Below are 60,948 nucleotides of genomic sequence, written 5' to 3' on the forward strand. Positions count from 1 at the left end.
CCCACTGTGGTCCCCCAGCTGGTCCCCTCTTCTATTCTCACAACCCATGCATTTGAGATTCCTTTGGCATTCACAGAACAGAATGGAACGGAACAGAAAGAAGCAAGGCTTGCTTAAAATATTTATATATATCCTGATGATCTTTCTTCATATGTGGTACTTTGCCCTTTGGGGAAAGAAGGAAGAGAAGGCATACATTCCATTGCTGACTCCTCAGGCACTTGCAGGACAAAGCAAACTCTAGAGGAACATGCAACACACACACACACACACACACACACACACACACACACACACACCTTCCATAGGATAAGTTTGGCCTTCAGACAAACTTGATGCTAATTCACCAAGCTTACCCTTGTCTCTCTTTTCCCCCAATTCACTCACAGCCTTATTCTTGGCCAGGACATCTAAGTTTTGAAACCTGGGTTATTTCTAACTTTTTCTTTCTTTCCATCCGCTGCAATCAGGGTCACCAAGTTCTGTTTCTTGAGTGTCTGAAAAGATTCTCTGAGTGCCCTCTACTACACTGTCACCGCAAGCATGAGCCTTCATCATCTGAAGCCGTCACAATTACACCAGAGGTCTCACAAGACTCCCTGTCTCCACTCTGCCATCTGTAAGCCTAGCCTGTAGGAGTGGTGGCCCTAAAATGTTAGTCTGATCATCCTGTGAACCTGCCATGCTGTTGCAGGATATTTGATCACACTGTGAATCCTGAGATTGTGTTGTTTACTGTTTCTAGTTGTGGTGTGGCTCATCCCTAGCACACACTTTTAATCCAAGAACTTTCTGCTTGAAAGTTGTAAACAGGATTAAATAAATTCAACCAGAGGTCAAAAAGCAGAGCAAGCAACCAGCTGACAGGAAGTGAACATAGAAAAATGCCATAGACTGGCAAGAGCCATGTTGTCTCTCCTGGGAAAGGTACAAGAATGTTCTGTGAATGACCTCCTTGAGACAAGGCCCCTTGGAGTCTTTCTCCTACTTGGCAGGACTAGTGGGAATAATAACCAGAATGACTGTGTCGATCCTTTGGAGATGGAGCCATGATTCCTGCTTATTTAAAAGGTTAAGTAAAGACATGAATGATCAAGACCTTTAAAGAAGACCCCTTATTGGATGGTCTCAAACTTGATAGGAGTATATGAGGGAAAAGGAAGGGGCTTGGGTATGTCAACAACTTCTTCTGAGGATCTAATCATGCCAATACTTTGAAGAGAGAGAAAGTTAAAAACTTACTTAGAGAAGATAGTGCCTAAGAAAACAGGGCCTAAAGATTAACAGGAAAGAGTTCATTCTCAGGACAAGTTAGTTCAGCCTTGGGATATGTTAGTAAGTAAAATTTGATATGCTCTTAAAAGAAATATAAATTGGATAGATTCATTTTTGCCTAAGGTAAAGGGCCTATCTAAAAGAAAGAAACAGTATGAGTTGATGGAAAAGTGTTAATTGTTAGTTTCTGTTCTTTATAGGAAAGTTGTATAGGGCAGGACCATTCTGTAAATCTAAGGCAGATTGTGGCATAAAGACAACTTGCAATGCATTGTGAGCACACTGAATTAGAAGGTGATAAAATACAAAGGTTATATTCCTGTTAAAAGTTTGTCTGAGGGGCTGGAGAGATGGCTCAGTGGTTAAGAGCACTGACTGCTCTTCCAGAGGTCCTGAGTTCAATTCCCAGCAACCACATGGTGGCTCACAACCATCTGCAATTAGATCTGACACCCTCTTCTGGCTTGCCTGAAGACAACTACAGTGTACTCATATATGTAAAAAAAAAAAAAAAAAAAGTCTGTCTGCATTCTAATTGTCTTTTACTTTGAAACTGCATATCTGCTGCTGGCCTATGCAGAAATTAGTTGTGCCTCATTTACTTGCAATAATTTACTTAAATCATTTGGCTCTCAATATCCAGGTGTGCTTCACTACGACATAATCATTTGGATTACAATATTATACTGCTTAGATATAGTGAAAGGTTAATCTCTGACCACAGGAAAATAAGGGGAACTTAAAATAAATTTTAATAAGTATTTGTTGAGATTCTTGGATAATGATTAGGGAAAATCTGAAACCATATGTGTTTGAATGTCCTAAAATTCTGTATAAATAAAGATGGCTTGAGCTATTCAGGGCCACTTGCTTGAACAACACCCAGTGTTCAGAGTCCTCCTTTTTGCTGACTCCACATCTCCATTCTGGATTACTTGAACTCACCAGACAAGGATTCTGGCAATAGACAGCAAGAGGAAGTCAGGTGGATGGAGAGAGATACATAGGAAGTAGAAGAAAGGGACATTCAATTGAGGGTTTTTCTGAGCCAGCCTGGGGAAAGATGTTCTACCTTTTGGGACTTCACTGACAAGGAAGGTCAGTTGGTTACATTCTCTGCCTCTCTAACAGGCTTTCACCTCAGCATCTGGCTACGAAGTCTTCATTGGCAAAATCAAATGACTGAGATTTTGTTTAAAACAACACTTGGGACTCCAACACATGGCATGACCAAAAATAAAAGCAGAAAAACAAAAAGATAAATGATTTAATTGAGATTGACATAACATTGATTATAATTACTATCAGTCTGATAATACATATTTTGTCCTTAATATCCATAGTAGTGTTTTGTGCCAAATATGATAAGTGAATTGATAAGCCTTAGAAAGACTTATAAAAGAAAATAAGAGCCGGGCAGTGGTGGCTCACGCCTTTAATCCCAGCACTTGCGAGGCAGAGGCAGGCTGATTGCTGAGTTCAAGGCCAGCCTGGTCTACAGAGTGAGTTCCAGGACAGCCAGGGCTACACAGAGAAACCCTGTCTTAAATAAATAAATAAATAAATAAATAAATAAATAAATAACTCAGAAACAGACAGGGAAATTTAGACAAGACCCTACCATGCCACTGCATGATGAAACTGAAGTGGGGCAGCCCAAAATTGTTAGAAAACCAACCTTAGTCTATCTAGTTAATATACAAGACCTTTCAGGATGCAAAAGGCACACCCAAGGTTATGAAGAAGTTAAATTGAGCCCTATAGACATATTAGATTTGAGGAGATTGTTTCATATGGTTGCACTCAGCCTAAAAAGGCAGATTTTACATTCATGGGTCAACTCAGAACAGAATTATCCCCCAAGACTGGAAAGATTTGGCAACAGCAATATTGGAAACTGGTCCTCAGTTACAATGGTGCACATAGTGGAAAGAGGAAGCCAGGGTCTAAGAACAACAAAATAGGGCTAGAGGTATTAATGTTTCCCAAGATCAGTTTCTAGGTGAAGTCAATATACTGAGTTACAAAGGCAGCTTGAATTTGATGATCATAACATTGGCACTTTGTCATTTAGAAGCTTTAAATGCTTAGGACAAGGTTGAAGAATCAGAAAAGAAATCTGAGTCATTTACTAAAATTATACAAGTCCCCAAAGAAGCCTTCACTGATTTTATACAAAGATTGACTTCAGCTGTAAATGGAATAGTATCAGTTTAAGAAGTCAGATAAATATTAATCAAATCTTTGGCTTTTGAAAATGCTCATTCAGAATACAAAAGGGTGGTGAGGCCTTTAAAGGCAAGATCAGCACCAATAGATGAATGGATTACAGATACAGCTGATATTGGATCTCATGTTTATAATGCTACACTGATAGAAAAAGTAATTTCTAAAAGTTTTAAGAAAAATCAAAATGTCTGATGTCTTAATTGTGGTAAGCAAGGTCATTTGAAAAGATATTGTAGGCAGGTGCGTTTTTTTTTTTCTAGAAATAATTTTAAAAATGAAGGCCCCAGCCTTCTGGAGTATACAGAAGGTTGGCAAAGGCTGGCATTAGCTTAATGAATGTAGATCAAGGGATAGGCAAGGCAACCCTTTGCCACTAGGAAATGCCCTAAGAGCCTTCCAGCAAGCTGAATATCAAGTTTGATTTGTCTGTCAGTGTCAGAGAAAATCATCCACAGAGCAATTAAAATATTTAATGTCTATTGTTAAAAACAACACTGCTCTAGATTTAATCATGAATAGAACAGCCTCTGTAGATAAGACAAAATATTCAGGAGAGATCAGAAAAACAAGTATTTTGGCAAACTGCTATAAATGATCAGAGACCAAAGCTAAAAATATAAATAAATAGCATGTAAACTGAAGATTTAGTAGACACAGAGGCAGATGTAGCAATAATTTCACTAAAATAATGGCATCCAGATTGGCCTTATCAGAAGGTAAATATCTAGCTTCTAGGGATTGGAACTTTATCTCAGGTTAAAGTGCAAGATAGGTCGAGGGTATAGTGCCAGAAGGACAAATAGGAAAATTAAAGCCACATGTGGCTAATATAGCTATGAATTTATGGGGATGTCATTTGTTGCGACAATGGAAAACACAGACTAACATCTCTCCAGTCTCAGAAACAAACCATAAAATAAGGAATGCTTCTGAGAAAAATATTAAAAGCTAATACTAAAAACAGCCACAGACCATTCAGGTTGTACCTGAGCAGGGCATAACAGCTGTTGGTCTTTCAAAGGTACCAACCACTCTACCTTTAAAATAGTCAACTAGGCATGAAAAATAAAAACAATAATATTTTCAAATGCTAAGTTACCAAAGGCATACTTGCCTTACTGGTATAAAATAAAAAATGAGTTTTCTTAAACTACAAGTTTTAATTCCATGTTAGAATATTAAGATTGTAGATTTTCTCATGGTCCACACCATCTTGGACATATGATTTTGAGTTTTCTTCTTAAACCAAAAGGGTATTTTTGTTGTTTGGTATTAAAAACACAGTTAAGAGATTTAAAATGTTTGAAGTAGATTTAAGTGGTTGCTACAGTTCAAACTTGTTTTTAAAAGTTAGAGTGATTTGGAGCTAAAATAAAATATTTGAGCAAGGCAATGGTAGGTAGCCCAGGCCTTTAATCCTAGTAAAGACAGGCAGATCCCAATAAATGAATTATTTTCTAAATTCTAGAGTTACAGTGAACAAGGTGGTGATGGTGAACACCTTTAATCCCACCACTCAAGGACAAAAACTTTGGTACAGCTCCATATTGGTATGTTTGTACACTAGAGAAATCACATACCATATTTACAGACAATTACAAAGTCCTTCTACAGTGTTACTAGAAAGGCAGCTAATTTCCAATGGGGGCAAGAACAAAGAACAGCTTTTGCAAGTGCCGGTAACCTCACCTCCATGAATGCAACCCTGACCAATATTGAGCCAGATGATATCCTAATTATGAATATTATGTTTATTGGTGAATTGGCAACTGGTGACTCTTCATAGAGCCAAAAGGATTCCACCAATATTTGCCTGTTGGCTTCTATTGCACTTTCTGTATACATAAAATAAATACTCTCTTTGAGAAACAAATCTGGATATTTTATGAGACATGGAGAACCTTATACTCAGTCATTGCCAACCACCCTATGGTCATAAGTCCATACAATGACGGATTGGGTCCATTTGAAAGCAGAGTTATTCACAGGCTTAGTCATGGAAGAAAAAGTACAACAGTGGAACTGGTGCCTATGTGAATTCCTTCTTGACAGGATGTGGTAGCAAAGGGGGTCTGTGCCTTCCCACACCGAGGAAACAGCTCAGTTGCCTAATCTGCTCACCCCCTGCTCCCCAAAAGAGTCACCTATTGAAGTGTGGGGACTGAGGGAATGGTCACAACATTGGGCTAACACATGGTTTACTGATGATTTATCAACCACTGATGGAACCAAAACTAATGGAAAGTGACAGCCTATAGACTCGGGGATGGAATGGCCAATACTGAGGAAGGAACCACAAAACCAGCATAGCACTATTAAATATAAGACAAACAACTTAGGAAAGCAAACAGGAAATCTCTGTCTTCTCCAGTTCATGGTGCACTTGCAATGGTATAGCAGCTATATGGTTATCAAAATGGAAAGCCATTAGCTGGCAGATAAATGGCAAAGATATCTGGTCATAGGAGGCACGAATGGAAATGACAAAAGTTAACAAAACTTAGCAAAGACATCAAATTTTATTCATCTAGGCAAAACAAACAAAATGGCCTGAAAATAATGAAATAGTGGACAAATTGGCATCGTGTTTAATTAAGGATAGAGTATTAAAATTTGACACGGAACAAATTCAGAATAAGTAAGCAAGAGTGATGGATTGTGCATTTGAACAACTTGCAAATTTACCCCTAATACTAAAAACTAAGGGGTAATGGAGAGCCAAATTAAACCAGGGCAATGCTATGAGAATAACTTTTATAAGGAATTCACAGCCAGGAAGTGGTTCATACCTTTAATCGCAACCCTTGGGAGGAGAGGCAGGCATGTAAAAATTACCATGATTTAAATTTAAAAGCCACTTGCAAAAGGCAGGCTGAAATTCAAAGTGAATGTCCTTTGTGATCTAAAAATAAATACTCTTTAACCTTGAATGTATATAGAAAGAGAAAGGAGAATATAGGTATATTTATCCATACATATTAAGGTATACTTAGTTTCAAATTTTCAAAAGATTTTTTTTTCATTTCAATTGAAGGAATACTTTTACTATTGCCAAAAACTATTTTGCTCTAGTGAAGACATAACATGCCAAAAAAGGAACTCCCCAGAGTTAGGGTTGGGGCAGGGTTTTGTTTTTATCTTTCCAGGAGAATAAAAACATCCAACTAAGGAATCTGGAGACCACTGGAGAAGTGAGATATCTGAAGATCAAGAGAAAGTGTCCCTAGAAAAAGAGTAAACTGGCCAAGTGGCCACCTCTAGCTCAGCTCTGCTGCTCGCTACGGACATCAGTGGGAAATGATCTGTATGTGGTCCCAATTCAATTAAAAATTAATGCTGACTTTGGGGTTCAAGCATGGCTCTCTCCTTCTCTAAACCCATGCATGCTTGTTAAAGGAAAACCCAAAATCTCTATCTCATATCAGAAGAGCCACCTGGATTGGGACAAAGGAAAACAAACATTGTTGAGGCCTGCCCCCTAGCACTGATGTAGCCATTTTGTTCCATGCCATTCAGCTATTTCATATTGTTGCTGTAACATGCCTGCCAGTCATTGACACAGAAAATAATTTGACTCAGAGTAAGGTCATGCTGACCACATGCCATTATGTTCTGTACGTCCTGAGGTTTGCTAATCTTAAGAAATTCCACAAAGCTTTATGTAGGACCCATCAAATTAAAGACCAGTACGAACTGTTACGTCTAAAGTGGCTTGAGTCAGAGCTAACCACTGGGAAGCACTACCTGCACCTGGGTATGAGCTCACTGTGGGTTTTGTGGGTTTTTTTTTTTCCTTTATATGGTGACAGAGAAAGATATTCATTGCCGTGGCTCAGCCCTGTCTGAGCTACAGTCCTAATCAGTTTTAGAGCATGCATTCAATAAACCATCCCTGTCTGACTGAGATTAGTGTTTGTGTGGTTTGTGGGGCTACTCTTGGACCCCAGCAAAAAAACAAAACAAACAAACAAACAAAAAAAAAAAAACAAATAAGGGACTATCCCATCACCACTAATCTCATAATCTTTTTGTTAAGGCCTAGGTAACTGTTACCTGTCTAGCCTGCCATTTTGTGCTTGACTCATAGTATAAGAAAATGTTCTCATATATAGTTACTACTATTAGCAGGATGTTCTGTCCTTTGGTATATGTGAAAACCAATCACAATAGAAGTCAGTGGACCTGCTTTGTATAGTGAGCCACAATAAGCTTGGACCCAAACCAACCACCCAGCAGCACTTCCTGCACCCGTGTATAAGCTTTTATGCTATTTGCCAATATAAAAGAGATACCTACACCAATATAAGAAGCTATTTGGAATCAAACTTCCATTTTGAGTAGGGGTCGAGTAAATTTAAGGTCCCAAGACCTCCCTGGGAATTAACATTCTACTTGGCAGAAAGAGACATGTACATGGGTAACTGACATCCTGATTAGGAAGAGAAAGCAGGAATGTTTGGCAAGACAACCGCCCCACCCCCCACACACACACAGTTGAATAGCCCAACCAATGGGAACAGGATAAGTGTAAAACAAAGATATGTTCCTAAGGAAGACTCCACTCTCTAAATCATGATTGGTGGAATAACTTGGCACAAATGTTTGTAGATCTCAGGCACAAAAGCCCTATAGTGTGGGTGGTGGGCTGTGAGAGGCAGCTGGGTACCCGGTCAAGTGCAGGCCTCGAACCCCGGAGACCCTAAAAGGGATGGTAGATGTTCAGCCTTGCTCCTGGGCCCTGGTTCCTTTCACTTATCGTCAGCCATCCACAGCCCCTCCCAAAGAAAGGTTTGAGGCCTTCCGTCATGTAGCACAGGTAAAGGGCGTGACTTAGAAGCTGCAGAGCCTCAAGACATCTCCTTATTCATGAGATACCTAAAGGCCAGAGGGTGTAGCCAATTAAGCATTTCTTCCCAGACCCTCCTCCTACTTGCAAAAGGTATTTAACTTCAGGCCCGCCCTGAGAAAATGGGGCACATCTTCATCCACTTTCTGTCATAACAATAAACCTTTTAAGATCATGGACTTCTCGTCTTTGAGGCCCGCTGTGGGGGACAGTGGAGAAGGTCTTCAACCAATAAGCAGCTGCCTAATCTCCTGCAGAGGACTTCTCTACATTCCAGCCACAGAGCCCTCCAACTCAAGCACGCTAGCCCAGTCAGCTGTGATCCAGCCAAGCCTTGACCAAGAGTCTCATCCATCCCATGGGGCACCACTGGAGCTTCTCCCCCTCTCCCCTTTCAGCTGTGGGCCGGTCCAGCCCATATGCCCCAGGTCTCAACTCTTCTGCAGCCTTTCAGCAACATCTGGGAGTCCAAGGAACTGAGACCAGTTGATCCCCACCACCTGTCTTCTTTCGGGGGGGGGGGGAGAATCCCCAACCCAAGAGCTCTGGCCCCCTGGGAACCTCAGACTGGGATCTCCCCATGCCCCCAGAGTGAAGCTCTGTGGCTTCCTATAGCCTGGCACCGCATGGAGTGAACCTAGTCCTGGAGCAGCGGGGCGGCAGACACACAGGACCCACAACTCAGCCCAACAGGACCCATGCCCAAGAGCGAGCTACACCCCACACTATAGGATCTTAACTTGGGGTCATAGTTCAGCTCCCAAGTCTGGACTGTTGGATCAGTCCTGGGGCATATGCTCAATAAACTATCCTTGTCTGACTGAGATTGGTGTTTGTGTGGTTTGTGAGGTGACTCCTAGTCTCCAACACTTTTGGTTTTGATTTGACTCTTTAAAATTTTTCTTAAAGTATAAATATTATCTCAAAATCTACAATGTTATTATGTACATACAAACCTTCTGTCATGACACTAGTAGTCATAACAATAGCAATTCTAGAAGTAAGTTTCATCTAGTTTCCTGTATGTGTTTTCAGTTTGGGTCTGAAGCAGGTAACAAATGAGCAGCAAAGTTTGTGTAACTTACATGTACTTAATAGATTGTGGTCCTCAAACCTTTCAGAGATCTGCTGAATATGACATTTAAAATGTTTACGTTTTCTACAATAAGCCATGACCACTCCTAACAGTAACCTTTGAGATCTCCAGGAAGACGATGGGGCCCTGCAATGACTAATCTACCTGGACTGTGGGAACACTAACCACTAGGGAAAACTGCTCCATGCCTCTTCTGCAGATATGTTCTGCACAAACAGCAGGCACCTTTGAGTTGACTGCTGTGTTCTACTTAGCCAGGACTGCCACTAAGATGACAAACACCACCCAAAGATCAGGTTCGGACTAGAAACTGCTCAGGGCATTTAAATCGATGAGTTCATATGAGACTGACATGAACATTGTACAGGACTTTGAACTCAAAATATTTAATCCTAAAACTGCCAAATACAACCAATATGGACATTGTGGAAAGCCTGGCAGAAATAGCTTCATTATTGTAAACAGTTTTACTGTGCTAGAGTTAAAATCCTTCCTTTTTATTTAAACAAAAGGGGGAAATGTTGCAGGATATTTGATCACATTGCAAAGACCAAAATTGAGTTATTTACTGAAAAGCTCATTTCTAGTTGTTATATGGCTCATTCTTAGCACCCAAGCTTTCTGCTTGAGTATTGTAAACAGGAGTAAATAAAGTCAACCAGAGGTCAAGAGGCAGAGAAAGCAACCAGTTGCCAGGAAGTGAACATAGAAGAAACCATAGAGAGTAAGAGGAAGTCAGGGGGACAGATGGGTGCACAGGAAGTGGAGGGAGGGGCATTCAGTTTGAGGGTTTTTTAGGTGGTATGGGAAAGAAAGCTTCTGACTTTTGGGACTTCCTGCTAAGGAGGAAGGTCAATTGGTTGCATTCTCTGCCTCTCTGAGCTAGCAGGCTTTCATCCCAGCATCTAGTTCCTTAGTCTTCTTTGGCAAAATTGAACAATTGACATTTTGTTAAAACAACACCATGCCATTTGGAGAATTCCTGAACCAGGCAGACAATGATTAAAACGATCCTCTCTTCCACCCTGAAATTAGGATTTCTTGGAGAGGTACCAAAAAGAGTGGGCCTTCAGTGAATTAATACCAGAGTCCTTGAGTTTAAGAATCTAAAAACTCTTTGGCAACGAGTCTTTCATGAATGTCCCTTTTACCCACTGTCAGCTCACTCCTTGTTAGCTGACTCCTGTCACTTAAACTCAAAGTATAGGAGAAGGAACAGTGAGGTCACCTCTGCATAAATGCCTGGGGCCACATAACGGAAAAGGCATCTCCTGCAGGAGGTCCTAAGTGAAGACTGCCCGAGAGACCAAGGATAGCTGATGCAGACAATGTCAGCCAATCGGGAACTGCTGTTTAGAAGAGATGCTTTCTTGGGACCAATGGAGCGTGGAGGGTATTAAAGGAGCTTGCAGCTCCTGGACTCTGTGCCTTTGATTCTGAGCCACTCACCTCCAACCCCCAAGGGCAGGTAGGTCAGACAGTGGGTGGTCCAGGGCACTGGCAACTTTTAACTTTTAACTTTCATTACATTTGCATTCAGGGTTCCTCTCAAGCAGAAAGAAAAGCAAAAGCCAGGCTCCTGCTGTGCAGGTCACTAGAGCACAGTGAAGTTCTTCCAGGAGTCCTTGCAAAGGCAGACCTGAGTCACAGAAGTCTGACTTTTCACAGGGCTGTTCTCTCTAGTGGCTTCACATGGTTCTCCAAACAGCTCTTTGCTCTCTGCACCTATGCATGTCGAAAGTAGCATGAGGCTTGCTTACCCGAGTTGGACACATGCTTCACTAAACTTGAGAGGGACACAAAGGGAGGGGAAAGCTGACACAGTTTTTTTTGGTTTGTTTGCGGGGGAGGAGTCAAAAGATAGAGCAGAGGCAGAAAATGGCCAATGAATGGCTCAACTTGAGACCCATCCCATGAGCAAGAACCAACCTCTGACATTATTAATGATACTCTGCTATGCTTGCAGACGGAGCCTAGCATGACTATCCTCTGAGAGGATCCACCCAGCAGCTGACTGAAACAGATGCAGAGATTCACAGCCAAACATTAGACAGAGCAGGGGAAGTCTTATAGAAGAGTTGGGGGAAGGACTGAGGAACCCAGAGCGGATCAGGACTCCACAAGAAGACCAACAGAGTCAACTATCCTGGACCCTTGGGGGTTCTCAGAGACTGAACCACCAACCAAAGAGCATACAAGGTCTGGACTTAGGCTCCCTGCACATATGTAGCAGATGTGCAGCTTGGTCTTCGCACGGGTCCCCTAACTGGAGTGGGGACTGTCCCTAAATCTGTTCCCTGCCTGTGGATCTTGTTCCCCTAACTAGGCTGTCTTATCAGGCCTCAGTGGGAGAGGATGTGCCTGCAGTGAGTGACTTGAGGTGTCAGGGTGGGTTGGTACCCCAGGGTGAGGGACTGGGATGGGGGTTCTGTGGTCAGGATGTAAAGTGAATGAATAAACAAACAAACAAACAAAAAATAAATAAATAAATAAATAAATGAAAAATAAATTAAACCAGTATTTCTAGTGTGTTCACAGAATATTTGATCCCAGGACCCAGTCCGAGGCACCCGGAGGTTTAGCAATGCTAATGGTGAAACTGAAAGAGGTAAGATGAGCTTCAGATGAGAAAGGACTCGCATAAAGTGTGCTACTCATCAAGAGCCCTCCTGTTTGGAAGCAGGAGAGGGAGGATGAGAGGAGAAGGGTGACCTCAGATCCAGCATAGCTGCTATCTTCCTCTAGACTCTTAGCATCATTTAGAAAGCAGTATTCTGGCTCCTGACCACACCTGCAGCCCTAACAATCTATTCGCAGCACATGTAAATATTCTCCTTTCCCCATATGTGTGTGTATTTGTATACACATATACATATGTGTGTTTGTGTGTGTATTTGTATACATATATGTGTACATGCATGTGTTTGTGTATTTGTATACATATGTGTATATGTGCTTGTGTGTGTGTATACACACATGCGTGCATGCTTGGCTAGGTCCTACTTCATCCCAGACACTGCTCCAATGCCCCCTGCTCTGAAAGGTCAAAGCATCCCCTCCATCCACTCCTTCAGGTCCTGACCATCACTATGTTCTCACGCCAGCACCTGCCACTTCCTGACACCACACTCTCTCCATTTATTTATATGCCTGTTGGCTGTTTTGCCAGCACCGTGTCAACTGCACACCACCAGGGGTCGCATCGTTTCTGTGGTTTGCTGTATCCCATAAGCCCTCACACAGTCTAATGTCTGTTAGGATGTTCATGAAAACACACAGTGAATTTCCATGGTCATGCTTTCCGCAGTAAGTTCCCCTGTTAGTAGCCTTGGAGTCTGCCAAGAGGTTATCTCAGTGAGTGACGCATCTGCAATGGATTCCGTTTGTTTAGTAAGGACAGAACATTCTTCAGCTTTTTCTGTTATGCAAAAGAAAACCCTAAGGAGCAGGGTAGCCATTTCACCCCATTATCCAAGTTCACCTTCATGGTGGTCCTGCGGCGCCCTGATGGATCTCATTAAGGAGTCATCTATCCCACTTCAGGGCCATGAAGCAGTGACTCATAATAAACTTTTTTATGTGGGCTTCTATAATTTGGGAGACCCCGTTCTTCAAGGAAGAAAACACATTACAAAACTACAGCTGTGTAAATCAACTCAGCCTCAGAAGAGGCCTCATACACAAAGGGTCTAGTTGGCGCTAAACCTTCCTTGGCTTCCTGAGGGTCAGCCAGCGCCAGCTAGGACAAGGACTCTGGCTGTCCCTAGCCAGTCACAGGGAATCAGAGCAGTACTGACATTGCGGACAGCAGGTCTCCATTCCCCACTGAGACTGCTATCAGTTTACATTGAGAACCCTCCGAATAAGCTGGGCCACTACTCAGACAGCTGCTTTAAATGATGTCCCCAAACAACAGGCTTTGCCTGGAGCAGCCTTAAGAGTCTTCAGAGCCAAGACACACACACAAATAAAGCAAAATGTCACACTCAGCAGGGGTCCCTGATTCTGTGCTGTGCCAGGAACTTGCTTTGGCTTGACAAAGTTACAACTTCATCTGAAAAATCACAGGGTAGCTAGAACTAGTGCATCTATGTGGCCCTGCCCAGGCTGGGCATTGCTCACCCAGATAAGTTGAGAATTGAGGCTACTTATTTGATTGTGCTGGAAGATGTTATCAGCGGGGCTTTAAGGGAGGGAAGATATGGATGTTCCCTGTTGGGAAGGAAGAGGTCCTGGGATTCAGACATTTCTGAAACTCTTAGTTTTCCATGCGCTGGTCTGGATGCAAAAGGTCCGAAAATTAATTTGATCTCCTTTGGGACTTGCCAAGTTTTATAATGCAAATTCCTATGCTGAAGACCCATAATAAGACCCCATGCTGAGGTTTCAAAGAAAGAGGGGCGCAGGCTGGGAATAGGGCCGGGGACTGGGGCCCCAGAGACTGTTGCAGGAGTCCGCCTGCCCTACCCGCGGGCGCTCACCTTCTGGCCATTCACGTAGAAGAGCAGCTGTGGGGGGTCCATGACGCAGAGGTCCCTTGCAGGCTCCTAGCAGTGTCTGTCCTTGAAGAGAATAAATTGTCTGAGGGCGGGGCTTGCCTGCGCCTCTAGGTCTCCACCCTCCCAGTAAGTTCTGGAAAAACCAATGCTGCCAAGGTCCTAAAGGGAAAACTGTCCTGATACTATCTATCGAGTGTGCCAGCGGGAGACACACTGAAATCTTTGGTTTTTAGCATCGATGGGACGGAGGGGTAGCTCTGCAGACAGCCTCAGGAAGACCTGAGTCATTGCTCTAGTATCCTGTGCCAACGCTTGGTTATTGGATGTGGTTTCCAGTTCATTTGTTTAGGGAGAGGGCAGCTTGGCTGGACTGCTGAGTCATTTCCCAGGAGTCCTGCACCCTAACGTTACATTTTGGCTTTCTTTGCATTTTAGAATTGGCTTTATAAAACCTGGCAAGTCTCAAATGAGACCAAATTGTTTTTCAGACCTCGTTTCAGTTAGTGTATCTCCCTAGATTATTTTATTCATGCAAAACAACATCTCCTCCTCCGCCCTATACCCCTTCCCCCCCAATCACATAGGGTTTCTCTGGGTAACAGCCCTGGCTGTCTTGGAACTCTCTTTGTGGACCAGGCTGGCCTCGAACTCAGAGATCTCCATTTGCCTCTGCCTCCTGAGTGCTGGGATTAAAGGTGTGCGCCACTACACAGCATTTTTTATTGTGAAAACTTCCCAAGTTTGTACGTAGAGGAGAATAAACCACATCTCAACAATCCCAGGAGTGGTTAACACCTCCTGGCTTCCTGAATATCTTAAGCACATTTCAGATGCAGTGTTTTACCCCTAAATGCATCAGTAAAGAGAAAACGTGTGTGCACATATTCTTTTTCTTCTCTTCCGTGTGTGTGTGTGTGTGTGTGTGTGTGTGTGTGTATCACTATATAGCTATGGTTAGTTTGAAATGTACTGATTTTGAACTGACTGCTTTTATCAGCTGTCTACCTCCTCCTGAGTGCTGGAATCAAAGGTGTGTGTGTGAGCCTCCATACCTGTCAAACATTTTCTTTTTTGAAAAATACTTTATGTTTGACAGGGGCTGGGTTCAGAGGTTAAGAGCTTCCAGTACCCAGGACTAGAACAAACCTGTTTTCTTTATAAAGTATCCAGTTTGGGTCATTCTGCTACAGCAATAGTAAACAGATTAAGAGCTAGAATTCTACCAGTCCCCTGACTCCAGTAATCTTGATTCTAAAATCTTAAACTAAAGGTGGAGAGATGGTTCAGTGGTTCAGAGCATTTGTTTCTAACGGGTTCAATTCCCAACATTCACAGTCTTCCACAACTCTAGTTCCAGGGAATCTGATTTCCATCTTCTAATGACCCAGGGCCCCAGGTGCACACACACGCACAGGCAAAACACTCATACACATAAATTAAATATTAAAAAAATTAAGCTATTTTCTTTATTTTTCCATAAATCTATTTAAGAATAAGAACATCAGTATTCCAGCACCAGTAAAACTGGTGGACGTTTAAGACTTCTTTACAAGTCTTTTTATCCGGGCAGCTCATGCTACTGAAGATGCAAACTGAAAACTCTAGCAGTGGGCAACTGTGGTAACAAATGAAAGGGGTTGGATTAATTACAACCTTGATAGCTAGGAAACCTCTGAGGGAGGGCACTGCTCAGTCTTTACCAGTGCCTCAGGAGAGGGGCTTTCAAGAGCTAGACCTGAGATTTCTAAAGAGGAGTGCAAGGGAGGAGTCTTGAAAAGACAGGCTGTGACCTCTGACAGAGGTGCCCAACTGCAGATGTGAGCATTAGGCCGATTCTGGTGGTGCTAAAGCTAGCTGGCAACTACAACCAACTGGCACTGTTGCACAAAATACGCTTACTAAGGTGAAACCCACAGAAGGTGTAAGCCGTAAGGAAGGAGCAAGCAGAAGCCCTTTCTTTCTCTGTACTTCTCTCCTCTAGTGCCCTCCAGACAGGAGTTCAGCTAGCAAAGAACAGAACATTTCAGTCTTGGTATCATACAGGCAAGTGTCAAGTGACAGAGTTGAGACAATGACTGGCATGCATTAAAAAGTGGCCTTTAGCCAGGCATGGTGCCTCACACTTGTAATTCCAGCTTCTGGAAGCCAAGATAGGGATATCATGTGTTTTCAGCCAGCAGATTTCAAACCTCCCTAGGTACACGGTTGATAGCCTCTTTCAAAGCAAAAGGCTAAAACACCATAAGGTTTCAGGATCCACAGATCCATGGATGTTTTCTTATCAGTGCACTGATAATCTTAGACCATTTTGTGTGTGTGTGTGTGTGTGTGTGTGTGTGTGTGTGCGCGTGCGTGCTACTAATGTTACTCAGATTCCCACCCATACTTCTCTACTGTGCCTTAAAGCCAGGATTTTGCAAATCATCTTTCTCTCTTGCCAGGCCCCTTTTAGTCTCCAGCAATGCAGGGTCTTTGAAGTATGGAAGGCAATAAGGAAAATGTGCCATGTTGTTCTGGGCGGTAGGGACACAGAAGAGTCACCCGACTCCAGCAGCAACTGCTGGCTCCACAGTAACAGAGCTGTGTGTCCTTTGTGCCCCTTTATGGACACCAGCAACGAGAGAGAGAGACCTGGGGCTCACGCTTTAAGGCATGGAGCGTCTTAATTCCATCCTTTCGCTTCCTGAAGTCCCTTCTGTATTACTCCAGGGTCCCCATCCTCTTGTCTTCTCAGTTCTTTAGAGTACAGCAAACAGCAATTATGGATTTTTATCTCTTGGGTGCTAATCTAATTTCTGTCAGTGCCAAGCAGCATTTGACAAAGTCAGTACCAATTGACTTTTCAAAAACCAAATAATAATAGTTTATGCTGCAATGCGATTATAGCACAGGTTTAGACCATAAGAACAGGTATAGACCATAAGGATCACCATCTTTTTAAGGAGAGGCATTCCCATAGAACTAAGGAACAAGGCATGGATGCTGTTTCCAGCACTAACAAACATTCCGGAATCAGACGTGACTAGATAAGAAAAGTCACGAAAGCCTGGAGAATTATAGTCAAGGAAAATAAAAACTCCTCACCTTCACCTGCTTTGACCTCACATGGCTCAGCTGTCAATGAAGCTGCCGGGTGTCTTAAAACTGTCTTTTGTTATTTCTCCCTGTTCTCCAGCAAAAAGATACTTTGCAGTTAATGGCTAACTGCAGGCTAACTTTTTAAGAAAACGATCTCAAATTCACCAACCAGTAACTTTTCTCTAGATTTAAAGAGTCCGTGTTATCTGGTCTTCAGACTTGTAAAACTGAGGGCCAACCATTTGCCGGTCTTGTTAATTACAGGTGAAATACTGATTAACTTGCAGTGAAAAGGGTTTGCCTGTAATCATTTGGCTATGATTACAGGCTTGTTTTCAATATTCTCCCGCCCCTGTTGGTAGCCCTATTTTGGCAGGTGGGTCTAGCTGGACAAAGTGGGTCACAGGACCCTAATCTGCCTCTTCCTTTTTGAGATGAACCAACTTTCTTTGCCACATGTCCCAGCACTCTCATACCCATCTGCCTGGCAGGGACAAGCAACCACAGATCAACTCTCTTTCCACTTTAAAGATGTTCTAGCAGGTACTTGGGTACTAATGGTGAAAAAGAATCCAAGGCTTCTTACATTTAAAAACTATAGGGACTGGTCTAAGAGATGGAACTCGGTAGCTCTCTCAAGATCTTCTGGCAAAGAGAAAACATAGGGCACCCCCTACCTCCTCTTCCCACTCTTCCCACCCTGCCCTCTTGCCCCTCCCTATAAAGTTGAGCCCCCAAAGATGGTCTCTGTCTTGGGAGGTGAATACTTTTGTTCTACCACCCTCCAAAGTTTCTGACCTTGAGCCAACTTATTTCTCACCAACTCATGGCTTTTGAGCAAGGAACTTGTATTAGTCATAGAATCACAAAAATAGGGTCAGGCAGCTTGGCTCAAGAAGGATGCCCGGAAAATACTGTTATAAGCCACAACAGGGCTTATTAATCAACATACAAAAACCCAGTAATCTTCATATAGGCAAACAGTACATTAGGGTTGCTTGTGCCAACCCCACAGAAGGACAAAATGCCTAATGGTAAATTTATTAAAAGATTTGCAAAACCTATGAAGAAAACACTAACATTCTAAAGAGAATTAGTCATAAAATGATATATAAGTGAATAGAAGACAGGAAAATCAACAGTCGACACACACATGGAAACACAACACAAAACTTCAAATCAGTAAATAGATACGAGCTCTCAAGTCAATAAATCACTTGAGAAATAGTAAAATATTACAGGTATACTTCACACCATACAGTAAACTCTTAGTCTGAAATTTAAATGTAGGGCTCACAGAGATGGCTCAACAGGTAAAAAGCAAAGCAGATGACTTGAGTCCCATCCCTGGGGTCCTCATGAAAAGGAGAGAACAGGCCTTTCACATGTTCCATAGCATGTATGCATGCGAGCACACAATTTAACAATTTTTAAAACTTAAGACCATGGGTACCTTTTATAATCTGGAAACACTTTTTTTTTTTTTTTAAAGTGTGATCAAATTCTACCAATAGTAAAAGAAAAAGACTGGCTAGAAAATATGAAGTAATTTGCATGGGAGAGAGAAATAAAGGAAAATCTCATAAAAGGTACAAGAGAAAAAAACAAAAACAACAAAAAAAATGTACTGTCAGAGGAAATCCAGGAGGTCAGAAGTCTTAAACAATATTCCTGGAGCATGAACAGACTGTCGGAGAGGCAACCTCCCCACAGTGTGCATGCTCCTGTAACAAGGCCTCCAACCTCCACTGCACAGCAGGGCAGTGTTCTTGTGTTTTAGCAGTAAAGATGGCATCCTCTATGTTAGGAAGAATCCCGTGCCTTGTTCTCCTGCAATAAACAGGTCTCAAACCTGCCATCTTAGAACATCTCAAGAACTACATCAAGTGCTCACCAACAGATTAGAGAGTCTACCCTGTTATTAGTCAGAGATTATCTAAGAAAGTGTTTATACCTCCATCAGCTAAAGCTTGCCTAATCGTGTGACTGTGGTAAACTATGTAGTGGGCTCAAACACAAGCAGGACTATTATTTAAAATAGTAATAATTTAAAAAAATGAAAATGGGCTAGACAGACAGCTCAGTTCATGGTCTTACAGAGGGCCCAAGTTCAGTTCCAAGCATCCATGCTCCAGATGATCCAGTGTGCTCACCTGTGCACATACACATGTAATTTAAAATAAATCTAAATTCCAGAAAGAGAGAAGGCAAGACACTAGGTAAGCTCATCCCTCCTTACCCATCTGGGAGGGATGGCTCAGTGGTTAAGAGCATCTGCTGCGCTTTCAGCAGACCTGAGTTGGTGCCGACCAGTCACACTGGCCTGTAATTCAAGCTCCCATGGCTCCTCTTAAGAACTCCACAGGTGCAGGGCAGTGGTGGCACACGCCTTTAATCCCAGCACTTGGGAGGCAGAGGCAGGTGGATTTCTGAGTTTGAGGCCAGCCTGGTCTACAGAGTGAGTTCCAGGACAGCCAGGACTACACAGAGAAACCCTGTCTCAAAAAAAAAAAAAAAAAAACCTCCACAGGCAGCACCCCTCTGCCCCAATGGCATTCATTCACATTATGTATATAATGCTATTTAAATGTCTGGAAAGCCAGGGTATTATCTACTTTTCTGGTTGTAAGGACAAATACCTGATACAACGTAATTTAAGGGGGTAAGTTTACAGTTTGAAGGGATAAAATCCATCATGGTGGAGAAGGCATGGCAGTAGGAATGTGAGGTGGCCAATCCCATTTCACCAAGTTAGAAAAAATTAATGTTGGTGGCCAGCCTGTCTTTTCCTTTCCTTTCTTCTATGGCTTAGTCAGTGGGATGGTGCTTCTCTTCCACCTTCATTAGTCTGGAAAGCCACTCTCAACATGCCTAGAGTGTCTCCTAGGTGACCTAAGTTCTGTAGAGATGCTCTTAACGACGACAGCCATCTCTGCCTCAGCCATCCCATCACATGGAACTGAGAGAGGCTCCTGCCTAACAAGTGTTTCTAACACAGGCAGAATGGGGAGAGGAAAGAAAAAGCCTCAGACAAGAGATGATTTTCAAATCCTCTATGATCATCATGTAAATGAATGGCTCAAAAGCAAAAGACAAGGTAGCCTGATACACAAGGTAACCAATGCAAAACTATTGATACATTTCTCGGTTATAATAATAATTGCTTGGTTATATGAATTTGATAGAAACTTAAATCGACAAGTTATGTGATGACCAATTTTTTTAAAAAAAGTTTATTATCTAAGATATAGCTATTTTATGCACATAGATCTAGCATTAATCTACAAAAGGCCAAAAAACAAACAAACAAACAAACAAAAAAACACTTCATGTACAAACTCAAACAACTGAATACTTCTTTGTTTCATGTCCTTCTTGTACTTCTGACTTGTGCTTTAAGAACTTGGAAACGCTAGGATCCGTATCTACTTCACCTCGACTTCATCGTCTCATCTTACTGCAAAAGAGAAGAAAAAGCAAGATTAACAATAATAATGCCAAGCTAATTTTTTCCCATGAAAAGAAAATTTCTAGTAATGAGTTCCCTTAAGCACAGCTTTGTCACATGGGTGAGCATCCGAGCTTGTCTCTACAGTATTCAGTAGCCACGACTGTATTTCTAGTACTTGGTTTATCTACAGCAGGTCTCTGCATCTCAGAGATGTCACACTGTGGGTGCTTTCCTGGGAGTCACTGTTTTCATTCGACATCTTGGGCATCTCCAAGCCTCTCCTTCGCTGAAACCATGGGCACTCACTGCATACTCTAGATGCTGCAGCATCTGTTTCTGCTGGAACCTGGAGCACTTGCACGTGGGCCAAGAGTGGTTGCTGTGTGTTTTCTGTGAGCTAGTTACGCATTTCCCTCAGAACTGTACCTGTGGGAAATGCATGAGCCAGAGGTGAAGGCGCTCTCCAGAAAATATTTACTTTGCTTCTTACAACAAAAGGAAAATTACAATTTATGGGTTTCTTATACTCCACTCTCAAGTCTTTATACTTTCCAGACATTACAGATTCCAACTGAAATCTGAATAAAAGCTTGGTTTTAATTATAAATTCTAGACTATTTGTTTTGTCTCCCAAGTTCAGGACTACAGTTGTTTCCAGGGGCTGAGAAGGCCAGTGGGAACTGATCTGTAGGTTATGGCTCTGTTGAGAGCAGCTCAACTTTACTGAGAAGATCTGCATTAGACTTTGTTCCAGCCAAGCCCTAGGATATGCATTCTGACCTTGACCCTAAGGCTGAGAATGTTAAGTCAAGCTTCCCTAACTAGACAAGCACCTCAGGCAAGCTTCTGGTCCATTTACTTTTTTGGGTTCCTACTCACTTCTCTCTGGGCTGAGCCCCGTTTACATTCATATTAGGCAAGAAATACATGAATTTACTTTGACTTTTAGTGTTTCATCAGGCAGTCTTGACTTCTCAGTACGAGGGCTGATCCATCCTCCTAGTACCCAGTGCGACAGGTGGCACTGAATCTCTCCTCTACACTACGTGTGCATGCATGCACATGCTCATGTGTAAGGTGTCATGGTTTTGGTTGAAATGTATATACATCGTCTCAAACTGAAAGGGCAGAAAGGATAGCTGGGAAGCAGGGTCCCTTTTCTGCTGGAACTCATTTCCAGAGCCAATAACAGTATCATTTTAAGTAAGTGACTTGATAAAAAAATGTTAAACAAAAATCACAATCCTTTCAGTACAAATTATGAATGATATCAACCCAGCTGTTAGTGTTGGAAACAGAACACTTCAGCAGTGCCTATTTCAAGCAGAACTCCCACACCCGAGGACTGGAATACAGGAATCATAAAAAAGACATAACAAAGGTATTTTTTAAAAAAACCTTTATCTTTCAAGTTGCAAAGCACTGAATATGAAAAGGAGATATTTTAATAGTAAAACCCATAATCTATAATGTATACAATCGTGTTTTTATCTTAGCTCAAAGAGCTATTATCTTTCTGAAACAAAGAATAGATAGAAAAGATAGTCACATGGGCACACAGCAGCACAGATTTCACTTCAGCACAGTTAGGATAAGAAAGATCAGGAAGGGAAAGAGAAGATGACAGAGTGAACCTAGAGATATTACCACCAGAACTGCAAATGCAACAGTGTCCAGATAGCACTTTTCATTTGCCACTGGCACAAATTAAAAAAAAAAAAAAAAAAAAAAAAAAAAAAAAAAAAAAAAAGGCAATATACTGTGTTTTGGGGTATGTGTGCTCCACCACAGTGTGGATGAGAATGACATCAGTACAATGAAGAGAAGCAATAATGTCTGAACCTCAGTGGATTACGAAACTATCTAATCCACAGCAGAATTATATATAAATCCAGTTGGTAAATTGGTTTTATATGGGATAATAAGTCTGAAATTATGTACTAGAATTGAACAAACAAGTAAATATTTTCAGATAATGAAAAGTAGGCTTCTTACTGATTGAGAAATTACAAATTAAGCAAAGGGGAATGCTAAAATGAACCCTGCAGTATTAAAACTAGCAGTATTAGATCAATTCTAATGTATCATGATTTTATTATATACACAATACATAGAGAAGTGTATGTCTATGTGGGTGTTGTGTAACAGTTTCCTCTACTATTAAAACATTCTACCCTGTGGGAAGCTTCTTAAGCAGTAGGCAAACAATTCAAAATAGCTCCAGGAAGTTCCTGAAACTGACCAGATTCATTAGAGTGAGCAATAAAAGCTGAAAACTCTCCCCGGACTGAAGGAAGCTGAGCTTCAAAGACTCTTAGACAAGCCAAACTTCAAAGAAAACTCTGAGATCAGACCAGCTGCCTGGAAGAAGCAGAGACCGGCTGCCTGGAAGAAGCAGAAACCAGCTGAGTTATCTTGAAGAAGTTTAGACAAACTGAGGCACCTGGAAAAGACACTCTCCAGCTTGTTGTGCTGCCTGTAGGCTGTGCAGTGAACTCCAGGTTTTCCAGCTTTTGTAAGATGTCACTCATGTTAGGGTGGGCTTTGGTGATACAGTTGTCTTTGAGCCACTCCTGCTCCAGTAACCTCTCATCCATTAAGTAACTCCAATAAAATTCACTGGTTCAATAAGGTGGACTTTGGCCTGTTGTGGGTTTCCTATCAGGTGTGGGTATATGTGTGGGTTTTTTTCCTCCCAGGAAAGTTTTGCCACACAACAGTGGAAAACTAGGAATGTATACACACATATATAGGATATGCATATATACATATATGTATATATCCTAGTACTCTCTGTGAGAGGCCCAAACATAATCCCTGTGGTATACAGACTATAACAAGGACACTACCCACAATCCCCATCTACTGGCATTCATGCCTTTATATAAGTCCTTCTAGGTAATTATGGGCACGAACAGTGATTTGTGTCTAACAAAGTAACAAGGGTTGAGAGGCCACCTCACTTTTGAGAGCACATTTCATTATAAAACACTATCTTGTTAAAGGGTCTTGCTGTAGAGTCTTTCTACAGCTGGCTTTGAGCAAGTGTTGGGAGGGAAGCCCATGAGGCACGGAGGTGAAAACAGTCGATAGCCAATATTAAGATGCTGAAGTCCTCTTCTACCCTCATGAGGAGATTCTACCAATAGTGTCTATGAGCAGAGCCTCTAGATAAGAACTCTCTGGTACTCTGATCACAGTATTAAGAGACCCTACCAATTAAGCCATGCCTATATTCTGAAAAAGAATAGTCTGGTTGCTAAACACAATTCTACAATCAAGAAAATCAGAATTCCTAAGAAGTATCTGATTCTAGGGCCAGGACAGGGAAAATATGATGATGAACCTGGAACATATGTGGTGTCCGAAAGTAATGAAATGGTCAAGAGTATGAAGTCTTGTTAATAATGTGGGGCTATTAGCTCACAGAAATATTTCCTCACAGAAGCAGAATGTCAGTAATAGTCTCACACATCACACCGGTATTGGTTTCAAGCAAAATCTACTAATACTAAAATCACTAAACAAAATGTTTAGTGACACACAGGATGTACAGACTCAAAGAATCTCTCCCAATCCTTAAGGAAAAGATACAAATTTCACATTGCAGAAACCCAGCAGATTCCAACAGCAGCTAAGAGATCAAGGTTAGCCCTATCATGGTAAAGGGACAGACTAACATAATAAATCCTTGACACGATGCTAGGACATATCTTTCATGTGGAATTCATTCAAAAATGCATAACTACAGTATGATCATGAGGGGGGAAAAGGTAATAATATCCCCAAATCTCAATTAGTGGATATTCTACAAATTAACTGACTGGTAATCTTCAGGATGCCATGAGAGAAAAAGGAGTAAGAAATGATACAGGTATGATGAGGTTAAAGAGAAGCAAAAGCTAAACATGACCCAGGGCTCTAATTAGTACTCTAAAGCAGAAAATGCCCATCACTGGTATACAGCTGGCCAGTTAGAAGGATGCAGACAGTTATTGGAGTGATTTTATTGCAGTTAGGAAAATTTGAATAGATCAGTCATTAAAGGACTATACAAGTTTATTGATAGTTTTGTGAACTAGAGCCTCAGGCATACAGGGCAAACTACACCTTGAGCTATGATCCCAGTGTGAGAGAGTAGAGGCCAAACGTCACTGTCCAGATGTTTTCTTCAGTTGATTCTCTCTGAGATAGAGGCTCACTGAGTGGAACTTTCAGATCTGACTAGACTGACTGACTAGCGAGCTCCAGGGACCCCGCTGTCTCTCCCTTCCCAGTGCTGGGTTTACAGGCTCACACTGCTGTGCTTGCCTTTTACATGATTTATGTGTCTGTGCGCAGGGCCTCATGCTTGTTCAAGTGCTTTACTGAGGAAGCTATCTCTCCAGCACCAGAAAAATCTTATTCTTTAAAGATACATATAGAAGTGTTTTATGAATGACATCACTCAGTATTAGAAATTTGCTTTAAAAGTACAATGGCTGAATCAAATAGAGTACAATGTTAATAATTATAGAACCTGCGGAACAGGTAAATTGGGAGGGAGCTACAAGTCTTTCTTCACTACTATACATCTGCAGTTAGAAAAAAAATTTTTTTAAATTGTTATTCTTTGGGACCAAAGCACACTGACTTCTAGGGAGCAATACAGAAAATAAATGTATGTGACAGCTATGAAAATGGTGGTTGGTAAATTGTATTTGACAAGTTAAAAAATTATAGCTACCAACTTACGTTTTTAAAATAACAGTAGTAAGATAGAAATTAAATGAAGCTAAATTAATTTAAAACTAGAGAAAAAAAGCAAAAATCAAGGGCTCATTTTGACTTCATCTCTACTAGATTCATACTGTGTAACAGATTCATATGAGTTAGTGATATTCAGGAATGTTCAAATACTAATCCAGGCAAAACGTTCCTCAAAAACACATTAACAACACTGCAACACTTGCCTTCTAAGGCTTGGCTCTGTCAGGTTGAGAGGAGTGCACTGTCTTTTCCTTCTCATCCGTTGTGAAGACTGCCCTTCTGACTCATTCTCAGGGTTAGCATTGTTACTCGAAACACAACTGGTATCCACTAAGACCAGGGATGTTCTGTTACCTAGAAAGAATATTTTTACAAATATTTGTACAAGCATATGTAAAGATATGGAAATAAGTATGAAGTCAATACAGTTTACCAGTCAAAGAGATCAAATTTTAAAACTTAAAAAAAATTGATTTTGAGAGAAAAAGCAGCTAAAATGTAAAATAAACCAATTGTAAGACATTACTGAGGATTTTCATTGCTGTGATAAAGACTGTGATCATAAGCAATCTGGAGAGGAAAGGGTTTTCTTCACTCACTCCCAGTTCCACAGCACAGCCCATCACTGAAGGAAATCAAGGCAGGAACCTGGAGGCAGGAGCTGATGCAGAGGCCATGGAGAGTGCTGCTGCCTGACTTGCTGCTTCCCATGACTTGCTCAGTCTGCTTTCTTATAGAATCCAGGACCACCAGCCAAAGGATGGCTCCAGTCATTAATCTGGAAAATGCTTTACAGATTTGCCTACAAGAGGCATTTATCAACAGAAAGCCCTTCCCCACAATTGATTCTAGCTTGTGTCAAGCTGGCATAAAACTATCTAGGACATCAATAAAAAGGTCTTCAATGTTTTGTCTCTGAAATCACAAAAGCTCTTTATGGCTCAGCTCTTCATAACCTACACCAATCTCTGCACACTCATTCGAAATAGACAGATCTGGTTACTCAGTGTGCGAAAGTCACCACATGAGACAGACAAAGATGAGTTATTCCTTTAACATACCTACTACCCAGACTTTTGGAATTCTTCTGCTTTGGGTCCCTTTTATCTAGACTAGCCTTAGTGTCAAAATTCTAGTGTTCTATAGACACACTGAGATGTTGGTTCCAAGTAGAAAAACTATGTAAGAAGGTCTCATGTTATAAAATCTCTAATGATAAAGGAAATCCCATGACTGAACACTGAGGAATAAGTGAGAGAATTAGTAGTATAAAAATATTATTTCAAGAATGTGTTTAAAGATTCACAGATTCAAGTCCATGTACATATGGTAAATGGTGATTGCCATTTTAGTTGGTTTTATCCTATTTTATTTAATTTATAGTAACTTATTTTAATAATTAGTTAAACAAAAGTAAGCGCTAATGCTAAAAATCTTGCTTATCCATTAGTCTACAATGCTACCTACTTGCTATCTCTGCAATTTCCTCTAATCAAAATTTCTCACTATACACCCTTAGCTTAGTATCTGCTTTTAAACCCATTTTTTTAAACCCACATACTGTACCTGTTAACCTTTCTATTTATCTGATCCCCTTAAATGGAAGCTGCTGGACTGAGCCCCACTCTTATAAGACTTGTCTTCAGTAGAATAAATTCAATACACTTCCCTATACATGCATTTAAACCATTTACTTTCCCCCAAACTCATGAAGAGAGGCCTTATCTGCCTAAAGCCAGTACTAGATAGGAAAGGCTTTCTCAAGTTTTATATTTCAAATGCCCAAGATAATCTGTTACCTTCTCAATGCACAAACTTTCACTTCTGTTTGTATAGATATTAATACTATTTTAAAATTTTCACAAAAATGCCTGTTTCAACAGAAAATAAGCCACTGGCTAAGTGAAAAGCATACAATTCTAAAACTTTGGCTTACCTGGTCTTGACTTTTGTGTTCTGTGGTGAGGATTCTGAGCACCTTCCTTTATCTTTTCACAAGCATCATCACCTACTTGAAAGATGCATGTACTCTCCAGGGAAGATCTCTCTTCTAGCATCAGGTTTTTACCAGAAGAAATACTCAAAGGTAGAGAACTTTTACACACACTGTCCAAGGCAAAATTCTTTATGTTAGATGAACACGTCTGAGATAAAGGTTTCAACACCTTTGTGTAAAAGTCTGGCTTACTCTTGGCAATTTTCTCATTCTCCAAATAGTTCTCCTTCTCAGACTGCTGGGAGTCAACGGCCTTAGTGAAGTCAGTGTTAGGTGCTATCTCCACTGTTCCATGGATATCAGAAGAACAACCTAGAGGGGTCTTTCTTTTCTTTGATTTGGATGCCATTTTATTAACTGCTTTGGCTGGGAGGCTTCCTTCTTTTACTGCGCTCACAGAGAAGGCATCTCCCAGTGAACTCACAGTGCTTTGTTTCTGCTTCTTTGGCAGGTTAGTCTGCTCTCCAGGACCAGAATCTGCTTCATTTGGTCCGTGTTTTAAGCCAGAGTCTAAGGTGACACACACCTGTGAAGAATCTGTTAACTGCAAAATACACCTGTTCTTATCTCGTGTCAAACTGTTCCCTGTTTTATACGAGACCTTTTTCTTTGTTTTGGTAACTAGTATGCAAGGATCTTGAATTGGATCACAATTTTCCTTTTTATTACTGTTGATTTCCCCAAAGTCACAACTTACAACATCTTGGCAATCTTTGATAGAGCTTTTAAAGCCATTCCCATCTTCACTAATAGTCTCATACATCTGGCTCATTTGAGAAATGATTTCTGATATATTAACCTTCTGACAGAGCTTCTTATTTAGTGGGTCATGTGCACTTCTTCCATCATTCTCATGCATTTGGTTGATTTTAGAAATTATTTCTGTCTTTCGATTTACCTTCTGTCTAAGCTTCTTATCTACTTTTGGATCATCTTGACAAGCATGTTTCGAATTAGGGTCCTGTTTTTTCAACCCCAAGAGTGTTTCAGTCTTATAATCACATGACTTTGCACTATCTTTGTTACAAAAAGCAGGTGTATCAAACTCACTTAAGTCTTTTAAGGTTTCAGGGATGTCTTTATCCTTTTGTAGCAAGAAAGAGTTATCATTTTCTGAACAATGAACACCTTTGTCATTACTAAAACAATTCACTCCAGAAATTATTTCTGTCTTGCGATTTACCTTCTGCCTAGGGTTTTTGCTAATTTGGGACTCATTCTGAGCAGGGTATATACTAGTAATTTTCTTTTGCAGGTCCAGAACATTCTGGGTCTTACAGTCACGTAAGCTTCCATTGTCTCTTGTGAAAAGAAGAGGTGTTTCAAATTCTTTTGACGCTTCTAGGTTTCCACTGGTGGTTTCTTTATTCGCTTGGGTTTGGGAAAGAAAGTTGCCTTTTTCTAGGACATAAATATCTTTATCATTATCCTCATATATTTGGTTCGTGATAGAAATTATTTTTGTCCTTCGATTTATTTTCTGCTTAGTCTTATTTATTTTTGTTTGATTTTGTTGAGCATTGACATACTTTTTCAAGTTCAGCATTGTCTGAGTCTCATGGTCACATATGTTTTCATTAGCTTTGATGGAAAGATCAGCTATATGAGATTCACTTGCAACTTCTAGGTTTTCAGAAATGGCGTCTTTATCTTCTTGGTTTGGAAGTAAGTTATCTTTTTCTGATTTATGAATCACAAATGTCTGTCGAGAAGGCTTACTTACATTACGACGTAGGGAGTTCTGATACAGATCAAGTTCACCATCTTGAAGGAATCTGACTGAATGTCTGGACAAAGAGTATGCTTCCTCTTGTTCGCCTGTCCCGTATGTTTGCCTCCTCTTTCTATTTTGAATGTTTTCCTGATCCACACTGTTCTGGAGGGTTATCTTCTTCTGCATGTTCACCTGAGATGGCTGTTCAGTACTGGAAATACACTTTGGATCTTCTGAATCCCCTCTGCCATCTAGGACACCAGAGCCTCTTTCTGGTCTGTTTTCAGTCTTTTCCTCAGCACTGACTTCTGAGCTATTTTGACATTTTCTCTTTGAGCTTTCTCTCTTTTTATCAGAGTTTGTATCTTTCACTTTTCTGAAAGTCTCCTTTCTACAATCTGCCTTTTTCTTATTTTGTTTTTTATTGCTTTTTGAAATGGTTACAATCTTGCCTACGTCAGTAGCAGTTAACTCCATGTCGGCATCTTCATACACAGTTTTCTGCAAGTGACAGTTATCAGTGTTCTTCTGTACTTGCTCCATGCACTGTGCATTAGGATCACTGGAAGACTCAGAAGGTAAGTCAGAAAAACACTCTGTATTTCTTTGGGTGTTGTTACTGGTTTCATTAGTACCACCATTTATCTCATTATTCCAATTTGATCCTGGACTTGAAATGGGTTGGTGATCTAAATCTGTCACATATGGAATGTCTGCAGTTGAAGACACACACTTCTTCCTCTTAGTCACATTACCAAGTGATAATTTTTCCCTTCTGAGGCTGGGAGATGAAGCAGTTTTCATCTCACTCAGAGAACTCTTAGGACTTTGATCTGAGTGGCAATGGCTCTCTACAAATAAAGAAAAACAAAAATAAGTAATAATCTACAGTAAACAAAGCAGATACTTAGCTGTTTCACAGAGAGGACTTCTGACAATTTGTTCTTTTCAGACCCTTATTCAGAATTCATGCTGATAAAAATTAGTTAGACTAACTGGAGTGCCCATAGGTCACATTTTACACCTGACTCCATAGGAAATGCAGGCTTCTGAGCATTCACTCAGCCTCGCCCCAAGATCAGAGTGGGTATATACAACAATGGAGCCGCTAATTCCTACTTCTAGAGCTGAAGGAGACCATGAACTCAAATAATAGCAGTAACTCTGATAGGGAGGATACCTAAGACTGTGGAAAGGAAAAATAGCATGCTCTAAGCTTAGCAACTAAGGTTCTGTATTCTAGTCTGTTAATACTTAACAAATACATAAGCACATAGATTATAGTACAGAATTATCAATTAGGAAGACCATGTAATGAAATTAAGCATCATCATGCTTTCTTACTGAGTCATTACTCAAGTTCATTAGCACTATGACAGCTTTGTTTCTGTTGCTCTGGTAAAATACAGACAACAGCACCTTAAGGAGAATGTATCTGGGTCACAGTTCCAGGTTACAGTTCATCATTGCAAGGATGTCAAAGTGGCAGGAACGTGAAGCAGATAGCCACATCCAGAGTCATGAGAAGAGAGCAATGAATGATGCAAGCTTGTACTCAGCCTGCCTTCTCCACTCTTAAACAGTTAGGGATCTCCTGTCAAGGAAATGGTACCACCCACAGTAGACAAGTTTTCCCAACTCAATAAAATCAAGGTAATCCTCCAGCCATGCCCACAGGCAAACCTGATCTAGACTCTCTCTCACTGAGATTCTCTTTCCAGATGATTCTAGACTATGTCAACTTGATAACCAAATTTACCATCATAATCACTAATTGGTTATGAGCTTGAAAAAGTCACTATATCTATCTAGATGAACATTTTTCATATCCATGAAAAGGAGAAGCTGAAACTAAATAAATGTAATATTTTCAAATTACAAACTAAGCAAAATGGAAAGCTTTGTCTTGTTCATTTTTGAAGATTGCTTCTAGACTAACAGTATTGGGTGCCCATCAATCTGACATTTGTCAGGATATTTACTTCAAGTTGAAATTTTCACCAGTAATTTTAAATGGTAGAAGTTAGATAGTACAAGTTAGCAACACAAGAGATCTACCTAACTGATAAGCTGTTTGGACATTGCTGCCTTTAAGAAAAGTTACATAAAGTTTTAAAAACAACCTTACCACTAGGAAGTATATCAACACTTGAAGTATGTTCTGAATGACCTAAATCACATGTTTTCTGATTATCTTCTTTAGGAAGGAATACTTCCAAATTAGACTGATGCAAGGATAAAGGTTGTCTTGATACGGAAGAGGTGCTATCAGGTGATGTCTTCAACACAGTTCTGTTGTTACATTTTGTTTTCCATTTATCATCAGCACCATCATCCTCATCATTTTCTGAAGTTAATGGAACCCTAAAAGCAAGTGAGAATGAAATAAAAAGTTCTGTGTTTTACAAAAATTACATAGAAAGAAAAGGTATCACTATACTTGTACCAATAATCTGACTATTTAGAAAAAAATGCAAAAATTGTTTGAAGAAAAAGTAAAACTTTGATAAGCAGAACATAGAATTATTAAAGAACTGGGACAGGGGCTGGAGAGACGGCCTAGCAGATAAGAGCATGTACTTTTCTTCCTGAGGACCTGCATTTAGATCCACCACCTACACTGGGCAGCCCACAACTCCTTTTAACTTCAACTCCGGGAAGATCAGCCTCTAGTCTCCATGAGCACCTGCGCTCACATACATGCACGTGCTTATAAATACACACACATAATCAAAAATAACAAATTTTAAAAAGAAACGACATACTCTCAAAAACCTCTCTGCATGAAAGCTATAGATTGAGGTAACTTTTCTTAAGCTCTTAAAGAAAAATATTACTACTTTGTAATGTGCTTCCTGAATTAGAAAAGAATGTTTATCAGTCAACATAACTGAAATATCTAAACCTGAAAAATAATTGCAACAAAAAAATAATAAAATATCATTGTAACACATATGCAAAACACCTTAAGGCAACAATGATTTTGTGATGGAAAGAAGGCATTTGAAAATAGATCATAGAGAGACATGGCTCAGCAGATAAGAGATTTGCCCTGGAAAGCCTGATGATCTGAGTTCAGTCCCTAGAACTCATGTAAAAGTGGAAAGAGACTCCACCAAGTTGTTCTCTGCCCTTCACATACATGCCAGGTATTTGCACCCCCATATACGTATCATGTGTTGTATAAACATCCTATATACACATATGTACACATACACCCACTAATAGTAATTAACCAATTCATTGTATTTTATTATATGAATAGGAAAAAATTTAAAATTCATTATACTAATAAAGGAATATCTTTTCAATAGCAACAATAAAGTACACGATTAATCCAATAGCTATTCATGAAGCCTCAGCAATGAGGTTTTGAGTTCTCTTTTTTCTGAAACAGAGTCTTATTGTGCAGAGAAGGTGCTTTTGACCCACTATAATTTGACATTTTAGATGATTAAAAAATGAAAAATGGAAGGATTCTTTAAAGAAAAGTTAAAAACCTGACCGAGAAATAGGAAATATGAATGTCCTAACTTTTAGTAAGAGAGATGGGATTATCAAAAAGTTTTTGACAAAAAAACCTATAGGCTTAGGACCAGTGAGATGGTCCATTGGGTAAAAGTGGTTGCCATACAAGTCTGAGGACCTGAATTTGATCCCTAGGGCCCACAATGGAAGGAAAGAAACGACCATTAAAGTTGTCCTCTGACCTCTGTACAAGTTCTGTGGCACGCATGAATCTACACTCACACCCACCCACCATAAGCATCCAGGTATACACAGTAATAAAGAATGAACGGAAACAAACTGTGGGCTTGGATAACTTCTCCCAAGCTTTTAGTTTGCCATGAGCTTGTGATATTTTGCCTCACCCCGGAACTTTATTAATCTGACAAGATCTAGAAAATCTAAGTGTTCACATCATACCTAACAATGGAAGCACAGTAAGAATGTGTGTTCTTATGACTTTTCTAACTTTGAACAAGTAGCTATTGCAATAAAGTAAGAAAAAGGAAAAGATAAATGGCTTGCAAAGGGTAAAGAAAATGCATATTTACAAATAACAAAAGTATATTCATAGAAAATTCAAAGAGCCCCAACAAAATGTTAGAATTAACAAGTTCACTGAAAACAAGGCCAGTATCTGAAAATTAATTGTATTTTTCAGGCTAACATCAAGAAGAAAACATAATTTAAGAAATAGCTATATCAAGTGTCCTGAAATATGCCTGTAATCCCAGCATTCCAGCATCGGAGGCAGAGGAACAGTAACTAATTAAAGGGCAGCCTCAGATACATGAAATCTTGGCTTAATCAAAACAAAGGAATTCATTCAGCACAACACTAAAAATATCAAGCAAGTAGGAAAGAACCCAACATATGGAATAATTTTATATTTAAAAAAACCCTACAAAATATAGAAGAAAACACATAATAGCTAAGTAGATCAACTGATACAGTGTGCTTATAGATGAAACTATTATATAAAATTTCTATGTTCCTCAAACTGAACATATTCTCAGCTGTAGTTTATTAACATAATCTCAGATGTTCGATTTTACCAATAAAGATGCAGGAGCCAGATGCTGAGGAAGCCTGCTAGCTCAGGGAGCCAGATGCTGAGGAAGCCTGCTAGCTCAGGGAGGCAGATGTTGAGGAAGCCTGCTAGCTCAGAGAGGCAGATGCTGAGGAAGCCTGCTGGCTCAGAGAGGCAGAGAGCACCCACCTGACCTTCTTCCTTAGCTGATGCTCCACTTCATCTCAAAAACTCTTCAAACTCAACATCCCTCTACTTTCTGTCTGTTTCTTTATCTGTCCTCCTGACTTACTCTTATTCTCTGTTTTTCCCTATGTTCACTCCCTGTCAACTGGTTGTTTGCTCCACCACTTGACCTATGGTTGACTTTATATAATCCTGTTTACAATAAACAGAAAGTTCTTGAATATGAGTGTTAGGGCTGAGCCACACAACAACTAGAAAAAGTTTTTTTCCAGTAAATAACACAATCTCAGGGTTCATAGTGTGATCAAATTATCCTACAATGCCTAATAAATTTTCCAACTATCCCTTTGTGTGTGTGTGTGTGTGTGTGTGTGTGTGTGTGTGTGTATGTGTGTGTTGGGGGAGGGAGGTGCTGTAAACTGCTAAACTACTTACAAAATGCAAAGGACCAAAATAGTCATACTAATATTGAGAAATGAAAGAATGAATAAAGAGACAAAGACTGAAACAACAAGCCTTATGTGAAAACTAATCATTTAGGCAGCATGGTAGTGACAAGATCCACATACAAGAAAAATGAGTTCAGAAATAGCCTCTTACATATCCATCCAGTCAGTTCATTATGATACAGATGAAATAGTCAATAGTCATTAGGTAAGGGAAAGATAGTGTTTCCAATAAATGGTGCAAAACTAATGAAATTTCCACACTAAAAAACAAAACAATAACAACTCTCACCCTTAGTAATGGTTTCTATAAGCTTGGACCCGAGAGTAGCATTATTAGAAGGTGTGGCCTTGTTGGAGTAGGTGTGTCATTGTGGGTGTGACCTTTAAGACCCTTGTCCTAGGTGCCTGGAAGCTAGTCTTCTAGCAGCCTTCAGAACTCTCAGCTTCTCCTGCACCATGTTCACCTGAATGCTGCCATGCTTCCTTCCTTGATAATAATGGACTGAACCTCAGAATCTGTAAGCAAGCCTCAGTTAAATGTTTTAAGAGTTGTCTTGGTCACTGTGTCTGTTCAAAGCAGTAAAACCCTAACTAAGACACCCTTCTCTCACATCATACCCAAAAATCTAAGTAATCTAAGAAGGCTGAAAATCTAAATGGATAAGGAAGCTGATGTGATGGGTGAGTAGGTAGAGCACCCACTATACAAGGCTGGAGACCTCACTTCAATCCCTAAGGGCCCATATGAGGATCAAAGGAGAGAACTGCATGAAGTTATCCTCTGGCCATCACACATGTGCTATGGCACATGCAACTGCCTTTCCATTCCCATCTTGCATGTAGTAGTAGTAGTAATAACAACAACAACAATGTAAAAGGGAAGTGTTGAAGCCCGCTTCTTTTAACATAACTGTAGCCATTTTGTATTCAGTCTCCGTTTTGCTCATAAGGTGAAATTAAGTTCAGGTTCTCAGACTTTACTTTCCAGGAATAATTATCCATCTCTGACACTAAAAAATTCTAAAAGGTCACAACACTATGGTTGTATTACTTATGCTCTGTCATCTCAATGCTCTGAAACTCCCCTGTTCACCACCCATCCACCACCCCTCTTCATTTACAACCAATCAGTTTAAAAGTCAGCTGATAATACTTTGTCAAATTAGCCAAAATGTAGCACTGCCTCCAACCTTCCAAACTTCTGAGTTGTTTTGTCCTGTAAAAAGCCTGCCCTAACAGACTGGTACCACAATTAGGCTCCCAAGTCCTTTTTTGTGGTCCTGATCAATTAGTCTTGGGATGTGTGCTCAATAAAATATTCTTGCTTAATTGAGATCAGTGCTCGTATGGTCTGTGTGGCAATTCCTGAATCCCAACAGAAGATAATACACTTTTGGTAGGAAACATTATAATGACCTTGTAAACAGTAAAGATCAATAAAGGGTCACCGAAAGTATTAATCAGAACATTGGGAGGAAATACACACACACACACACACACACACACACACACACACACACACTGAGCTTTATAAAGAACTGTTCGTCTAAATATCCCAAGAAGACAAAAAAGAAAAGATGCAAGCCAGAGAGAAAACACTTGTTATACACAAAGTAAAAATTAATACTACTCAAAAGAACACAGATGAAGAAATATTTAACTTCATTTTGTCATCAGGGAAGTACAGATAAAAACTTGAATTTAACACCACTACACACTGAAGATATAGGATAGAAATGCCCACACACTGCTGCTTGGACCATACTTCAGAAACGATTTGGTAGTCTACACCAAACAGAAAGTGGATTCATTCACCAAGCAGGAGATGCCTGTGTATCTATGTGTGTCGGCCTTATCTGTAACAGATCACAGCTGGAAGGGCGGCAGAATGGCGATGCAGCAGAATGCTACATAGCAACAAGGATGACTTACAGATACAGTACAGATAACTCCTACAAACAAAACGCTAAGCAAAAGTCAGATTTTTTTAAGTACTTTTTGATTATTAGAGGAATCACACAAAATTGATGTGTGATGTTCTAAGGTCAGAATCCTTGGGTAGGCAGGCATTGGGTGATGATCAGAGAGAAAGCTACAGGGATATCTGAGATCACTGGTAACTTTTTCTTTTTTTCCTTTAGGGTTTTCTGGATAAGGCCATATAATGTTGTTCTTGTGTGAAAACCTGCCTTTAATATGGATAAAATATTTCAAACAAAATCTCATTAAGAACATAATGAAATATTTTGTACGGCAAACAACTATACTTGATTGTGGTTTTCTGGTTTGTTTATTGAGACAGGGTCTAACTCTGTAGCCCAACCTGGCCTGGAAATCATTATGTAGCCCAGGCTGGCCTCAAACTTGCAGTGATTTTACTGCACTAGCCTCCCAAGCACTGGGATTACAGGCTTTTACCACCATACCTGGCTATAAGCAGACAACTGAAACGATAAATGCACAACAGCCAATGTGTTCTTCAAACTATAAAGGTATAAAATAATACAACTTACTACTTTAAAAATACAGTAATAAAATGTACTGGTACAAAATGGTAGCAATACAGATTGTAGATAAATCAATAGAACAAACTGGAATAAACAAAAAAAAAAAATACATAAATGGCATGACCTGAGGGTTCTTCCCCTCCTGTGGTAAAGACAGTATTTCATATATGAATGCCTCTACTTATTTAATGTTTCTATGAAGCGCAAAGTTTCCCCCTTAACCAACTACTCAATAGATAATCACTACTGATGCTTCTTTATGTAACTTTCTAATCTTCTGCTATGCATTGGAACAGTACTCGTGCATATTCTTCTACAAACACAAGATCTTTACACCTAGGCAGTTCATGTCTACATATACATTATGTAATATAGAGACTGTATATACTTAAACACATAAAACTCATGAAGTAGATGTGAAGATTTCAGTCACTGTGTCAGTCATTTCACATCTCTCAGCCTCAGTGTCTACTGTTTAATATGTCAGCTTTCAAACTGGGTATGATTTGATGACTTGTAACTAAGTCAATCAAAAAAGGAAAGAGACTGTAGACAAGAGAATAGCCAAAATGAGAGTAATCTCACAGATTAGGCAGTTAGTATACATGATGTTAAGGTGGAAAGAGTTAATTAGATTTGCTCAGAAAAAAAAAAAGGGGGGGGGGAGAAAAAAAACGTAATTAAAAGTAGCAACTACTACAATCTACTTAGTTTATCTGCATTTGAGGACAGTTTCCTCAAGAGTCCTGAAGAGCCAGCCTTAACAAGACACCACACACAATTCCCATTTCCGTCTCAGTAGCACAGCTACAGGCCAACAGAGAACACTGACTATTATATGAAGTCTGTGCTCTGAGCCAGTGTCAATCTAGCCCAGGTAACTAAAGGTATACTAAACTGAAGTATAAAACAGAAGTCTATGAAATTCAGCAAAGCAACATTGCACATTCTTTATGTCATTATCTATAATTGGTTTTTGTGAGTAAATAAATAAAACCACTCAAAACCCAATCTACCATCTTCTAAGGCACAAACAATGTCAATACTTAACCAAGTTTTAAACAATTACCTTGCATATGGAAGAGGTGCAGGCTTGCATTGCTTACTGATCCTGTTTTTCTTGTTAGCTGACAGGAGAAAAGAACTTTGATGGAACTATTTTTGAGTGAAACAAAGAAAATGGTAAGAAATTATCTATTGTATCAGACTTGTCATTGAAATAGCAAATTATACCAGGATAGCAACAGAAACAGAACAAAATTCTTGTACTGGATGTGTATTGCTGAGAGTAACTCAGGACTCTGACCATGCCAGCTAAGTATTCTACCACCGAACTACCCAGACTTTACATTAGGCATTAATAGTTAAATAATTAGAGTATAAAGATTAAAATATCTCAACCTTCATCATACTTTCCAGTGATAATCACTTCTGATATTTTTGTTAAGTAACCCTTCAAAACTTTCTATAAATAGAAATATAAAGATATATACTAATATATATATATAAGATAGTTATAACTATACATAATATGTTATGTCTACTACATATGTGTTATGTAGCATGGAAACACATTTGGAAGTCTATCAGTACAGGTTAGTAATTAAAACAAAGACTGGTAAAATTATCTAATGAGAATGAGTATAGACAGAAAAGAAAAATCCAGTAACTAAGTCTTGGGCATTCTGAAAGTTAGCAGTTAGGGAAGGAAGGAAACAAACAAACAAACAAAAAAATCAGGCTGAAAGACCAGGCAGAAAGGTGAGGGAAGACCTTAGCAGTGTCCTGAGAGCCCTAAGATCAGCCTAAGGACCAACAGTGGTCCCTGGGATCTTGTCACCCTAGTATCACTGGTGACTTATGGAAACATCACAGTGATCACAGTGATGTAGAAGTCTAGAGGTGTCAATCAAAAGAAAGGAAAAGGTGGGAATAAGTCTCTGAAAAAGTACAAATGAGACAGTAGCTGATGAGAATGTGTTTCTGTTGGGGTTTTCAAGATGAATTATAATAAGCTTTTTGCATACTAATGCAAAATAACCCAGAAAAGAAAAAAATATAATGATACAGGAGAGAAAGTAGTCTACACTAACATCAAAGTAACAGCAAGAAACAACCCATGAGGCTAACAATAGGAAATGGCTCAATGGGTAAAGGTATGGGGAGGGAACCAAGTCCTGAGAATATGTATTATTGACACGAGGGACAAGACCTCAGCCCACACGAATGGCTAGGCCTTCCTTAGGTCAGGCTCAGAAGAACAGCACAACTTTTCCCCTGACTCATGTATGGATGATACTGACTCTTATCTATGTCTGTGATTTATTTTATGTCAAAATTTTAAATGATCTAGAATTTATCTTACAGACTGGTATACAATAGGATCTGCCTATTTTTCACCTCAATAATTTTTCGATTCTTTTTATTTTAAAATAAATTATTTTTTAACTTGAAATGTTCTGTTCTACTAAGACTTTGTTTCTAAATCTTTTTGGTGGATCATGTTCCAAAAAGCAGTTTAATATTTTAAATCAAAATTAGATTTCAATGAAATAATTTCAATAACTAATTGTAAATATGATGCATTATACATGGTTACTGTTATGTCTTTGCAAATTTGAATGTCTTACCTTGATGCTACTTAATCTAACTATCTTTAGTAATGCTAAAAAAAAAAAAAATGGCCTTACTCACGTAAATTCACTTACCTCAGAAAGACTGCTCATTTCAATTGCAGTTAACAAATTATTGCTCACATGTGATTCTATTTCTATAAGCTTCTTATTCTGTGCATGTAAAATAAAGACTTCTTTTAATTAAGGTTTAAATTTTGTTATGATGATACAATTATAGATATCATTTATAGATACATTTATAGATATCATTTATTGATAGAGATATAAGAAGACTCAAATAAAAAAATTTTTTTGATTCTATTCTTTTTGTGAGGTAAATTCTCACACTGTAACCCAAGGTGGTCTAGAACTAATAGTGGAGACTGGCTTTGAGTTAGTGGCAAGCCTCCCGTCTCAGCTTCTAAACTACTGGGATTGCAGATGTGAAATCATGCCTGGTGACTGTTATCAACTGAGATCACATTAAGCTCAAAAGCTACATTAATGTTCAGTCAGAACAGTCATGCACACAGAGATACACTGAACATTTGACATTAGTTATCAATTTTCTGTTTCCACATAACTATATATCACATGAAAAATAAACATAGTTGGTCAGCAATATGAATTAATCAACAAAGTATTACAGGTAATTTTTTCCATTTTAAACAAATTTCTACTCATCTTAGACCTAAAACTACAAGGAAAGGACAACCTTCTCAATTCTATTTGGCTAGTAGCCAATGAAATGCAAGATTAAAGGAGAACAGAAATATTGTGGGGACTCCTTCAATTATTTAGAGCAAGATTTAAGATGTCTATTCTATCACCAAGAGGTGTCTATCCTTTAGCATAGACTTACACAGCATACTGCCATTCAATAATTCTCTACAACAACGGAAACTTAAAAAACATTTTTAGAGTTTCTATAGTAATAGAGTTAAAAGATTCCATTTTAATGGTGAGTCCAAAACAATACAATTTCCATACCAAATTATTTAGTTTTAAGCGAAGAAAGGTATTCTCAAAATTCAGTTTCTCTACTTCTTTCTGTAATTGCATCTTTTCGGTAGTAATTCTTCGAGAATTCTCTTTCTCTTTACTAAGGGCCCGAGCTAATGCTCTGTTGTTGTGCTTTAGAGAGATCTTGAAAATAGAAGAATTGTCTGCAAAAATATTTTTAAAAAGTTAATACTCAACTTATACCTTATACTTCTTTAATAAAATCTCATATTCCTTAGTAAAATTATTTCAGAAAAAAATGCAGTTTATATCAAACGACAGTTGGAAATAAATGGAAATACAAATACAGTTTTAGAGAAAAAAAGTTTCCAGATTTTTGAAGCTGAAGAAAGAAAAGCCAGCAAGAAGACAAACGCTGAGAGGCCTGCTGCTGGGGACAAGAGAGTGGAGCGCTGCAGACAGAGCAGCCATAGGTGGACTGTGATGCTGTCCCCTGCCCCTCCCCAGCAGGTGGGAAGATGACCCCACAGCTCTCACTAGAGACCCACAGGGGATAGGGCAGCCAATCTGAAATGTTTGCACAAGTTTCTGTGGCTCCACACTCAACAAAATTGCCTATGCTCCCAAATACCATTTCTTAAACTTCAAATGAAAGGACTAATTAATTGTCTAGGACCTGTGGGACCTTCACCTCTACCCAAATGACTACACCTTTAGAGTAACTGACTGTAATCTATGTCATGATGGCTTAAATTGTTACTGAAACGGTAGCAAAAAAATTTTGTTGAGGATTTAATGATTACATTTACTTTAAAAGTATTATGTTCCTTTAGTATGATTAAATCATAATTGCATTTTCATAATTTGAATTTAGATTCTACTACATGCCAATAACATACTTACTCCACAGTAAAACACACACGCACACGCACACACAGGCACGTGCACACGCACACACACAGGCACGCACGCACACACACACACGCACACAGGCACGCACGCACACACACGCACACACACACACACACACACACACACACACACACAGGCACGCGCACACGCACACATTTGAGACAGGATCTGGCTAGTGTCCTCTTGTCTTGGTCTCATGAATGCTGAAATTATAGGCAGATGCTAACATATTTTACTAAAATAAGTTTTGTTAAGTATAACCTCTTTAGATAGTCAGAGAAACATTTTAGGCATCTTTAAAAATTCTTATAGCGGGGCAACAGCTGGACTGTAAAAAATAAAAGTAATAATAATAATAATTTTAAAAAATGAAAGAAAGAATCCATAACAGGACGTCATCTTTAGCACAGAATAGTTTCATTTGGCTCTCCTTGGCACACGCAATAGAAACAGACCGCAACCAGTTAGGACTTCTAGAAGCTAAAATAGCAACATTTACCTGCTGTTTTCCAAATGGTCCTGACAAATGAAGCAGGAAATAACCATTGTAGAAAGCTGGCTAATTCAGATTTACCTACAGATCCTGGTAGGAGCAATGTCCTGGTTTAAAGATTCTTAGACTTAGGCTCTGTCCTAGGTCGTGGGTGTGCTATCAGCAGGCAGACAGTACATTCACCAGTGTAGCTAACTTGGGCATAAATCACTGAAATAATTTTTGGGAGCAAGAAAAGTTTATCCTGGGGAGTTTCTGAACTTCATGGGTTTTTATGTTGTTGTTTGAGTTGTTATTTGTTGTCTGTTTGCCTTCCTAACACCTTACTACCAGGATTCATAAAATCTCATTTCCAAAGTGCGAAGTGCTTTCTTGGTGAACTCTGGCCTATATAAAATCATGTACTACCACACCTGATCTTGGCCGAACACTTCTTCATGACTTACCACCACCTGACTGCCACAGACTGCAGAGCAAATATCTTACGCTATTTAGCTCTTTTCTAAAGAAGCCGTGTTGGTATTGTGTTTGCATGTTAATAGGTAGCTGCCTGGGGGCAGGCCAGCCAGGAAGCTATCACCAAGGACAGATTAGGACTCACTGGCATAGCTGAACCCACAGAAAAGATCAAACAGGAAAAGTACCAGCTAACAAAGTAGTTATTTTAGTAGTGTTCTATATTTGCTAAAATAAGGAAGGTACTTACTTAATATTTTTGTTTTGATCTTTGAAGCAAGAGAAACATTGAACTTTGTCTTTCCAATTCTGTCCTTCACTCGTCTCTTAATTCCAGAAGCAACAGAGTCAACTTCTATCCCTGCGTACTCCATCACTAAAGTGAAAGGAAAAGAAAGGATGGGTGGGGTGGGAGACTACAGTACGGATTAATAAGAGTGAAGACTACAACGACCCACTCTAAATCGGAACCACCATGACTTAAATAAAATACTCTGTCAAAGTACTTGCAAAGCCCTTTGCATAGGAATCTCCAAATATGAATTTAAATAATCAGGAGAATTAGTGAATTCCAAAAAAGGTTCCATTCTAACCTGTATTATATTAACATGCCTAGCAGACACAATGGGCTACCAGCAGATGACAGGACAGGGTCCCTGCTGTCATGGAAGAAAAAGTGCAGTGTGAGAAAAACACGGTTCTGTTACTCTGATAACCTTAGACAGGCAAATGGACCTTGATGGAAACCCAAAAGAAATGACTCAGTCAAGGAGTGGAAGAAGGCTGGAACGATGGGAAATGATAAGCTTACTTACATCTAGATTTACGGTCTACACTGGTTAACAATGTAATAGAAACAGGGAGATAAAAAATTAGACACTATGGCAAGAACAATGACTTTAACACACAAGATATTAAAGAAGTGGTTAGTGCTATCTAGGCAGAGAAAACAGATGAGAAAAAGCGTCACTGAGGTGCGGTGACGATGCTGGGCTATGTGCCTGAATGGGGTCAACCAAACCTGTATTCCCTCCACAAGCCACTCCACTACTTGCTTTGAGTCCACAAAACCATCTCAGTATTCTTTTCATGTCCATCACAAAAATCCCTAGATTCCAACCCTCTTTATCTTCCTCACCCTAACTGCCCTCCAATTCTTCACATACTGTAAACGGTCCTACAGTAGACTACAAAGTGACCTAGTCCGGTACCCGCAATTCTCAATCCATACACAGTCTTCAGATGGAATGTAAGGACCCAATGATGAGATTCTCATTTATATAATGAGAATCCCTAATGCCATCACAAGCATCTTTAGGGAGAAGAGCAGGGATTCGGGCAATGCTGACAGACACAGTTTCTGTTAGTGCCTGGCACATAGCAGCTCCTTGGATAAACATTTCTGATAGAAATAAATATAGACAGAGAGGAAGTTCACTAGGAACGTCAACATTAAAGTTCAATTGTTCTGAAGTTTTGTCCAAGAAAATATAAAACCGCAGGGAAGCAAGGAGGCTAATTGCAGATCCTCAACTTCCCCTCCAGTCCAATCCCCCAGCCTCATCCACAGCTCTGTAGCAGACCTTCTGCTGTGACCTCTTCTCATCCTTTGACCCCATTTTCCGGGGTGCGGGTGGTGGGGAATAAACAGATCCTGATGAAACATTGTGCTTCCCTCCCTCCTATGGACCCCCTATGCCATCCTCGGCATATAGCACATTTCTATCCCTAGATGTCACCCCCCAATACCCAGATCCGAGCCAAGCTCTTGGTTCTCTGATCTAAACAAGCTAGGCAGAGGCCCTAACCCTGGAGATAGCAGCCCTATCTACACGCAAGCAGCCGTTTCAGACTCGGTCACAAGGACCTAAATCCCTTTCCCTCCCGGGACTGACCTGAAAGCCAGTGGCGACCCCTCGCCCAGCTGGAAGCTCAAAGGCAGAACAGAGGTTACCGCCCAGATCCGAAGCCGGCTCCGCGTCCAGGCTCCGCGTCCAGGCTCCGCGTCCCGGCGCTGAGAGCCGCCTCGCGGCGGCGAGGACTGAAGTGCCAGGAGAAGCTGCCGAGAAGGGTTTGGGCTCCGCAGGCCTCGCTGGCCGCGCCCGCGCCGACTGGAGACCCCTTTAGCTGTGGGTGGCCACACTTGCCCGAGGAGCTCCACAATCCGCCGCCGGATTCAGGTTTAAACTCCGCGACAGTTACCGGTTGACGCTCCAGCCAATCAAAACCGGAGAAGGCGGTGCAAAGGCGCGCTGCTACCCGGAAGTGGAAGACGGAAGGGGCGGGACGCGCTCAGAGACTCGAGTGGGCGTGGCTCGGTGAGCCGGGGTCATACCAGCCTGCCTGAAAGGGTTTCCTTACGCTTCTGAACCTCTGGTAGCCATTTCCACGAGCTCTGATGTAAAAGGTGATTCGCCACGGATAAGTCCGACAACCTAAAGGCTGACCGGGACTTCAAGTCTTTCGCAGGGCTTTTGCCTGCATCCAATTTCTACATCTTTGCTTTCCAATTGTGATCCTTGCTTCTTTCCACTTCACTTTTAAAAGCCTTTCTCACTTTGGCACTTGGAAGAGCAGCAGTGATACTTCATTTTAGCCGAGTACACAGAGTGGCATTTTTAACTATCACAACTATATTTTAAAATGTATTAGTCTCCTTATTTTTCAAGTCGGTTTGGTTCCTTTCACAAATGGTTAATAAAATATATGTAGAATTTCGAGAAAACGATAAAAACAAAACAAGGAAAACCCTGCTCTATTCCATCACATTAAAAATACAAATAGGGAGCTAAGGAGATGGCCTAAAGGTTATGAGCATTTGTTGCTCTTGCAAAGGACCAAGGTTTCGTTCTCAGCATTCACATGGTGGCCCACAGCCATCTGTAACTCCAGTTCCGGGGGGATCTGATGCTCTCTTCTGGCCTCTGCAGGCACCAGATATGCCTATGGTATACATACATACATACATACATACATACATACACGCGGACAAAATATTTATACATATAATCTTTAAAAAGAAGCCTTGTTTTAATTGAACATAACATAATGAGGTCAAATTCACGTTTTGACATGGTTTTTGATTGATATTTGAGCATTATGATTTTACACCATAAAGAATCTAAAGTGATGGAAAGGTACTTGCTTTATACTTTCTTTTGGGGGGTAAAGGGAGGTAAGTGTACATCTCTAAAAATAAATTTACAAGATAAATGCAAAGAAAAATTCTAAAACCATGAAAACACTTGACCGAATTTTGGGATAACAGCGGACAAAGAAAGCCTAGATATAAAGAAGGAAACTTTAAATCTTTACATAAATAATTCTTTAAGTTTTTAAAAAAAATTGGTGTCTATTCATTGCACGTAGTGCCAAGCTTCATAATGATATATTCGGGTGTATCATGTGTTTTGGCTGGATTCAAATCACATCCCATTAGCTTTAGCTTTCCCTCCTTTCCATTTCCCTTTTTTGCTTTCTCCCTTCCCCTAGTCTTCCATATGATTCCATGTCATGTCATGTATGTGTGTGTAAATGATTGTATGTATCCATAAAGAATTCTAGTACCTACACATGAAAAAAGGGGTGATTTGCCTTTCTATGTCTGGCTCCTTTTTAATATGCTTATCTCTAGTTGGATTCATTTTAGGAAAACATGGGAGAAGCATTTCAAGATATGGGCATAGGCAAGAACTTTTTAAAAAGGATTCCAGTGGCTCAGGAAGAACACGAAGAATGGACTCAGGATTGCATGATGTTAAAAGGTTGCTGCACAGCAGAGGAGACAACTGAGTGAAGAGACAGCCATCAACATGAACAATGGGAATTCTCCTCTGGCTGCATGTCTGATACAGGTTAAAAAACAGAATATCAATAAAAACCAACCAATAACCAGCAAAATGCATGGAGAGTTCTCAAAAAGATGATGTCAGTGAGGTGGTTCAGTGGTTAGAGTTGCTTACTTCCAGACTTGATCCCCAAGTTCAATTCCTGGGCCTCAGATGGTGGAAGGAAAGAATCAACTCAATAAACAAGTATGTGCATATGCCCTCTATTAAGATCTAGGTAATATATTAAGGCCTAGGTAACTGTTACCTGGCTAGCCTGCCATTTTCTGCTGTTGCTAATAATAGAAGGAAACTTTCTCATATGTTCTTCTGTCACTAGGAAACCTTCTCATGCCCAGGTTGATTACATACTCGGCTATATTCTATGCTCTTGGAAACCAATCACAATAGAAGCCAATTAGTACTATTTTGTATAGTGAGCCATAATAAGCTTGGCCCCAAACCAACCGCCCAGCAGCACTTCCTGCACCTGTGTATAAGCTTTTATGGAATTTGCTTTTATAAGCTGCTCCTGGGATAGATCTCAACATAAGAGAGACACCTGAACCAATATATGAAACTATTTGGAAAAAGATTTCCATTTTGAATAGAAGTCTAGGAAAGTTTAAGTTCCCAAGACCTCCCTGGGAACTGACATCCTACTTGGCAGAAAGAGACATGTGGGTAGGTAACTGATATCCTGGTTGGCAAGTTAAGACATGAATGTTAGACAAGTACCATCTTGTAAACAAGACATGAATATTAGATAAGGCAAGTCCCCTGCCACAGCTGAATACCCCAACCAATGGGAGCAGGATATGTGTACAACAAAGACATGTTACTAAGGAAGTTCCCTATCCCTAAATCCTGATTGATGGAATAACTAGGCACAGATGTTTATAGATCCCAGACTTAAGACCTATAGGACCTTGACTCAACCCCACTGTCATCTCCTGATTCTTACCCATGGCCCTAATCGATCAGTCTTGGAGTGTGGCATTCAATAAACCATCCCTGTTTGACTGAGATTGGTATTTGAGTGGTTTGTTCAGTGATTCCCAGACCCCAACACAGTCTAAGTCTTTGACATGTCCGCTAGCCTGCCCTGAGTTCCCTCTTCCCATTTTAAAGCAATAAAGCATAAATAGCCATCAGTGTGAAAACAGGTCAACATCATTAGACATTAGGGAAAAATAAACTACAACTGCATTAAGATTACATCTTCCCCCAGTCAAAATGGCTATCAAAAAAAATCTGATGAGAATAAAAAGTCCTTATACATTGCTCATAGAAATGCAAATTGGCTGGGCAGTGGTGGCCCACGCCTATAATCCCAGCACTTGGGAGGCAGAGGCAGGTGGATTTCTGAGTTCCAGGCCAGCCTGGTCTACAGAGTGAGTTCCAGGACAGCCAGGGCTACACAGAGAAACCCTGTCTCAAAAAACCGTAAAAAATGCAAATTGATCTAAACTGAAAACAGAAGTTCATATGACCCAGAAGTTATATCACTTCTGGTTATACACCCTAAGAACTCTAATGTTTAGTAGTTAACTAACCACTATCTAGTTTACCTAACCTAATTTATTAAATATTCAACACATGTTATAGGTTTCTTTTTTTCATACTTCATGTAAGTGCAAATTGACTAAGCTTACAGAGCTATTGAGAGCCACATCTGGATTCCAAAACCAAATATGCATGACCTCAACGTGAGTCCCACACTAAACATAGAGCCTGCATTGATTTTCAAAACCAGAAATGACTCCTCTTCCTATGCAAGTCTACCTCCTTTCAGCCATCACTTCCACACACTTGTCTGAAGGCTCATACTTGATTAACCAGCATGCTTTCATTTCAATGAAAACATTTACCCTTTTTAAAATATTAAAAGTGTGGGGTATCATGACTAACACAGTTTTTATTGCCCCACTTTTTTAGTTGAGGTCAGCCTAAACTCACTGTGTAGCTCCAGGAGGGTCTCAATTTTGTAGCAATTCTTCTGCTTCAGCCTCCCATATGCTGGGATCACAGGCATAAGCTACCACCCATAAGAACTCCTGTAAAAATGTGGACTGGTTCACAAATTTCATGTCATCCTTGGATGGAGTCATGCTAATCTCTGTATCCTTCCAATTTTGGTGCATGTGCTGCTAAGGTGAGCACCATTACATGTTTCTTAAAAGAAAGTGGCCCTTGCTCTACCATTTACTGGTCACTTAATTTTGACCAAGGCATTTTATCTCTGTTTTGTTTCCTCCTTTATTAAATGGAGGCTGATTACAATATCCAAAACATTTTTTAAGATGGTTCTGATCAACAGATTCCTTTGTTCAGATATTACTTTCTTCTGGGATGGTTAACATTATATTTAAATTTAAACTTACTTATTCCGGGCCTCTTCCGTGTCCCCTTCGCCCGCGAAAGAGACACGTGAGGCAGTGTTCGGGTGGTTATCACAGCGAGGCTTTATTCTTGTATCAGCAGAATTGGAAGACACCAAGCCCGGAAAAGGCACTACTTATATACACCCTAGAGTGGCGTGTTCACTTCTGATTGGCTGTTCACTCATCACCCCATATTACGCCTCGGGATGGGCAGTGACTTTGGAGCGCTTTTGCCTTTTGCACCTGCACAGTTAGTTGTTTACTAGTGGGAGCACAGGATACCCGCGCCATCTTGTAATGGCGAATGTTGTCACGCTCACCGTGGCTCCTAACACTTACTATGCTTGAGAAGTCAAGAAGCAAAAATGCCTCAAATATGTAAGCCCCTAGCTTGAACTGTGGAGCCCAGCGGCTACATTGCTAGGACCCATGAAAGAAGCTCTTGGAGGGCAATCACTGCAATTCCAAGAGGATTTTATTGGTCCAATGCATTGGGGGCCACTTGCTTACACAGGAGAAGTGGCTGTGAATGCACTCATGCAGAAGCCTATATACAGTTTGAACAGGGCAGGTGTTTTTGGTGATAAACTGGTCAGTTGGTGTTGTTGGGCTGTGGGGGACCCTCTAACACAGGAGCTATCTGTTGTCAGAGGGCTCCATATGTCTGATAACCCATGGATTTCCTTGGAACCATGTGTCTTCACCCTTTTTGGAAAGGGAGGGATCTTGTGGTTTTTCTTGGTACCCTGTGGCCTCACCCTTCTGGGAAGGAAGGGAGTTAGGGAGTAATTTTCCATGGACTTTACATTTCCCCCTTTTTCTTGTACTAGTTATTTTGGAGCTGGAAGCTATTTAACTGAAATCTTGTGCCTGGCTGTCAGTGCCTAGATGTTGATACTGTTGATGTAGGACCATCAGCTGGATGGCACCTATGTGTTCCTTAATATAGGCTATTAATCTATTTAAAATGCAAGGGCCAAAGGTTAGCAATAAAAGTAAAATTATCAGGGGTCCTAGCAGGGTGGAAACAAGAGTGGTGTACCAGGGGAGCTGTGGTACCATGTTTCAAAACAGCTCTGGGTTAGCTAGTTTCTCTCTGACCTTAGTCATAGAATCCCTGACTGCTCCTGAGTCATCTGCATAGAAACAGCGTTCTTCTTTAAGGGCTGTACAGAGCACCCCCTGTTGGAGAAACAAGATGTAATCCACACCTGTTTTGTAACACTATATAGCGGGAAATTATCCCTGGAAAGTTGGTTGGAACTAAGGTGGGAGGAGAAAGGAGAGGAAGAGGAAGAGGAAGGGAGAGGGAGACATGAGAGAGAGGGGAACATGGAAGCAGATATTTGAGTGTCTCTAGCAGTCAAAGGTAGTTGGTATATCTAGGTTGGGTATTGGGTTACACCTCTGATTGTGTGGGCATCTTGTTATTGATCATTACCAAATATATAAAGCCTTTGGATAATCTAAAAAAAAAAAAATACAACTTTTACTCTCAGGTGAAATAGACTGGTAGGAAATGAGACTCTAAAGCTTAAATATTAATCAAAGGCTTTATATGTTTGGTAATGCTCAATAACAGTATGCTCACATAATTATAGATGTTTCCCAATTAACTAACCTAGAAAAGTTGTTACCCAGGACTGCTCTCCATACCTGTGTGACTCTTCATTCTCCTCTCTCTCTCTCTCTCTCTCTCTCTCTCTCTCTCTCTCTCTCTCTCTCTCTCCTCAGAAAGGGAGGTCAGCAACTCTTGGAGGTGGGTGATTGATTTTTCAAGCTTTTCTATGTCTAAATCCATGGCAGCCCTGAGCTCCTGATAATTTTTTTCTTGTAACACCAGGGAGGTGGCTCCCGTTGCTGCTCCTGCGGCACTTAAACCTAATAGGAGGGAGACCGTTAGGGTGGCGATGGGCTCCCACTTGGCACAATAGCTACCGTCCCACCTGTCTAACATTTCTTCATCAGAATGATAAAGTAGCTTGGGCACCAGTTGTACCAGGATGCAAAAAACTTTAGATAAATTTAGGACTGTGAGGTGGACGCAGGGGGTCAGTCCAATGGAGCAGGCCCACCATCCCCATCCGTTCTCAGGCGGGACTATGTAAGAAGCAGTTAAGGGAGAAGGATAGGTCTTCTTACAGAGAAACTGATGTGTAGAAGGGACTTGTCCAAGGCAGAGTCCCGTACCTTTTACTTCTTGTAGGGTCAGTGTACTCCTGATTTTTGGGCCCAATGGCAGAACAAGGATTTATTGGATAAACTAACATTGGGGGAGGTAAAAGCAATCCCCTCATGGGGGGGAGCTACATCATAGCAGAGCCAGCAGGATTGAATCTTTTCAGGTCTAGACTCATTGAGCACTAAAAAGGTTTTGTTAATTAGTCCTGTCAGTGGGGCTAGTATGGAGGGGTTGAGAAGAGGTTCCCCCTGGCTGTTGGGGGTTCTATCCATAGCTGGCCTTCTCAGGGTAGATGCTGGGGGTTTGGGTTGGGGTAGCTAATGGGAGACCCCTATGGCCTCTTTTTTTTTTTTTTTCTCCCGGTTGGGCCCGATGGGTGTAGTGGGAGTCTCTACCTTAAGCTTGACTATAAAAAGGAGTCCCTTGTCATGACCAGACATGTATATCCGGAGTCCCTATGCTTTTCCTTTTAACCAATCTTCTCTGACCTTTTTTCCTTTCTGAGTAAACTGAACCTGTACAGGGTTACAGACTCCTGAGCTCTCACAGGGGCATGCTTGTACCTGTTTATAACTAGCACAATTGGGGAAAATAGAAGAATTTCTATTGACAGCAATTAAGTCCCAGGAAGAGGATGGCTTCCAATGGGCCTGTCCAGTGGTCTCACATCCCCAAGCCTTGCAATAGAATTGGTCTGCTCTCCCACATCTAAACTTTTCTGACCTGGGGGGAGGGGCGGGAATACCTGGGGCAGACATAGAAATCACTAGTCAGTAGGGCACAGCGGGAAAACTTGTTATCACACCCAACCATGGCATCCTGAGCTTGTTGTGAGTTGTCATGTAAGGGGAGGTTGGATGCGTGGTGAGTGAGGATATCCCAAGAGTCCAGTCCAGGAGCCAGCTGGCAAATGTCAAACACCAGATCTGGCCACCAAGTACAAGGGGGGGGGGTGACTTTGAGACACCCTGGCTACTTCATCTCTAATCAGGGTCAACAATACAAGCCAAGTTAGTTTTAGTGGGTTGACGTGGGCTGGACCTGGTGACCAATCTTGACTGGTGTAGTACAATTGGGGCTCCTATAGGGGTTAGGAGGATCTTCATTCTTGCTGGCCTGTTTAGTGATCTTGAGCTGTAAGGGATGGTCTGTCTTCTTTATGCTCCAAGATGGTTGATCCGCAGGGGGTGGACAGGTCACATGGGAAGCATGTATGCAGGCAGCTATGCCATCTACCATGATGGCTGTGGGAGTTGTCAGCAGCACCAGGTAGGGGCCCTTCTAGTGAGGTTCCAGGGACTAGGTCTTATGTCTGTGGATATAGACAGCTTCACTGACCTAGAACCGGTGTGGTACTTCAGTTGTTCCTAGGACATAAAGGGCAGATAACTGGGACTGTATTTCCCTCTGGATTGTCTCGAGGACCACCAGTCTCTTTATAAGCTCATAGTCACTCTGAAATTTCAAGGTCAGGACCCGAGGCCACAACATGAGTGGGCCCCCCATAGAGGATTTCAAAAGGGGTCAAATTTATCTGGTAGGAGGTGTTCCTAGCTCTGAACAAGGCCAAGGGAAGGAGTACCACCCAGTCACCGCCAATCTCTAAGGTTAATTTAGTTAATGTCTCTTTTAAGGTTCTATTTATTCTTTCTACCTGTCCTGAGCTCTGGGGACGATATACACAATGAAGTTTTCAATTGGTCCCTAAGACCTTTGAGAGACCCTGACTTACCTGGGACACAAAGGCAGGCCCATTATCTGAACCTATTACCTTGGGTGCTCCAAATCTGGGGAAGATTTCTTCCAGGATTTCTTAGCTATGACCGAAGCTGTATCTTGTTTAGTGGGTAAGGCCTGTACCAATCCTGAGAAGGTATCTGCGAAATCTAGCAAATACTTATACCCATATTTTCCAGGTTTGATTTCTATAAAGTCTACTTCCCAAAACTTGCCTGGTCTATTTTCCCTAGGTCTCTTTCCTGCGCCAACCTTGGTGTGATAGGCATTCACCCACTGACAAACTCTGTGGTTCTCTACTACCTCCTTTGCTAGGTATCTTAAGTCCATGATAAACATTTTAGATCTCTTAATGGTTTCAACCACTTTTTTGTTGCCCAGGTGAGTCAATTTATGCATTTGTCGTCGGAGGTTTCGGACCTGTTCCCGACATAGTATAACTTTTCCCTCTTGGGTTTTCCATTGGCCCCCACCCTTGAAATAGTAATTGGTGGGGTAACTGGATATCTGGGCCTCTTCCTCCCTGGTGTAGTACAAGTGAGGCCAACCCTTAGTCCAATGCCACTCTGTGGCTTCTTGGACTAGCACGGGAACAGGGTCTTCAAGGGCCACCTGTTTGGCTGTCTTATCTGCCAAGTTATTTCCCTTGGCTATGAGGCTTTCTCCTTTTTGGTGGCCTGGGCAGTGAATAATGCTTACCGTGGCCAATATGAGAAGGGCACTTAAGAGGGCTTGAATTTTAGCTTTATTTTTGATCTCTTTTCCACTTGATGTCAGAGGTCCTCTTTGTTGGTAAATTGCTTCATGTACATGGGTGGTGGCAAAAGCGTACCTGATGTTTGTAATGTTGACCTTTTTCCCTGCCCCCAGGTCTAGGGCTTTGGTTAGGGCTATCAGTTCTGCTCTATAAGCTGTCGTTCCTGGTGGGAGTGGTTCTACCCAGACCACTTGTTGCCTGTCTACCAGAGCAGCTCCTGCCCTGCGCTATCTGTCTTGTAGGTAGCTTCTGCCATCAGTGAACCAGGTGACTTCAGTGTCGGGGAGTGACTAGTCAGTTAAATCTTTTCTCCAGCCTTGGTCCTCCACCAGAATCTGTGTGTAGTCATGGGCAGGCGGCTCACTGTTGGGGTCAGGCAGCAAGGTGGCTGGGTTGAGGGTCACTGGGGCTGTATAGGTGATCCTATCAGAGTTCAGGAACAAAGTCTGGTAGTGGGTCATCCATGCATTAGTAAGTCACCAATCAGGGGGCTGACGGACCCAACCATACTCTCGAGGGCATGGGGTGCTGTTATAGTCAAATTCTATTCCAAGGTCAGCTTGTCAGAATCCTTGACCAAGACTGCCACTGCAGCCACTATTCTTAGGCTGGCGGGCCACCCAGTGGCCACTGGCTCTAACTTTTTGGACAAATAGGCAACGGGATACTTCCATGGGCCTAGTGACTGGGTCAGCACCCCCTTGGCCATACCTCCATGCTCAGCTGTATAAAGGTGGAAAGGTTTACTGGTGTCAGGCAGCCCTAATGCAGGGGCCTCTAGCAGTGCCTGCTTAATGGCCTCAAAAGCTTACTGTTGTCTCTTCCTCCAGTAGAAAGGTTGTCCAGTTCTAGTCAAGGGATAAAGGGGAGCAACTAACTCTGCAAACCCTGGAATCCAGAGTCTACAGAAGCCAGCCATGCCCAAGAACTCCTGTACTTGTGTGGGGGTCCTTGGGATGGGGATATGGAGAATAGTCTCTTTTCTCACTTCTGATAGCCAGCGTGTCCCATCTTCTAGCAGATACCCCAAGTATTTTACCTTTCATTGACAAATCTGGGCCTGTTTGGCAGAGGCTCTGTAGCCTAGAGCACTCAGCTCTAACAGTAATCATTTGGTGCCCTTGAGACACATCTCCTGGGCCTCAGCGGCTATCAGCAACTCATCAATGTACTTCAAAAGAGTCACTTGGGGGGGTTGACTCACAGTACACTGTGAGGTCACGATGGAGGGCCTCGTTGAAGAGGGTAGGCAAATTTTTGAACCCCTGGGGTGGCCGAGTCCAAGTGAGTTGTCCATTGGTTCCTCTCTTGGGGTCCTTCCATTCGAAGGCAAAGTACTGTTGACTTTGAGGGGTCGGAGTCAGGCAGAAGAAGACAACTTTGAGGTCCAGAACAGTATACCACGTCCTTGTGGGTGGCAAGGAGCTTAATAGAGTGTATGAGTTGGGCACAGTGGGATGGATGTCGGCTACCCTCCGGTTTACCTCTCTTAGATCCTATACTGGGTGGTAGTCCTGGGTGCCAGGTTTCTTGACAGGCAGAAGCAGAGTGTTCCATGCCAACCAGCATTCTTGGAGGATCCCCAAATCTAAGAGCCTATTGATATGTGGTCTTATTCCCTCCCAAACTTCCCAAGGCATAGGATACTAGTGCACTGATATTGGGACGGCCGTGGCTTTTAACTCCACATGAATGGGAGGAGGCTGTTGTGTAGCTTTTCCCATCCCATCTGTCTCAGCCCATACTTGAGGAAAATTTTGGAGCCACCAATCTATGTTCAAGGGCTTTTCTTGATTGGTCTCAAACAACTTATATTTGTCTTCTAATCTGACTGTCAATACCTGTACAGACTCTCCTTTTGGGTCTCAGATAGTTGGGCCTTCCAGGAGGAAATGTATTTGGGCACCCATTTTGGTAAGTAGATCATGGCCCAGGAGGGAGTAGGGGCATTCTGGTATAACCATGAACGTGTGAGATACTCGGCCCACTCTTAGATCAACTGACCTTCGGATAGTCCATGAACGTTGTTTGGATCCTGTGGCCCCGTGGACCCAGGACTTTTTCTTAGACAATGGTCCCTCCGTGTGGAGAAGAACAGAATGTTGAGCCCCTGTGTCTACCAAAAATTGAGTAGGTTCCCCTCTACTTTTAAGGTTACCCTGGTTTCAGGGAGGGGCTCTGAACCCCACCTCCCCTATTCACTTTCATCTCCCAAGGTCAGGATCTTCTGGGTGGGCAGGGGGTAGGGGTGGGGAGCCACTTTTGTCTGGCCTCCTCCCCTGGTTTCTTTCCATTAGGACATTCTTGGGCCCAATGGCCCCTCTCTTTGCATTATGCACATTGGTCTTTCTCCAGAGGGGGCCATTGTTTCCTAGTGGGTGGTTGAGGCTCACACCCCCCCCCCCAGCCCTACTCTCCCTTACTACTGTAGCTAGGATCTTCTGTAGTTTTCTATCCTGGCGTTTTCCTTCTGTAGTTCTCTAGCCTCTGTCTCTTTCTGTTTTCTTCTTCTTTTTCTTCCTCTGTTTCCCTATTATGGAATACGCTCTCCACTGCTTGCACTAATTCCCTCAGGGACTTATCTTGCAATCCCTCTATTTTTTGTAGTTTTTTTCTGATATCCTTAGCAGCCTGATCTATGAAGGACATGGTTACCGTGGCTTTATGCTCCTTTGCAGAAGGGTCATATGGGGTGTACTGTCTGAATGCCTCCATGAGTCTTTCTAGAAAGACTGAGCGCAACTCATCAGGGGCCTGCCTGACTTCTCTTACTTTGGTTAAATTAGTGGGTTGCTTGGTGACACCCTTGAAACCTGCTAACAGAGACTGGTGATAGACCTTAAGGTATTCCTTACCTCCTGCCAAGTTGTAAACCCAATCAGGTTTCTGGAGAGGGAACCCTTCATTGATGTCTGCAGGGTTCATGGTAGGGGCTCCATTGACCACCAGGACATTCTTTTGGGCCTCAAGGAAAATATCTTTGTCCTCATAGTAAAGAGGACCAACAGGCAATCATCCCATGTGGGTTGGTGGGTGAAGAGAATGGATTTAAAAAGATTAATGAGGCCTTTTGGATTGTCTGAAAAGGGTGGGTGTTGAGCCTTCCAATTATAGAAGTCAACAGTAGAAAAGGGCCAATATTGCATGACCTGGTTCCTGTCAGTGCCTGTCGGCCCCAGGGCACGGAGCAGGAGAGCAAGGGTGGTATCTGGGGACACAGCCCTTTGGCTATGTGTTCCTCTAGTCAGTCCCAGGTCGTGCTCAGGGAGGGCTGGATAGAGTGGGGCTGGGGTTGGCAGTGCCCCAGCTCTTGTCTGTGCTGTGGGCGGAGCACTGGGAGCTAAGGTGGGGGGTATAGGAGGGAAGAGGCTCTAAGAGAAGAAGATCTGCCATCCCTTCGTCCTGATGAACTTCCATCTTTTTAGCTGAAGCAACTGGTGGCTCTGGCTGAATTTTTAGGACAAGGGCCCTACTAGGAAGGAAAGGACACACCCAAGGGGGTGGGTCAGTAACTAGGTTTTGGGTATTTTAAAAACTCTTCTTGATGACCACCACAAGGGGGAGATCAAAAGTCCCCTCTGGGGACCAACCAGCATTAACAGAGGGCCACTCAGAAGAACACAGGGTTGGAAACTTCTTTTTTTGGACATCCACGGATAAATTGTGAGCCCTCCCCTTTTCTTCGGCCCAATGTTCTATCATAAGACCTAAAGGAGTGGTGGATAATTTTTGTTCCATGTCTAAGAGTCTCGTAATGCACTCGGGCAGAAGCCTATATACAGTTTGAATAGGGTAGGTGTTTTTGGCGATAAACTGGTTGGTTGGTGTTGTTGGGCTGTGAGGATCCTCTAACAGGAGCTATCTGTTGTCAGAGGGCTCCATATATCTGATAACCCATGGATTTCCTTGGAACCATGTGTCTTCACCATTTTTGGAAAGAGAGGGATCCTGTGGTTTTTCTTGGGACCCTGTGGCCTCATCCTTCTGGGAAGGGAGGGGGTTAGGGGGTAATTTTCCATGGACTTTACAAAACAGGACCTACTCTGTCAACCTACCTCCCCCTTTCCCCAGAAGTTGAAGACTATTCTTAAATTGATTGATGTTGTGTTATGGGACTGAAAGATAGAAAAATCATAAGTTGATCCCCTGAACCCTACTCTTAAAAGCAAAGACATAAAAACCTGTAAGTCAAACACTGTGTTGCCTCAGTCCCAGGAAATTAGCTGACCATTTGAACAGATGGCCCTAACTAAACAAACCTTAAGATTCATGGTGTCAGGATGCTATGGGCCCGAGATTAGCCTGGCCGCGCTTTGAACTAACAGCCCTGAGACAGTTGGTGCCAGGATGCTAAAAGTTTGAGATAAGCCTGACCCCCTTGAACTGGAGCTCATGATATATAGTGTGAAACTACTTCGAAATAGCCAATTATAAAGTGACACACCATGCATCTTAGGAATTTGAGATCAAATGTATCGATGACCTAGTGACCTGTTCCCCCTCCTTCCCCCTTCCCTAACTCCACTCTCAGCCTTCCCCCTTCCCTAACTCCACCCCCACCTGGTTTGTAGATTCACCCTTAAAAGCTGTAAACTTCTTTTGTTCCTGGCTTCGGAATCCCTCAGGCCCCTGGCGGGCTGGAAGGGAGGACAGCCCTGGCTAGCCAGTAAACCTTTTGCGTTTGCATCAAGATGTGTTTCTCGTGAGTGATTTGGGGTGCGTCTGCAGTTCTCCACGGATCGTGAGTTCTTTTTCTAGTGGGCCTTACAGGACCAGTCATAAGTCAAAGACCAGCTCAATGTAAAGACTTTATTGAAATCAAGCTATTACTTATTGATCATGGCCACAGAACAGACTCATGGGATGAACTGCAATACAGCATATTTAAAGGATAGAACCATAAAGTGAGGAGAGAGGATGGGCTGTAGCATTGCTCAGTCATATTTGACATAAGGGGCTGAACAAGGGAGTTTCCATCAATCAGGATAAGAGTTGGTTCTTGGGCCTGGGAACATGAACTTAGTTTGATTCTGCCAGCAAGAAGGAAAAGTTGTCCTTGAGATGGCCGGACTCAGACAATTGTCTCCTTATAAGTTTTTCAGAGATGGATGGACTCAGATAACTATCTTCTTACAACAGAAGCTATTCAGCTATTGGGAAGTCCCCAGTTCCCTTGGAGCCTGGGACCTTGACCTTAGTTTCTGCCTAGGATTAAATGGAGTCTGAAAACAAAATGGTAGTACTTAAAACAAGTTTCCTTTGCTTGTTCCCAACACTTGTAATATTTGCTGTATTTGCAAGATAATAGATCATAAGACTGACTGCTCTTTCTGCTTTCGTTTTTGTTTTTTGGGTTTTTTGTTTGTTTGTTTTTTGTTTTTCGAGACAGGGTTTCTCTATGTCACCCTGGCTGTCCTGGAACTCACTCTGTAGACCAGGCTGGTCTTGAACTCAGAAATCCGCCTGCCTCTGCCTCCCAAGTGCTGGGATTAAAGGCGTGTGCCACCACTGCCTCTTTCTGCTTTCATAGTCCAACTTGATTACAGTGCTCAAAAGATGACTAAGATAACTGTAAGACATATGTTATGTTATGTTATGGGTCTTGGGTTGTTCAGAGAGTTACCAGTTTGACCATGAATAAATTTTAACAGAGAAGAAGCTGTTATTCATGTACTGGTGCCAGACCTTCACCAGGGACTTGAGATTCCCTAATGCATGGCCTGCCACCTCAGTCAAGGGTTTATAAAGGCAAACCCCACAAAGTTACCTTCTGTCTAGTTAGTGCAGAGGTTCTCAACCTGTGGGTCATGACCCCTTTGAAGGTTGAACAATCCTTTCACAGGGGTCTCATATCAGATATCCTGTATATCAGATATTTACATTACTATTCATAATGATAGCAAAATTACAGCTACTGAAGTAGCAATTAAAATAATTTTATGGTGGAGGGGGAGGGTGACCAGAACACGAGAACTGTATTAAAGAGTCAAAAAAAGCATTAGGAAGATGGGAATCATGGCTCTAGTGCAAGCAGGGCATCTCCTGCAAAGCAAGCTTTTGTTTACAGAATCAGAAACAGTGATTTTGTAAAAGTCACACAAGACCAGGAAAGTACAAAAATTAGCCCTTAAGAGCCCTTAACATTTGGATGTTCAATTTTGTTTGACTGTTCTCTAAAGCACAAAAATTTTAAACTTTTAAACATTAAGTCAGCCATCAGCATAACCTCATAATTAAATAAGACCCAGCTTACACATAGGCAAAATCCATGTAATCTTGTGGGGGTTTCTTATAATAAGCCCTGGGCTGAGATGCCTAGGTGCTGATCTTGGAAGCACTCCTGACCCAACATTAGACACCAGTATCTAAAATAAAAAGCCTCTTCTTAGTAAAATTCATGATCTTGGAATCTATGAGTGATTCCAGACCCATAACACTTTTTGTGATGTTTATTTTTGATTATCAAATTTACTGGGTTTAGAATCACCTAGGAGACATACTTCTGGACCTATCTGTGATGGTGTTTCCAGAGAGGTTTGAACAGCCATTCTGAATGTAATTAGCACCCATGCCCTAGACTGGAGTCCTAGACTGAATGAAAAGGGAGGAAAGAACAAGGCAGGCAGAGTGCCAGCTTTTCTCTCTACTGTCTGAGTTCTGCGGCGCTGTGATCATTTAACTGATACTCAGCTTCCAAGCCTTCCTTGATGTAACAGATCTTCGGAGATTGAAACATTCCCTCCTTCAGGAAGCTCGTTAAATAGGAAGTTAAACAACTCAAAATAGTCTCAGGAAGTCCCTGACACTGACCAGATTCTCTAGGTCCCTCCCTGCCAGAGTAACAACAACAAAAAGTCTCTCTTAGAAGGAAGTTGAGCTGCCATGAAGAGTGAAGATAAAGTAAGGCTGAAATGCCAAGAGTGCTCTCAGAGGAGGAAAGCTGCAGACTCGGAGACCAGACCTGAAGAGATTTAAGACAGGAGTCCCTTAGAAAGGACACTCTTCAGTCTGTTGGCTGCCTGCAGGCTTTGTGCAGTGTGCTCTGGGTACCCAGTGTCATGAGCTGTCATCCATGCTGGGTGATGATGCAGCTGTATTGAGTCACATCTGCGACTGTTAATAACCCCTCACCCATATTCCTGTGAGTAATCCCAATAAAGCTCACTGGTTTATCAAGTGGGACTTTGGTGGTCTTCCCTATTTGGCATGAGTAGACATGTGTCCTATGTCTTACCCAGGAAATGTTTATCACACAAGACTGTGTTGGAGACGTGGAGACTCCCAGAGAAAGACCCCACCAGGCAAAACTCCAGTTTAAGAGAGTAAAAGACAAGTTTAGTCTATTTATGCTACAACAACAGCCCCTTTTGCCAACCTGAGGACTGATGCAAAAGGACATGAGCTGGAGTTTTTAAAGGCGTGAACCACAACTGGCTCAGCTCTGGGGATTTTCTGCTACCTGAGGCATTATCTTTTGTTTGTTTGTGGGCAAACAGTGTTAAACAAGATTACCTAAATAGACCCAGTGTAAATAGTTTAGTATAACAATTGCACAATAAGGGGAGGAAGGAACAATTATGGGAGGTGAGCCAGGTGGCTCTGAGATCAGTTTTCTCTTTCAATTACTGCAGTCAAGACTCAACTGCTAATGGGGCTGACCTTAGGGTTGGAGTGTAGACATCCTGTGGTTAACAATCCTTAAGGTAAGAATAAAGTCCTTCTGGAAAAACAAAACGAAACAAAAAACAAAGGTTCCTATCAGACCTCCTCTATAAACTGAAAAGTGTGACAGATTGGGCTGAATTGAACCTATTCTCAGTGAGGTTTGGAGCAGCAAATGGGCGTGGTTAGTTATAGCTCAGTCTTTAGCTCTTCGTTCCTTGTTGTGAATACCTCATCTGTAAAAATAAGTGGGTTACGGGTAGCTTTGAAGCCCATGTATTGGGTATTGAAGCCCATGATGTTTTTAATCTGAGGCACAATTATTGTTAATTAAATTAACGAAGCTCA

General features: G+C 41.3%; 2 protein-coding genes and 1 non-coding gene across 4 annotated transcripts in view; all 3 read right to left on the reverse strand.

Annotated features, from left to right (window-relative positions):
* The window catches only part of LOC117705708 (aldehyde oxidase 1), a 78,355-nt gene extending 64,167 nt beyond the window's left edge, over positions 1–14,188 (reverse strand). Inside the window, exon 1 of the mRNA XM_076932059.1 lies at positions 13,928–14,188. Within this exon, the coding sequence (XP_076788174.1) occupies positions 13,928–13,969 (42 nt within the window). The 5' untranslated portion in view covers positions 13,970–14,188. The remainder of the gene's footprint in view (positions 1–13,927) is intronic.
* Positions 14,189–20,061: 5,873 nt separating this feature from the next.
* Positions 20,062–44,256, reverse strand: Sgo2 (shugoshin 2). Of its 2 annotated transcripts, XM_034497955.2 has the most exons (9): positions 43,947–44,256; positions 42,302–42,427; positions 40,218–40,393; positions 39,321–39,398; positions 37,682–37,767; positions 31,062–31,297; positions 27,160–29,784; positions 25,427–25,577; positions 20,062–20,480 (listed from the first exon to the last, which is right to left on the reverse strand). In XM_034497955.2, exons 2-9 carry the CDS (start codon positions 42,423–42,425, stop codon positions 20,465–20,467), a joined length of 3,492 nt encoding a protein of 1,163 aa, XP_034353846.1. In that variant the 5' UTR covers positions 42,426–42,427; positions 43,947–44,256; the 3' UTR covers positions 20,062–20,464. The 2 variants fall into 2 exon arrangements, with proteins under 2 accessions (XP_034353846.1, XP_076788001.1); XM_076931886.1 differs by lacking the exon at positions 20,062–20,480 and having other exon boundaries at positions 25,405–25,577.
* Positions 44,257–47,939: 3,683 nt separating this feature from the next.
* On the reverse strand, positions 47,940–48,041 carry LOC117706498 (U6 spliceosomal RNA). Its single transcript, XR_004606580.1, has one exon. It is a non-coding gene; the product is annotated as a U6 spliceosomal RNA (small nuclear RNA).
* Positions 48,042–60,948: the final 12,907 nt, after the last annotated feature.

The sequence above is a fragment of the Arvicanthis niloticus genome, chromosome 3, assembly GCF_011762505.2.
Source record: "Arvicanthis niloticus isolate mArvNil1 chromosome 3, mArvNil1.pat.X, whole genome shotgun sequence".
NCBI classification, from domain to species: domain Eukaryota; kingdom Metazoa; phylum Chordata; class Mammalia; order Rodentia; family Muridae; genus Arvicanthis; species Arvicanthis niloticus.

What these genes read in the sequence shown, in the direction of transcription:
- Sgo2 (XM_076931886.1), bottom strand. Translation starts at nt 42,425, where the DNA reads ATGGAGTACGCAGGGATAGAAGTTGACTCTGTTGCTTCTGGAATTAAG. An exon ending in GCTTAAAACTAAATAATTTG is followed by an intron (nt 39,399 to 40,217) that starts GTATGGAAATTG and finishes TTACATGCACAG; the next exon opens with AATAAGAAGCTTATAGAAAT. An exon ending in TGTTGATATACTTCCTAGTG is followed by an intron (nt 29,785 to 31,061) that starts GTAAGGTTGTTT and finishes CTTTATTTGTAG; the next exon opens with AGAGCCATTGCCACTCAGAT.